A 72,089-nucleotide genomic window follows, 5' to 3' on the forward strand; every position below is an offset into this window, starting at 1 on the left:
AGGCTCACTAGGGACATGTTATGGTCTATGTATTCACACATGTATTATGATTTTTGGATAACACAATTATAGCATGAATAATAGACAAATATCATGAACAAGGAAATATAATAATAATCATTTTATTATTGCCTCTAGGGCATATTTCCAACAGTCTCCCACTGGCACTAGAGTCAATAATCTAGTTACATTGTGATGAATCGAACACCCATAGAGTTCTGGTGTTGATCATGTTTTGCTCGCGGAAGAGGTTTAGTCAACGGATCTGCGACATTCAGATCCGTATGTACTTTGCAAATATCTATGTCTCCATCTTGAACATTTTCACGAATGGAGTTGAAGCGACGCTTGATGTGCCTAGTATTCTTGTGAAACCTGGGCTCCTTGGCAAGGGCAATAGCTCCAGTGTTGTCACAGAAGAGAGTGATCGGTCTCGACGCATTGGGTATGACTCCTAGGTCGGTGATGAACTCCTTCATCCAGATTGCTTCATGCGTTGCCTCCGAGGCTGCCATGTACTCCGCTTCACGTGTAGATCCCGCCACGACGCTTTGCTTGCAACTGCACCAGCTTACTGCCCCACCATTCAAAATATACACGTATCCGGTTTGTGACTTAGAGTCATCCAGATCTGTGTCGAAGCAAGCATCGACGTAACCCTTTACGACGAGCTCCTCGTCACCTCCATATACGAGAAACATATCCTTAGTCCTTTTCAGGTACTTCAGGATGTTCTTGACCGCTGTCCAGTGTTCCATGCTGGGATTACTTTGGTACCTTCCTACCAAACTTACGGCAAGGTTTACATCAGGTCTGGTACACAGCATGGCATACATGATAGACCCTATGGTTGAGGCATAGGGGACGACACTCATCTTTTCTCTATCTTCTGCCGTGGTCGGACATTGAGCTGAGCTCAATTTCACACCTTGCAACACAGGCAAGAACCCCTTCTTGGACTGATCCATATTGAACTTCTTCAATATCTTATCAAGGTATGTGCTTTGTGAAAGACCTATGAGGCGTCTCGATCTATCTCTATTGATCTTGATGCCTAATATGTAAGCAGCTTCTCCAAGGTCCTTCATTGAAAAACACTTATTCAAGTAGGCCTTAATACTGTCCAAAAGTTCTATATCATTTCCCATCAAAAGTATGTCATCCACATACAATATGAGAAATGCTACAGAGCTCCCACTCACTTTCTTGTAAACGCAGGCTTCTCCATAAGTCTGCATAAACCCAAATGCTTTGATCATTTCATTAAAGCGAATGTTCCAACTCCGAGATGCTTGCACCAGCCCATAGATGGAGCGCTGGAGCTTGCATACCTTGTTAGCATTCTTAGGATCGACAAAACCTTCCGGCTGCATCATATACAATTCTTCCTTAAGAAAGCCGTTAAGGAATGACGTTTTGACGTCCATTTGCCATATCTCATAATCATAGTATGCGGCAATTGCTAACATGATTCGGAAGGACTTCAGCTTCGCTACGGGTGAGAAGGTCTCATCATAGTCAACCCCTTGAACTTGTCGATAACCCTTAGCGACAAGTCGAGCCTTATAGATGGTAACATTACCATCCGCGCCCGTCTTCTTCTTAAAGATCCATTTATTCTCTATTGCTCGCCGATCATCGGGCAAGTCTGTCAAAGTCCATACTTTGTTTTCATACATGGATCCTATCTCGGATTGCATGGCTTCAAGCCATTTGTTGGAATCTGGGCCCGCCATTGCTTCTTCATAGTTCAAAGGTTCATCGTTGTCTAACAACATGATTTCCAGGACAGGGTTGCCATACCATTCTGGTGTGGAACGTGTCCTTGTGGACCTTCGAAGTTCAGTAGAAACTTGATCCGAGGTACCTTGATCATCATCATTAACTTCCTCTCTAGTCGGTGCAGGCACCACAGGAACATCTTCCTGAGCTGCGCTACTTTCCGGTTCAAGAGGTAGTACTTCATCGAGTTCTACTTTCCTCCCACTTACTTCTCTCGAGAGAAACTCTTTCTCCAGAAAGGACCCATTCTTGGCAACAAAGATCTTGCCTTCGGATCTGAGGTAGAAGGTATACCCAATGGTTTCCTTAGGGTATCCTATGAAGACGCATTTTTCCGACTTGGGTTCGAGCTTTTCAGGTTGAAGTTTCTTGACATAAGCATCGCATCCCCAAACTTTTAGAAACGACAGCTTAGGTTTCTTCCCAAACCATAATTCATACGGTGTCGTCTCAACGGATTTAGACGGTGCCCTATTTAAAGTGAATGTAGCTGTCTCTAGAGCGTATCCCCAAAATGATAGCGATAAATCAGTGAGTGACATCATAGATCGCACCATATCCAATAGAGTGCGATTACGACATTCAGACACACCGTTACGCTGAGGTGTTCCAGGCGGCGTGAGTTGTGAAACGATTCCACATTTCCTTAAGTGCGTACCAAATTCGTGACTTAAATATTCTCCCCCACGATCTGATCGTAAGAATTTTATCTTTCGGTCACGTTGATTCTCTACCTCATTCTGAAATTCCTTGAACTTTTCAAAGGTCTCAGACTTGTGTTTCATCAAATAGACATACCCATATCTACTTAAGTCATCAGTGAGAGTGAGAACATAACGATAGCCACCGCGAGCCTCAACGCTCATTGGACCGCACACATCAGTATGTATAATTTCCAATAAGTTGGTTGCTCGCTCCATTGTTCCGGAGAACGGAGTCTTGGTCATTTTACCCATGAGGCATGGTTCGCACGTATCAAATGATTCGAAATCAAGAGACTCCAAAAGTCCATCTGTATGGAGCTTCTTCATGCGTTTGACACTGATGTGACCAAGGCGGTAGTGCCACAGATATGTGGGACTATCATTATCAATCTTACATCTTTTGGTATTCACACTATGAATATGTGTAACATCACGTTCGAGATTCATTAAGAATAAACCATTGACCAGCGGGGCATGACCATAAAACATATCTCTCATATAAATAGAACAACCATTATTCTCGGATTTAAATGAGTAGCCATCTCGTATTAAATGAGATCCAGATACAATGTTCATGCTCAAAGCTGGCACTAAATAACAATTATTGAGGTTTAAAACTAATCCCGTAGGTAAATGTAGAGGTAGCGTGCCGACGGCGATCACATCGACCTTGGAACCATTCCCGACGCGCATCGTCACCTCGTCCTTTGCCGGTCTCCGCTTATTCCGCAGCTCCTGTTTTGAGTTACAAATATGAGCAACCGCACCGGTATCAAATACCCGGGAGCTACTACGAGTACTGGTAAGGTACACATCAATTACATGTATATCAAATATACCTTTAGTGTTGCCGGCCTTCTTGTCCGCTAAGTATTTGGGGCAGTTCCGCTTCTAGTGTCCCTTTTCCTTGCAATAAAAGCACTCAGTCTCAGGTTTGGGTCCATACTTTGGCTTCTTCCCGGAAACTAATTTACGAGCACGGCAACTCCTTTGCCGTCCTTCTTGAAGTTCTTCTTACCCTTACCTTTCTTCAAACTAGTGGTTTTATTGACCATCAATACTTGATGTTCCTTTTTGATTTCCACGTCCGCTGATTTCAGCATTGAAAATACTTCAGGAATAGTTTTCACCATCCCCTGCATATTGTAGTTCATCACAAAGCTCTTGTAGCTAGGTGGGAGCGACTGAAGGATTCTGTCAATGACCACCTCGTCCGGGAGGTTAATGTCCAGCTGGGACAAGCGGTTGTGCAACCCAGACATTTTGAGTATGTGCTCACTAACAGAACTATTTTCCTCCATCTTACAACTGTTGAACTTGTCGGAGACTTCATATCTCTCGACCCGGGCATGAGCTTGGAAAACCATTTTCAGCTCTTCGAACATCTCATATGCTCTGTGTTGCTCAAAATGCTTTTGGAGCCCCGGTTCTAAGCTGTAAAGCATGCCGCACTGAACGAGGGAGTAATCATCAGCATGTGACTGCCAAGCATTCATAACGTCTTGGTTCTCTGGGATGGGTGCTTGACCTAGCGGTGCTTCTGTTGGGGAACGTTGCAGAAAACAAAAATTTTCCTACTCGTTTCACCAAGATCATCTAGGAGTTCATCTAGCAACGAGTCATCGGATGCATCTACATACCTTTGTAGATGGCGCACGGAAGCGTTCAAAAGAACGGTGATGATGTCGTCGTACTCGACGTGATCCAAATCACCGATGACCAGCGCCGAACGGACGGCACCTCCGCGTTCAACACATGTACGGGACGGGAGACGTCTCCTCCTTCTTGATCCAGCAAGGGGAAAGGAGAGGTTGATGAAGATCCAGCAGCACGACGGCGTGGTGGTGGATGCAGGGCGTCACAGAAGCAGGGTTTCGCCTATACTACGAAAAGGAGACGTAACGGGGAGAGAGGGAGGCGCCAGGGGCTGGTGTGAAATCCCTCCTCTCCCCCCCACTATATATAGGGGTGCCATGGGGGGCGCCGGCCCTAGTAGATGAGATCTACTAAGGGGGGCGGCGGCCAAGGGGAGGATTCCCTCCCCCCAAGGCACCTAGGGGTGCCTTCCACCACATGGACTCTTCCATGGTGGAACCCTAGGCGCATGGGCCTATAGGGGCTGGCGCCCCAGCCCACTATGGGCTGGGTTCCATCCTATTTCAGCCCATGGAGCCCTCCGGGATAGGTGGCCCCACCCGGTGGACCCCCGGGACCCTTTCGGTGGTCCCGGTACAATACCGACAACCCCGAAACTTGTCCCGATGCCCGAAACAGTACTTCCTATATATAATTCTTTACCTCCGGACCATTCCGGAACTCCTCGTGACGTCCGGGATCTCATCCGGGACTCCGAACAACATTCGGGTTTCTGCATATACATATCTTCACAACCCTAGCGTCACCGAACCTTAAGTGTGTAGACCCTACGGGTTCGGGAGACAAGCAGACATGATCGAGACGACTCTCCGGTCAATAACCAACAGCGGGATCTGGATACCCATGTTGGCTCCCACATGCTCCACGATGATTTCATCGGATGAACCACGATGTCGAGGATTCAATCAACCCCGTATGCAATTCCCTTTGTCAATCGATATGTTACTTGCCCGAGATTCGATCGTCGGTATCCCAATACCTCGTTCAATCTCGTTACCGGCAAGTCACTTTACTCGTACCGTAATGCATGATCCCGTGACCAGACACTTGGTCACTTTGAGCTCATTATGATGATGCATTACCGAGTGGGCCCAGTGATACCTCTCCGTCATACGGAGTGACAAATCCCAGTCTTGATCCATGTCAACCCAACAGACACTTTCGGAGATACCCGTAGTCTACCTTTATAGTCACCCAGTTACGTTGTGACATTTGGCATACCCAAAGCACTCCTACGGTATCCGGGAGTTATACGATCTCATGGTCTAAGGAAAAGATACTTTGACATTGGAAAACTCTAGCAAACGAACTATACGATCTTGTGCTATGTTTAAGATTGGGTCTTGTCCATCACATCATTCTCCTAATGATGTGATCTCGTTATCAATGACATCCAATGTCCATAGTCAGGAAACCATGACTATCTATTGATCAACGAGCTAGTCAACTAGAGGCTTACTAGGGACATGTTGGTGTCTGTTATTCACACATGTATTACGATTTCCGGATAACACAATTATAGCATGAATAAAGACAATTATCATGAACAAGGAAATATAATAATAATACTTTTATTATTGCCTCTAGGGCATATTTCCAACAGTCTCCCACTTGCACGAGTCAATAATCTAGTTACATTGTGATGAATCGAACTCCCATGGAATTCTGGTGTTGATCATGTTTTGCTCTAGGGAGAGGTTTAGTCAACGGATATGCTATATTCAAGTTCGTATGTACTTTACAAATCTCTATGTCTCCATCTTGAACATTTTCACGAATGGAGTTGAAGCGACGCTTGATGTGCCTTGTCTTCTTGTGAAACCTGGGCTCCTTGGCAGGAGCAATGGCTCCAGTGTTGTCACAGAAGAGCTTGATCGGTCCCGACGCATTGGGTATGACTCCTAGGTAGGTGATGAACTCCTTCACCCATATTGCTTCATGTGCTGCCTCCGAGGCTGCCATGTACTCCGCTTCACATGTAGATCCCGCCACGACGCTTTGCTTGCAACTGCACCAGCTTACTGCCCCACCATTCAAAATATACACGTATCCGGTCTGTGACTTAGAGTCATCCAGATCTGTGTCGAAGCTAGCGTCGACGTAACCCTTTACGACGAGCTCTTCGTCACCTCCATGAATGAGAAACATTTCCTTAGTCCTTTTCAGGTACTTCAGGATATTCTTGACCGCTGTCCAGTGTTCCTTGCCGGGATTACTTTGGTACCTTCCTACCAAACTTACGGCAAGGTTTACATCAGGTCTGGTACACAGCATGGCATACATAATAGAACCTATGGCTGAGGCATAGGGGATGATGCTCATCTCTTCTATTTCTTCTGCCGTGGTCGGACATTGAGCTGAGCTCAATTTCATACCTTGCAACACAGGCAAGAACCCCTTCTTAGACTGATCCATATTGAACTTCTTCAATGTCTTATCAAGGTATGTGCTTTGTGAAAGACCTATGAGGCGTCTCGATCTATCTCTATAGATTTTGATGCCTAATATATAAGCAGCTTCTCCAAGGTCCTTCATTGAAAAACTCTTATTCAAGTAGGCCTTGATGCTGTCCAAGAGTTCTATATCATTTCCCATCAAAAGTATGTCATCTACATATAATATGAGAAATGCTACAGAGCTCCCACTCACTTTCTTGTAAACGCAGGCTTCTCCATAAGTCTGTGTAAACCCAAACGCTTTGATCATCTCATCAAAGCGAATGTTCCAACTCCGAGATGCTTGCACCAGCCCATAAATCGAGCGTTGGAGCTTGCATACCTTGTCAGCATTCTTAGGATCAACAAAACCTTCCGGCTGCATCATATACAATTCTTCCTTAAGGAAACCATTAAGGAATGCCGTTTTGACGTCCATTTGGCATATTTCATAATCATAGAATGCGGCAATCGCTAACATGATTCGGACGGACTTCAGCTTTGCTACCGGTGAGAAAGTCTCATCGTAGTCAACCCCTTGAACTTGTCGATAACCCTTAGCGAGAAGCCGAGCTTTATAGATGGTCACATTACCATCCGCGTGTGTCTTCTTCTTAAAGATCCATTTATTTTCTATGGCTCGCCGTTCAACGGGCAAGTCAGTCAAAGTCCATACTTCGTTTTCATACATGGATCCTATCTCGGATTTCATGGCTTCTAGCCATTTGTCGGAATCCGGGCCCGCCATCGCTTCTTCATAGTTCGAAGGTTCACCGTTGTCTAACAACATGATTTCCAAGACAGGGTTGCCGTACCACTCTGGTGCGGAACGTGTCCTTGTGGACCTTCGAATTTCAGTAGGAGCTTGATCAGAAGTATCTTGATCATTATCATTAACTTCCTCTCTAGTTGGTGCAGGCACCTCAGGAACATTTTCTTGAGTTGCGCCATTTTCCGGTTCAAGAGGTAATACTTCATCAAGCTCTACTTTCCTCCCACTTACTTCTTTCGAGAGAAACTCTTTCTCTAGAAAGGACCCATTCTTGGCAACAAAGATCTTGCCTTCGGATCTGAGGTAGAAGGTGTACCCAACAGTTTCTTTTGGGTATCCTATGAAGACGCATTTTTCCGATTTGGGTTCGAGCTTTTCAGGTTGAAGTTTCTTGACATAAGCATCGCATCCCCAAACTTTCAGAAACGACAACTTAGGTTTCTTACCAAACCATAATTCAAACGGTGTCGTCTCAACGGATTTCGACGGAGCCCTATTTAAAGTGAATGCGGCAGTCTCTAAAGCATAGCCCCAAAAAGATAGCGGTAAATCAGTAAGAGACATCATAGACCGCACCATATCCAATAGAGTGCGATTACGACGTTCGGACACACCATTACGATGAGGTGTTCCAGGCGGCGTGAGTTGTGAAACTATTCCACATTTTCTTAAGTGTGTGCCAAACTCGTGACTCAAGTATTCTCCTCCACGATCTGATTGTAGAAACTTGATTTTCCTGTCACGTTGATTTTCAACCTCACTCTGAAATTCCTTGAACTTTTCAAAGGTTTCAGACTTGTGTTTCATTAAGTAGATATACCCATATCTACTTAAATCATCAGTGAGCGTGAGAACATAACGATAGCCACCGCGAGCCTCAACACTCATTGGACCGCACACATCAGTATGTATGATTTCCAATAAGTCGGTTGCTCGCTCCATTGTTCCTGAGAACGGAGTCTTGGTCATCTTACCCATGAGGCATGGTTCGCATGTGTCAAATGATTCATAATCAAGAGACTCTAAAAGTCCATCTGCATGGAGCTTCTTCATGCGTTTGACACCTATGTGACCAAGGCGGCAGTGCCACAAGTATGTGGTACTATCATTATCAACTTTACTCCTTTTGGTACTCACACTATGAATATGTGTAGCAATACGCTCGAGATTCATTAAGAATAAACCATTCACCATAGGAGCATGACCATAAAACATATCTCTCATATAAATGGAACAACCATTATTCTCAGATTTAAATGAGTAGCCATCTCGAATTAAACGAGATCCCGATACAATGTTCATGCTCAAAGCTGGCACTAAATAACAGTTATTGAGGTTTAAAATTAATCCCGTAGGTAAATGTAGAGGCAGCGTGCCGACGGCGATCACATCAACCTTGGAACCATTCCCGACGCGCATCGTCACCTCGTCCTTCGCCAGTCTCCATTTATTCCGCAGCTCCTGCTGTGAGTTACAAATATGAGCAACGGCACCGGTATCAAATACCCAGGAGTCACTACGAGTACTGGTAAGGTACACATCAATTACATGTATATCAAATATACCTTTGGTGTTTCCGGCCTTCTTGTCCGCTAAGTATTTAGGGCAGTTCCGCTTCCAGTGACCCTTCCCTTTGCAATAAAAGCACTCAGTCTCGGGCTTGGGTCCATTCTTTGGCTTCTTCCCGGCAGCTTTCTTGCCGGGCGCGGCAACCTCCTTGCCGTCCTTCTTGAAGTTCTTTTTACCCTTGCCTTTCTTGAACTTAGTGGTTTTATTGACCATCAACACTTGATGTTCCTTCTTGACTTCTACCTCCGCTGATTTCAGCATAGAGAACAACTCAGGAATGGTCTTTTGCATCCCCTGCATGTTGAAGTTCATCACAAAGCTCTTGTAGCTTGGTGGAAGCGACTGGAGGATTCTGTCAATGACCGCATCATCCGGGAGATTAACTCCCAGCTGAGACAAGCGGTTATGTAACCCAGACATAGTGAGTATGTGCTCACTGACAGAACTATTTTCCTCCATCTTACAGCTGAAGAACTTATCGGAGACTTCATATCTCTCGATCCGGGCATGAGCTTGAAAAACCATTTTCAGCTCTTCGAACATCTCATATGCTCCATGTCTCTCAAAACGCTTTTGGAGCCCCGGCTCTAAGCTGTAAAGCATGCCGCACTGAACAAGGGAGTAGTCGTCAACACGTGTCTGCCAAGCGTTCATAACATCTTGGTTCTGTGGGACGGGAGCTTCACCTAGCGGTGCTTGTAGGACATAATCTTTCTTGGCAGCTATGAGGATGATCCTCAGGTTCCGGACCCAGTCCGTATAGTTGCTGCCATCGTCTTTCAGCTTGGTTTTCTCTAGGAACGCGTTGAAGTTGAGGACTACGTTGGCCATTTGATCTACAAGACATATTGCAAAGATTTTAGACTAAGTTCATGATAATTAAGTTCATCTAATCAAATTATTAATGAACTCCCACTTAGATTAGACATCCCTCTAGTCATCTAAGTATTACATGATCCGAGTCAACTAGGCCGTGTCCGATCATCACGTGAGACGGACTAGCCAACGTCGGTGAACATCATCATGTTGATCGTATCTTCTATACGACTCATGCTCGACCTTTCGGTCTACTGTGTTCCGAGGCCATGTCTATACACATGCTAGGCTCGTCAAGTTAACCCTAAGTGTTTTGCATGTGTAAAACTGTCTTACACCCGTTGTATGTGAACGTAAGGATCCATCACACCCGATCATCACGGCGTGCTTAGAAACGACGAACTTTAGCAACGGTGCACAGTTAGGGGAGAACACTTCTTGATATTGTTATGAGGGATCACCTTATTTACTACCGTCATTCTAAGTAAACAAGATGCAAAAACATGATAAACATCACATGCAATCAAATAATAAACGTGACATGATATGGCCAATATCACATAGCTCCTTTGATCTCCATCTTGGGGCTCCATGATCATCTTGTCACCGGCTTGACACCATGATCTCCATCATCATGATCTCCATCATCGTGTCTCCATGAAGTTGCTCTCCAACTATTACTTCTACTACTATGGCTAACGCGTTTAGCAATAAAGTAAAGTAATTTACATGGCGTCTCTCGATGACACGCAGGTCATATAAAAGAATAAAGACAACTCCTATGGCTCCTGTCGGTTGTCATACTCATCGACATGCAAGTCGTGATTACTATTACAATAGCATGAACATCTCATACATCACATATAGATCATTCATCATTCATCACAACTTTGGCCATATCATATCACAAACCACTTGCTGCAAAAACAAGTTAGACGTCCTCTAATTGTTGTTGCAAGTTTTACGTGGCTGATTTAGGGTTCTAGCAAGAACGTCTTCTTACCTACGTTAAAGCCACAACGTGATTTGTCAACTTCTATTTACCCTTCATAAGGACCCTGTTCATCGAATCCGCTCCAACTAAAGTGGGAGAGACAGACACCCGCCAGCCACCTTATGCAACTAGTGCATGTTAGTCAGTGGAACCGGTCTCACGTAAGCGTACGTGTAAGGTTGGTCCGGGCCGCTTCATCCCACAATACCGCTGAAGCAAGAAAAGACTAGTAACGGCAAGAAAGTTGACAAATCTACGCCACAACTAATTGTGTTCTACTCGCGCAAGAAGAACTACGCATAGACCTAGCTCATGATGCCACTGTTGGGGAACGTTGCAGAAAACAAAAATTTTCCTACTCGTTTCACCAAGATCATCTAGGAGTTCATCTAGCAACGAGTCATCGGATGCATCTACATACCTTTTTAGATGGCGCACGGAAGCGTTCAAAAGAACGGTGATGATGTAGTCGTACTCGACGTGATCCAAATCACCGATGACCAGTGCCAAACGGACGGCACCTCCGCGTTCAACACACGTACGGGACGGGAGACGTCTCCTCCTTCTTTATCCAGCAAGGGGAAAGGAGAGGTTGATGAAGATCCAGCAGCACGACGGCGTGGTGGTGGATGCAGGGCGTCACAGAAGCAGGGCTTCGCCTATACTACGAAAAGGAGACGTAACGGGGAGAGAGGGAGGCGCCAGGGGCTGGTGTGAAATCCCTCCTCTCCCCCCCACTATATATAGGGGTGCCATGGGGGGGCGCCGGCCCTAGTAGATGAGATCTACTAAGGGGGCGGCGGCCAAGGGGAGGATTCCCTCCCCCCAAGGCACCTAGGGGTGCCTTCCACCACATGGACTCTTCCATGGTGGAACCCTAGGCGCATGGGCCTATAGGGGCTGGCACCCCAGCCCACTATGGGCTGGGTTCCATCCTATTTCAGCCCATGGGGCCCTCCGGGATAGGTGGCCCCACCCGGTGGACCCCCGGGACCCTTCCGGTGGTCCCGGTACAATACCGATAACCCCGAAACTTGTCCCGATGCCCGAAACAGTACTTCCTATATATAATTCTTTACCTCCGGACCATTCCGGAACTCCTTGTGACGTCCGGGATCTCATCCGGGACTCCGAACAACATTTGGGTTTCTGCATATACATATCTTCACAACCCTAGCGTCACTGAACCTTAAGTGTGTAGACCCTACGGGTTCGGGAGACAAGCAGACATGACCGAGACGACTCTCCGGTCAATAACCAACAGCGGGATCTGGATACCCATGTTGGCTCCCACATGCTCCACGATGATTTCATCGGATGAACCACGATGTCGAGGATTCAATCAACCCCGTATGCAATTCCCTTTGTCAATCGATATGTTACTTGCCCGAGATTCGATCGTCGGTATCCCAATACCTCGTTCAATCTCGTTACCGGCAAGTCACTTTACTCGTACCGTAATGCATGATCCCGTGACCAGACACTTGGTCACTTTGAGCTCATTATGATGATGCATTACCGAGTGGGCCCAGTGATACCTCTCCGTCATACGGAGTGACAAATCCCAGTCTTGATCCATGTCAACCCAACAGACACTTTCGGAGATACCCGTAGTCTACCTTTATAGTCACCCAGTTACGTTGTGACGTTTGGCATACCCAAAGCACTCCTACGGTATCCGGGAGTTACACGATCTCATGGTCTAAGGAAAAGATACTTTGACATTGGAAAACTCTAGCAAACGAACTATACGATCTTGTGCTATGTTTAGGATTGGGTCTTGTCCATCACATCATTCTCCTAATGATGTGATCTCGTTATCAATGACATCCAATGTCCATAGTCAGGAAACCATGACTATCTATTGATCAACGAGCTAGTCAACTAGAGGCTTACTAGGGACATGTTGGTGTCTGTTATTCACACATGTATTACGATTTCCGGATAACACAATTATAGCATGAATAAAGACAATTATCATGAACAAGGAAATATAATAATAATGTTTTTATTATTGCCTCTAGGGCATATTTCCAACAGCTTCTGGGACATAGGCTTTCTTGGCAGCTATGAGGATGATCCTCAGGTTCCGGACCCAGTCCGTATAGTTGCTACCATCATCTTTTAGCTTGGTTTTCTCTAGGAACGCGTTGAAGTTGAGGTTGACATGAGCGTTGGCCATTTGATCTACAAGACATTTTGCAAAGTTTTTTAGACTAAGTTCATGATAATTAAGTTCATCTAATCAAATTATTTAATGAACTCACACTCGGATTAGACATCCCTCTAGTCATCTAAGTGATACATGGTCCGACTCAACTAGACCATGTCCGATCATCACGTGAGACGGACTAGTCATCATCGGTGAACATCTCCATGTTGATCGTATCTTCCATACGACTCATGTTTGACCTTTCGGTCTCTTGTGTTCCGAGGCCATGTCTGTACATGCTAGGCTCGTCAAGTCAACCTAAGTGTTTTGCATGTGAAAATCTGGCTTACACCCGTTGTATGTGAACGTTAGAATCTATCACACCCGATCATCACGTGGTGCTTCGAGACAACGAACTTTCGCAACGGCGCACAGTTAGGGGAAACACTTTCTTGAAATTATTGTGAGGGGTCATCTTATTTACTACCGTCGTTCTAAGCAAATAAGAAGCAAAAACATGATAATCATCACATGCAATCAAATAGTGACATGATATGGCCAATATCATTTGCTCCTTTTGATCTCCATCTTCGGGGCGCCATGATCATCATCGTCACCGGCATGACACCATGATCTCCATCATCATGATCTCCATCATCGTTTCTTCACGAAGTTGTCTCGTCATCTATTACTTCTACTACTATGGCTAACGGTTTAGCAATAAAGTAATTATATGACGTTTATGTTGACACGCAGGTCATAAATAAATTAAGACAACTCCTATGGCTCCTTCCGGTTGTCATACTCATCGACATGCAAGTTGTGATTCCTATTACAAGAACATGATCAATCTCATACATCACATATATCATTCATCACATCCTTTTGGCCATATCACATCACACGGCATATGCTGCAAAAACAAGTTAGACGTCCTCTAATTGTTGTTGCAAGTTTTTTCGTGGCTGCTATAGGTTTCTAGCAAGAACGTTTCTTACCTACGCCAAAACCACAACGTGATATGCCAATTTCTATTTACCCTTCATAAGGACCCTTTTCATCGAATCCGATCCGACTAAAGTGGGAGAGACAGACACCTGCTAGCCACCTTATGCAACTAGTGCATGTCAGTCGGTGGAACCAGTCTCACGTAAGCGTACGTGTAAGGTCGGTCCGGGCCGCTTCATCCCACGATGCCGCCGAATCAAGATAAGACTATTAACGGCAAGTAAATTGACAAAATCAACGCCCACAACAACTTGTGTTCTACTCGTGCATAGAAACTACGCATAGACCTAGCTCTGATACCACTGTTGGGGAACGTAGCAGAATTTTAAAATTTTCTATGCATCACCAAGATTAATCTATGGAGTCATCTAGCAACGAGGGAGAGGGGAGTGCATCTACATACCCTTGTAGATCGCGAGCGGAAGCGTTCAAGTGAACGGGGTTGAAGGAGTCGTACTCGTCGTGATCCAAATCACCGATGACCAAGCGCCGAAAGGACGGCACCTCCGCGTTCAACACACGTACGGTTGGGAAGACGTCTCCTCCTTCTTGATCCAGCAAGGGGAGAGGAGAGGTTGATGGAGATCCAGCAGCACGACAGCGTGGTGGTGGAAGTAGCGGGATCTCGACAGAGCTTCGCCAAGTACCAACGAGATGGAGAGGTGTCACGGAGGGAGAGGAAGGCGCCAAGGGCTTGGGTGTGGCTGCCCTCCCTCCCCCCCCCCCACTATATATAGGACCCCTAGGGGGCGCCGGCCCTAGGAGATCCAATCTCCAAGGGGGGCGGCGGCCAAGGGGGGGACTTGCCCCCCAAGTCAGGTGGGGCGCCCCCCACCCCTAGGGTTTCCAACCCTAGGCGCAGGGGAAGGCCCATGGGGGGCGCACCAGCCCACCAGGGGCTGGTTCCCCTCCCACTTCAGCCCATGGGGCCCTCCGGATAGGTGGCCCCACCCGGTGGACCCCCGGGACCCTTCCGGTGGTCCCGGTACAATACCGATTACCCCCAAAACTTTCCCGATGGCCGAAACTGGACTTCCTATATATAAATCTTTACCTCCGGACCATTTCGGAACTCCTCGTGATGTCCGGGATCTCATCCGGGACTCCGAACAACTTTCGGGTTACCGCATACTAATATCTCTACAACCCTAGCGTCACCGAACCTTAAGTGTGTAGACCCTACGGGTTCGGGAGACATGCAGACATGACCGAGATGACTCTCCGGTCAATAACCAACAGCGGGATCTGGATACCCATGTTGGCTCCCACATGTTCCACGATGATCTCATCGGATGAACCACAATGTCGAGGATTCAATCAATCTTGTATTCAATTCCCTTTGTCAATAGGTACGTTACTTGCCCGAGATTCGATCGTCGGTATCCCAATACCTCGTTCAATCTCGTTATCGACAAGTCACTTTACTCGTACCATAATGCATGATCCCGTGACCAAACACTTGGTCACATTGAGCTCATTGTGATGATGCATTACCGAGTGGGCCCAGAGATACCTCTCCGTCATACGGAGTGACAAATCCCAGTCTCGATCCGTGTCAACCCAACAGATACTTTTGGGGATACCTGTAGTATACCTTTATAGTCACCCAGTTACGTTGTGATGTTTGGTACACCCAAAGTACTCCTACGGCATCCGGGAGTTACACGATCTCATGGTCTAAGGAAATGATACTTGACATTGGAAAAGCTCTAGCAAATGAACTACACGATCTTCTGCTATGCTTAGGATTGGGTCTTGTCCGTCACATCATTCTCCTAGTGATGTGATCCCGTTATCAATGACATCCAATGTCCATAGTCAGGAAACCATGACTATCTGTTGATCAACGAGCTAGTTAACTAGAGGCTCACTAGGGACATGTTATGGTCTATGTATTCACACATGTATTATGATTTGCGGATAACACAATTATAGCATGAATAATAGACAATTATCATGAACAAGGAAATATAATAATAATCATTTTATTATTGCCTCTAGGGCATATTTCCAACAGAAATCCCGGAAGATCAAGATGTGGCTCAGCTTATGAACTTTCTACAAATGCATCAGAATCTTCGAGATCAGCAGGTGCACATGCAATTACTCAATGATCTTGTGGAGCACACGTGGATCCACAATGGCAACCAAGGAGGCAATGCTTGAGTTTGGCACTTCAAATAAATTTTATGTAAACGCTATCTATGCTTGATACCAACAATTGCTATTTACGTGTGACATTGTGCTGCATGATCGACATGCATGTATTTGCATGGATTTGAGAGTCCGAATTTGAGATATGTGGATGCCCGAAAGAAAATATGAGGGTCCGTCCGGATGCGCCCACGGGCATGCCCGGTCGCGTCCGCGGGCGTTTGAGGGGCCTGATTTGTCAAGTCCGACTGTAGATGCTCTAACCACCGAAAAACGGTTCGGTTGGTGCCACCGCCACACCATTGGTGTTGTTGTTCGTTGTCGCCTCCGCACTACAACACTCCTCCGACATGTCTTGTTGCGAGCTGCGACGTTAGACAAACGAGAGTGAGCTGCGTCGTCATGGTCGAGATACGAGCAAGCGTAACAGAGAGACGGCTCTGACCAACATCGAAGCATTTTTTCGAAAAGGATCAGATCTATTATAAAGATTCACTTGAAGTACAAAATATCTTAAACATAACAAAAATTACATGGAGGTCCATGAACCATCAAACGACCAGAATGAGCCGCTGACGCGCCACTGTCGCCACCCCCATACCAGAGTCGGGCAGAGCTTGTCGATGGCAGCGGGGAAGTTTTTGTGCAAGTGCCCTATGGACTAGTGCCCCGGAGCGACAGTCGTCATCGTTGAATCCTTGAATCGATATGAAGAACCCGACACCTAATATCGTTGTTGTGTATGCACGACGAGAAACCTGGACCTCGCCGCCCAAGGAGCTGGCAGGAATCTACGCGAGAGTTTCGTCTAATCTGTCCCAACCGACTAATCCGAGGAGGATCGGAGCCCGGAAGAATGACTCAGAGAAGAAGCGATGCCATCTATCCAAACGCCGCCCTTGTGAGGACTAAAACCCTACCTATCTACTAGATGTATCCAAGGCACCAAAAATCCCCTCTCCGCCATCAGCCGTCGGAGCGGCAATCAGAGAGAAGGCGAATCCACGGGCTCATCGGTGGAGATCGAGGGGGTGAAGGCTTTCCCTATTCGACTTGCGAGAGAGGAAAGAAAAGATCTCAACATCGGAGCATTTTGACCCAACTGAGCCATGTAGGGTCATATATGGTTGGAAGGGCACTCGCAAAAAAAGTGGTTGGAAGAGACATGTAGGAGCTAGTTTATTTGTATGAATTGTTTTTCCTTCCCTTATTGCAATGGCGGCTAGGGCGAACGCCTCATTCCCTACAGGCTCCGTCAGCGAGGCCATGAATTCGCATCTCCTTTGCATGTCGCTCTAACGAATTGTAGTGGGGAGCGGAATCCCGGTGCCTCGACTTTGTCTAGTAATTTCGGTTAGGATTTGTTCCCTTGCAGATGTAATGCTTAGGGGAATGACGGTGCTTTATCTTTGTACTAGTCTTCTAGGCTTCAATTCTCTTTGAGTTCGTCCATCTGGAGACAGTCGGGAGAGCCTCGGCGTAGATTTCTATCGTCTCCTTGGCAGGACGAGGTTACGATTTCTTGTTGTGCATTTGTGGCGACGAGATCTGGTGTCGAGTGTTTCAGTTCGATATTTAAGGGGTCAGTGGTGACGACTGCCGCTACACGGCGCTCATTGCCTTTTTTCTGCAAAGAAAATGTTTAAAGAGTCAGGAAGTTTGGTCCTTTCAGGAAATCAACCAATGAGGGAAAATCGGCATAAAAAATCAAGGTGTCCATGAGCTGGGTGACATGTATCGTTCCGATGCAGAGGTCGAGGGTATTATCCTCCTTTTCAAAAAAAAAAAGGAATTGGGCGGCAATTCTGCGACGTCCATCCGGACATCGGAAATTTTCCAAAGTGAGATGCTCAAAGTGCCAAATATCCGGTTTTCCCCAATTGACACTGCGTTAACCTTTCTTTTCCTGCAAAGGAGAGATCCAGGACCATGGAGAACTTTCCCGGTGGAACTTTGAGAACTTGGCTCTAATATTTGTCAACGGAGAGGAGAAACTTGGGAGCGACCAGCGACGGAGACCTTTCCTTAAAACGGACTTCAAGCGATGAAGATGCAGCCTCGCCCACGAGAGCAAGCAGCATTAGTAAAATCGAAGCCCTGCGAGAAGGGCCAGATCCCCACGCCAGCGCCGACCTGTCCCATGTTACTTGAAGAAGCCGTAAATAAAGGAAGGAAATGAAGGAGAAAAGAAAGATCGGACGGATGGAACCGACGAGCGCACCAAACTGCTTTTGGCGCAAGCGCGGAATCGTGCGCCGTCCTCCTGTAGCCTCGCCACCAACCGGTTCATCACAGTCACACACACTCACACAGAGGCCAGAACAAGTACACAGTGCGCAGTACGCACGCTCTCCTCCTAATCTTCTTAAGTAGAAGACGAGGTAGCTGCCTGCGGCCTACCTCACTCACTCACCCAACCGCGCGCCGGCCCGCTCCCGCACTACACCCAGAGGCTTCCTCCCACCGGACGCAGGATCGCGACCGCCTAGCTACCCGGAGCTTGGATAATTCTTACGACTCAGACCCTGCCTGAGCTCTCCGGTGGTTCTTCCTTCCAGCATCGATCTGCTTCTTGGGCGATCTTGGTAGGGGCTAGCTAATGGAGGCGGCATTGGTTCTGGTGGTGGCGGTGCTCCTTGGGTCCCCAGCTCTTGTTGCCTCAGGTGGGCTATGGCTGTGATGCTCGTCGATTGCTCTGTTCTTTGACTACTCTGTTCTTTGAGCATGAGAGATGCTTCCTTTGTTTCACAAAAAAAAGCATTTCCTTGGCTCCTTCAATGAGGTTTGCTCGGCTGAGCAAAATCCATGTCTGTTCTTTGATTTTGTCCGCGTGGCAGATTTCTGCGTGTGCCGGTCGGAGCAGCCGACGGCGGTGCTGCAGAAGGCGATCGACTACGCCTGCGGGCAGGGCGCGGACTGCACGGCCATCGCGCAGAGCGGGGCGTGCTACAGCCCCGACGAGGTCGCCTCGCACTGCTCCTGGGCCGCCAACAGCTACTTCCAGAAGTTCAGGTCCTCCGGCGCCACCTGCGACTTCACCGGCGCCGCCACCCTCTCCTCCACCGACCCCAGTACGTCCTCTATACTCCGTCCTCATCGCATTGCCATTCCACATCCTCGGATGGATTCTTCCTCACGTACGTACGTCTTCTGTTCTTCTTCTTTCAGGTTTCTCCGGGTGCACGTTCCCTTCCAGTGCCAGGTACAATTTTCATGCTCGCTCATACCTTAAGTCGCACTATATCATCAGATGACATACTCGTCGCGTTTCTTCCGGCATTTTCCTGAATTTGATCGTAGTATTACAAAAGGCAAAAAGGCCAAAAGACATCTTTGTTTGGCTTCAGTGTCTTGCGGTTTTGTCATGGCTAAACTAGACAAAAGGGAGATGCGCTAATTAAACTTTCCATACGATTGATCGTCGCATCTGAGCTAAAAAGTTCAGACATGCCTTCTTCTAGCATGTGCATCATGTCTGTAGACGAAAAGGAAGCTTCACTGACAGAGCTATTAGCGATTATTGTACTAATATACTCTAGGGAAAGCTCCAGCTTTCCAAAGACTATTATGATAATACAGTTCAAGTGTCAGAGCGTGTGACTAACATATTAGGTTCGGTGTGCAAGCATGGAAACACGGAGGCATGACGCTATGATGCATTTTGACGTGGATATTCTCTTCTCTTTGACGCAGCGCCGCCGGCACCGCGACGGGCACCGGGACAGCCACCACGGGTACCGGGACAACCACGGGCACTGGGACGGCGACTACGGGCACCGGGACAACCACGGCGGGCACCTTCAGCCCCGGGATGGGCACCGGCTTCAACAGCACCGGGTTCAGCCCGACGACCGGGAGCATGGACGGCACCGCCGCGGCGGCCGGCTTGCTTCCGTCGATGAGACTGGCGGCCTCCATCGCCGTCCTCCTCCTCTCCTACTTGGCACTGCCCTGAACTCTCTCCGTCTGTCCGTCTCCTCTCATGGCAGAACACATTAGCAGTTAGCTTCAGTGGCCTTCTGGTCTGGCCTGCCAGAAGCAAGCTGAGAGTGTGGATTTGTCTAATGGAATCAGTCGATCTGGAGAGTTGATCGTCGTTATTGTTCCCTAGTGTCATGGGCTGGTTAGCTGGGGGTGTCATTTTGGCTCTAGTTTAATTTTAATTTATCTATGGCCTCCCACAGGCTGGAGGAGTGGTGTATGATTCGGTAGGATGGCTGTCTCTTTCCCGCTGCAAGGACCCTTGTCTTCCTTGTCTGTTTTTATACTGTTGGCCTCTCTTAATTTTAAGCATTTTTTGCTTGTGAATCTGGAGCTATAATAGTCTGGCTGGCGGTTTGATTTAATTCATTCAACAAGGAAGGATCGGTTGGTGTAATCTTAGGTCGCCATCAGCTTTCCTTGCGTGTTTTTCGGTGTTGATGGTGGCTTGTGCGTGCCATAGTATTCTCGGCATGGAATCTCGCACGTCCCCGCATGGCCACATCAACTTGTTTGCCAACCACCATGTGGTGTGGTGTGACCATCTGGAGGGCAAACAACAGTAAAATAATGCATACCCAAGTTTTTTTAGCACACCCTCAAACCGACTATCATCCGGTCGCATTTTGGCATCCAACACCGTACCCCATTGTGTGGCAGCTGTTTGGACGTTCGTAAAGCCCCCGATTTGTCTTCGGTTTGCGGAAAAAAGGGACATCTTGACCGAACTTCTCATTGCATGAAGAAGGTGTCGCGTATTCATGACGGCATGCGCCGTTCCAGAGCGACAACGTGCGTTCATGCCGGCGCATGAGCGGACGCAACTTCTCATTGGAGACGGCATTGTAGCGATGCGCTGCCTGAGGGAGTCGCCCTATCTCCGCAGTGGATGGTGTTTGTGAAGATTGTCCCCTACTATAAGGTAACAAAGGATGTCTCTTTTCTCAAATGCAAGAAGTTGCTAGGAAGCACGTGGAGATGGCATTTGGATTGCTCCAATCTCGATGGATAATTATTCGCGGAGCTACAAATATGTGGGATCCTGAGACATTGTGGAAGTGATGACATGTCGTGTAATCTTCCAGAACATGGTTGTGAAGGCTGAGTGTGATGGGGCTGCCCGTACACACGATTTTGAAATGCCTGGAGTGAATGTACGTCTGGAATAGGTTCCAGAGCATGTTGTCAACTTCTCAAAGATTCATCGACAACTCCAAGATCATCAGGAGCACGCTCAGTTACTAAATAATTATGTGGAGCATATGTGGATCCAGATCGAAAACCATTAAAATTAATGTTCAACTATGCACTAGATATGCATTGATAACTTCGATTATGCACACGCAAGTACTCAATAATCTTGTTGTTCATATGTGGATCCAGATCTTAATGTTCGACTATGCACTAGAGATGCATTGATAACTTCGATTATGCACATGCAAGTACTCAATAATCTTGTTCTGCATATGTGGATCCACACCAGAAACCATCACACTGAGTAATACATATGTTTCAACTATCTATTTCATTCTAATTATTTATAGTTGAATTGTTGTGTGTTTGCATTCATTGCTGTGCGCAATTTCTATGGTTGAATGATCTACTTGCATGGAATTGATGTTTTGAAGATGAAGGGTGTGGTTGCCCGGACGGAAAACTGGGGGCTCGCCGGCTAGTGTCCATTGCATACATCTGTAGACATATAGGGAGCACGTTGGCAAGTGCGGTTGGAAATGCTCTTACCTACCAATTGGGCCTAGGACTTTTGTTAGATTTCATACGGGTTTTTGAACATCAGCATATTATTAATCAAACTAGAAAGTTACACATAGTCTCTTGGATACATTCTGAAGAAGAACAAAAGGCACAAAGATTACTAAAGTTCACAGAAGCCCTGGCCAAACAATGAGCCACATCATTACCATGCCGACGCACAAACATAAAAAGCATCGAAGAGAAAACGTTGGACGCAAATTTGATGTCAGCCACCACCGATCTGACCGAAGATCTGTCGTGAGAAGAGAGTGGAGGCGTTGGATCAGCGACGGACAATCAGAGGCAAAGATGACCTTGTGGAATTTCTCCTCCCGAGCCAGGAAGACCGCCCGGCGAAGCGCCTTCGCTTCAGCAAGTTCAGGAGGGAGCTCCCCTTGGGAAGACTCACAACAGGCAATGACACAGCACCCAGCATGATCAAGAGCCATCACGCCTATTAGAGTATATTCGGCCGGTTCAGTTTTTGAGACCATATAGTGATTTGTTAAGGAGACAGACAAGAGTTGGTGAGGAGGGATTTTCGAAGCCAGAGGGTTGCTGGCAGTACACAGTTTCATTTAGTGTTCCATGGAGAAAAGCATTTTTGACATCTAGTTGGTGAATAGGCCATGAAGAGGAAACTGCAAGACTAAGAACAACACTAATGGTGCTAGGTTTTACCACAGGAGAAAAAGTCTCATCAAAATCAATGTCATGCTGCTGGGAAAAACCATGACAAACCCAGCGAGCTTTGTAGCGAGCAAGAGAATCATCGGCATGAAACTTGTGGCGAAAAACCCACTTGCCAGAGACAATATTAACACCAGGTGGTTTTGGAACTAAAGTCCAGGTGTTGTTCTGCTGTAGAGCATCGAATTCGTCTTAGCAGAAAACCAAAGAGGATCAAGAAGAGCTCGTTTATATGAAGTGGGAATAGGGGAGACAGTCGGTGTGGCCGTGAGATTAAGATGGCGAGTAGGGAGATGAAAACCGTGTTTGCCACGAGTACACATGACATGATCGTTGGTGGGAGCTTGAATGGGTACATCATGTGGAGGAATGGGTGGTGACGGACTAGGGGCTATAGGAGAAGGAGATGAAGCAGCAGGTGTAGAAGATGGGTCGAGGGATGAGAAGGGGAAAGGTTGTTTGTAACAAGAGTGGAAGGCGGACTGGCTTGTGTAGTATCGGCCGTGGACGGGGTGGTAGTGGTGCTGGTTGATGCGGTGGCAGGTGGGGAAGGTTCCGCGGCCGAGATGATGGCAAGAAGAGAAGATGGATGAGTAGTGGAAGATGGTGAGGGAGAGGAAGAGGCAGTGGTGGCAACGGCAAAGGGAAAAACATGCTCATCAAAGGTGACATGTCTCGAGATAAGCACACGACCGGAAGAGGGATCAAAACGGCGATGCCCTTTGTAATCATCGGAGAGGCCAAGATAAATGCAGGGTAGAGATCGTGGGGCTAGTTTGTGAGTTGTGATGGATGTGATGTTAGGAAAGCATAGGCAACCAAATACCCGAAGAGAAAGGTAGTTGGGATCAGATAGAAGAAGATATTGAAAGAGTGTATAGCAAGGACACGTTTTGGTGGGGCGGATGTTAAGAAGAAGGGTAGTAGTGCGTAGAGCTTCGACCCAAAAACAGGGAGGAAGAGATGCTTGGATAAGTAGAGTGCGTAGGATATCGTTGATGGAACAAAGAGAGCGCTCGGCCTTCCCGTTTTGAGAGGAGGTATAGAGACAAGAAAAGCATAGAAGAATGCCATGGGAGAGGAAAAATGTGTGGTTGGTGATGTTGTCGAACTCGCACTCGTTGTCACATTGGATAAAGCGAATAGGTAGGCCAAAGTGTGTTTGGACGTAGGTGCAAAAGGTGAGAAAAAGTTGATGTACATCAGATTTAGCACGTAGAGGGAACGTCCATATGTAGTGAGAATAATCATCTAAAATCACAAGATAATATTTATATCCAGAAACACTAGGAATAGGAGAGGTCCATAGATCACAATGTAAAAGCTCAAAAGGAAAAGTGCTAAGAGTAGATGATGTTCCAAAAGGAAGTCGAACATGTTTGCCGCATTGGCATGCCTTACAAAAAGAAGAATCATGTGAAACACTAGTGCTAGGAATAGAAAATTCTTGTAGTAGAGATGACAACGTTGAATTATTGGGGTGACCGAGCCGATGATGCCACAGATCAACTAAAGCCAGCATGGCGCGAGGAGAGGGTGCATGCGCTCCATGAAGTGGATAGAGATCGTTCGTGCTATTGTAGCGAGCAAGAAGTGTCTCCGTTCTTAGATCCTTCACAGATAGACCAGAAGGATCAAATGCTAGAATGACAAGATTATCGATGATAAATTGGCGAACAGAAATAAGGTTTTTGATTAAAGAAGGAACAACAAGAATATTGCGGAGTTGAAAATTGGCATGATCGGATTGTATAGAAGAGTGGCCGGTGCAAGAGACGGGAACAAGGGAGCCGTCTCCTATGGTGATGGAAGAAAGGAAAATAATCTGACAGAATATCCATATTTGAAGACATATGTGAGGATGCACCAGAATCGAAAATCCAATCCGTACCTTGGTTATTGAGTGTAAAGTTGTTCATGGCGGCTGTTGGAAATATGCCCTAGAGGCAATAATAAAAGCATTATTATTATATTTCCTTGTTCATGATAATTGTCTTTATTCATTCTATAATTGTGTTATCCGGAAATCGTAATACATGTGTGAATAACAGACACCAACATGTCCCTAGTAAGCCTCTAGTTGACTAGCTCGTTGATCAACAGATAGTCATGGTTTCCTGACTATGGACATTGGATGTCATTGATAACGAGATCACATCATTAGGAGAATGATGTGATGGACAAGACCCAATCCTAAACATAGCACAAGATTGTATAGTTCGTTTGCTAGAGTTTTCCAATGTCAAAGTATCTTTTCCTTAGACCATGAGATCGTGTACTCCCGGATACCGTAGGAATGCTTTGGGTATACCAAACGTCACAATGTAACTGGGTGACTATAAAGGTAGACTACGGGTATCTCCGAAAGTGTCTGTTGGGTTGACATGGATCAAGACTGGGATTTGTCACTCCGTATGACGGAGAGGTATCGCTGGGCCCACTCGGTAATGCATCATCATAATGAGCTCAAAGTGACCAAGTGTCTGGTCACGGGATCATGCATTACGGTACGAGTAAAGTGACTTGCCGGTAACGAGATTGAACGAGGTATTGGGATACCGACGATCGAATCTCGGGCAAGTAACATATCGATTGACAAAGGGAATTGCATACGGGGTTGATTGAATCCTCGACATCGTGGTTCATCCGATGAGATCATCGTGGAGCATGTGGGAGCCAACATGGGTATCCAGATCCCGCTGTTGGTTATTGACCGGAGAGTCGTCTCGGTCATGTCTGCTTGTCTCCCGAACCCGTAGGGTCTACACACTTAAGGTTCGGTGACGCTAGGGTTGTGAAGATATGTATATGCAGTAACCTGAATGTTGTTCGGAGTCCCGGATGAGATCCCGAACATCACGAGGAGTTCCGGAGGTAAAGAATTATATATAGGAAGTGCTGTTTCGGCCATCGGGACAAGTTTCGGGGTCGCCGGTATTGTACCGGGACCACCGGAAGGGTCCCGGGGGTCCACCGGGTGGGGCCACCTATCCCGGGGGGGCCCATGGGCTGAAGTGGGAGGGAACCCAGCCCATAGTGGGCTGGGGCGCCACCCCCCCTAGGGCCCATGCGGCTAGGGTTGAGGGGAAACCCTAAAGGGGGGCGCCCCCTTGCTTGGGGGGCAAGCCCCCCACCCTAGGCCGCCGCCCCCCTAGTAGATGCCATCTACTAGGGCCGGCGCCCCCCTAGCACCCCTATATATAGTGGGGGAGAGGAGGGACTTCATACACCAGCCCCTGGCGCCTCCCTCTCTCCCCGTTACGTCTCTCTCTCGTAGTATAGGCGAAGCCCTGCTACTGTGACGCCCTGCATCCACCACCACGTCGTCGTGCTGCTGGATCTTCATCAACCTCTCCTCCCCCCTTGCTGGATCAAGAAGGAGGAGACGTCTCCCGTCCCGTACGTGTGTTGAACGCGGAGGTGCCGTCCGTTCGGCGCTTGGTCATCGGTGATTTGAATCACGTCGTGTTCGACTACATCATCACCGTTCTTTGAACGCTTCCGCGCGCGATCTACAAAGGTATGTAGATGCATCTGATGACTCGTTGCTAGATGAACTCCTAGATGGATCTTGGTGAAACGAGTAGGAAAATTTTTGTTTTCTGCAACGTTCCCCAAGAGTGGCATCATGAGCTAGGTCTATGCGTAGTTCTTCTTGCGCGAGTAGAACACAATTTGTTGTGGGCGTAGATTTGTCAACTTTCTTGCCGCTACTAGTCTTTTCTTGCTTCAGCGGTATTGTGGGATGAAGCGGACCGGACCAACCTTACACGTACGCTTACGTGAGACCGGTTCCACCGACTAACATGCACTAGTTGCATAAGGTGGCTGGCGGGTGTCTGTCTCTCCCACTTTAGTTGGAGCGGATTCGATGAACAGGGTCCTTATGAAGGGTAAATAGAAGTTGACAAATCACGTTGTGGCTTTAACGTAGGTAAGAAGACGTTCTTGCTAGAACCCTAATTCAGCCACGTAAAACTTGCAACAACAATTAGAGGACGTCTAACTTGTTTTTGCAGCAAGTGGTTTGTGATATGATATGGCCAAAGTTGTGATGAATGATGAATGATCTATATGTGATGTATGAGATGTTCATGCTATTGTAATAGGAATCACGACTTGCATGTCGATGAGTATGACAACCGGCAGGAGCCATAGGAGTTGTCTTTATTCTTTTATATGACCTGCGTGTCATTGAGAAACGCCATGTAAATTACTTTACTTTATTGCTAAACGCGTTAGCCATAGTAGTAGAAGTAATAGTTGGCGAGCAACTTCATGGAGACACGATGATGGAGATCATTATGATGGAGATCATGGTGTCAAGCCGGTGACAAGATGATCATGGAGCCCCAAGATGGAGATCAAAGGAGCTATGTGATAATGGCCATATCATGTCACGTTTATTATTTGATTGCATGTGATGTTTATCATGTTTTGCATCTTGTTTACTTAGAACGACGGTAGTAAATAAGATGATCCCTCATAATAATTTCAAGAAGTGTTCCCCCTAACTGTGCACCGTTGCGACAGTTCGCTGTTTCAAAACACCACGTGATGATCAGGTGTTTTATTCAGACGTTCACATACAACGGGTGTAAGACAGATTTACACATGCAAACACTTAGGTTGACTTGACGAGCCTAGCATGTACAGACATGGCCTCGGAACACAGAAGACCGAAAGGTCGAGCATGAGTCGTATAGAAGATACGATCAACATGAAGATGTTCACCGATGTTGACTAGTCCGTCTCACGTGATGATCGGACACGGCCTAGTTAACTCGGATCATGTAATACTTAGATGACTAGAGGGATGTCTAATCTAAGTGGGAGTTCATTAATAATTTGATTAGATGAACTTAATTATCATGAACTTAGTCTAAAATATTTTACAATATGTCTTGTAGATCAAATGGCCCACGTAGCCCTCAACTTCAACGCGTTCCTAGAGAAAACCAAGCTGAAAGACGATGGCAGCAACTATACGGACTGGGTCCGGAACCTGAGGATCATCCTCATAGCTGCCAAGAAAGATTATGTCCTACAAGCACCGCTAGGTGAAGCTCCCGTCCCACAGAACCAAGACGTTATGAACGCTTGGCAGACACGTGTTGACGACTACTCCCTCGTTCGGTGCGGCATGCTTTACAGCTTAGAGCCGGGGCTCCAAAAACGTTTTGAGAGACATGGAGCATATGAGATGTTCGAAGAGCTGAAAATGGTTTTTCAAGCTCATGCCCGGATCGAGAGATATGAAGTCTCCGATAAGTTCTTCAGCTGTAAGATGGAGGAAAATAGTTCTATCAGTGAGCACATACTCACTATGTCTGGGTTGCATAACCGCTTGTCTCAGCTGGGAGTTAATCTCCCGGATGATGCAGTCATTGACAGAATCCTCCAGTCGCTTCCACCAAGCTACAAGAGCTTTGTGATGAACTTCAACATGCAGGGGATGCAAAAGACCATTCCTGAGTTGTTCTCAATGCTGAAATCAGCGGAGGTAGAAGTCAAGAAGGAACATCAAGTGTTGATGGTCAATAAAACCACTAAGTTCAAGAAAGGCAAGGGTAAAAAGAACTTCAAGAAGGACGGCAAGGAGGTTGCCGCGCCCGGCAAGCAAGCTGCCGGGAAGAAGCCAAAGAATGGACCCAAGCCCGAGACTGAGTGCTTTTATTGCAAGGGAAGCGGTCACTGGAAGCAGAACTGCCCTAAATACTTAGCAGACAAGAAGGCCGGCAAAGCAAAAGGTATATGTGATATACATGTAATTGATGTGTACCTTACTAGTGTCCGTAGTAGCTCCTGGGTATTTGATACCGGTGCAGTTGCTCACATTTGTAACTCAAAGCAGGGGCTGCGGAATAAACGGAAACTGGCAAAGGACGAGGTGACGATGCGCGTCGGGAATGGTTCCAAGGTCAATGTGATCGCCATCGGCACGCTACCTCTATATCTACCTTCGGGATTAGTTTTAAACCTTAATAATTGTTATTTAGTGCCAGCTTTGAGCATGAACATTGTATCGGGATCTCGTCTAATTCGAGATGGCTACTCATTTAAATCCGAGAATAATGGTTGTTCTATTTATATGAGAGATATGTTTTATGGTCATGCTCCTATGGTGAATGGTTTATTCTTTATGAATCTCGAACGTGATACTACACATGTTCATAATGTGAGTACCAAAAGATGTAAGATTGATAATGATAGTCCCACATACTTGTGGCACTGCCGCCTTGGTCACATAGGTGTTAAACGCATGAAGAAGCTCCATGCAGATGGACTTTTAGAGTCTCTTGATTATGAATCATTTGACACGTGCGAACCATGCCTCATGGGTAAGATGACCAAGACTCCGTTCTCAGGAACAATGGAGCGAGCAACCAACTTATTGGAAATCATACATACTGATGTGTGCGGTCCAATGAGTGTTGAGGCTCGCGGTGGCTATCGTTATGTTCTCACACTCACTGATGATTTAAGTAGATATGGGTATATCTACTTAATGAAACGCAAGTCTGAAACCTTTGAAAAGTTCAAGGAATTTCAGAGTGAGGTTGAGAATCAACGTGACAGGAAAATCAAGTTTCTACGATCAGATCGTGGAGGAGAATACTTGAGTCACGAATTTGGCACACACTTAAGAAAATGTGGAATAGTTTCACAACTCACGCCGCCTGGAACACCTCAGCGTAACGGTGTGTCCGAACATCGTAATCGCACTCTATTAGATATGGTGCGATCTATGATGTCTCTTACCGATTTACCGCTATCTTTTTGGTGCTATGCTTTAGAGACTGCCGCATTCACTTTAAATAGGGCTCCGTCGAAATCCGTTGAGACGACACCGTATGAATTATGGTTTGGGAAGAAACCTAAGCTGTCGTTTCTAAAAGTTTGGGGATGCGATGCTTATGTCAAGAAACTTCAACCTGAAAAGCTCGAACCCAAGTCGGAAAAATGCGTCTTCATAGGGTACCCAAAAGAAACTATTGGGTACACCTTCTACCTCAGATCCGAAGGCAAGATCTTTGTTGCCAAGAATGGGTCCTTTCTAGAGAAAGAGTTTCTCTCGAAAGAAGTAAGTGGGAGGAAAGTAGAGCTTGATGAAGTATTACCTCTCGAATCGGTAAATGACGCAACTCAAGAAAATGTTCCTGAGGTGCCTGCACCGACTAGAGAGGAGGTTAATGATAATGATCAAGATACTTCTAATCAAGCTTCTACTGAAATTCGAAGGTCCACAAGGACACGTTCCGCACCAGAGTGGTACGGCAACCCTGTCTTGGAAATCATGTTGTTAGACAACGGTGAACCTTCGAACTATGAGGAAGCGATGGCGGGCCCGGATTCCGACAAATGGCTGGAGGCCATGAAATCCGAGATAGGATCCATGTATGAAAACGAAGTATGGACTTTGACTGACTTGCCCGTTGAACGGCGAGCCATAGAAAATAAATGGATCTTTAAGAGGAAGACTGACGCGGATGGTAATGTGACCATCTATAAAGCTAGGCTTGTCGCTAAGGGTTATCGACAAGTTCAAGGGGTTGACTACGATGAGACTTTCTCACCGGTAGCGAAGCTGAAGTCCGTCCGAATCATGTTAGCAATTGCCGCATTTTATGATTATGAAATTTGGCAAATGGACGTCAAAATGGCATTCCTTAATGGTTTCCTTAAGGAAGAATTGTATATGATGCAGCCGGAAGGTTTTGTCGATCCTAAGAATGCTGACAAGGTGTGCAAGCTCCAACGCTCGATTTATGGGCTGGTGCAAGCATCTCGGAGTTGGAACATTCACTTTGATGAGATGATCAAAGCGTTTGGGTTTACGCAGACTTATGGAGAAGCCTGCGTTTACAAGAAAGTGAGTGGGAGCTCTGTAGCATTTCTCATATTATATGTAGATGACATACTATTGATGGGAAATGATATAGAACTCTTGGACAGCATCAAGGCCTACTTGAATAAGAGTTTTTCAATGAAGGACCTTGGAGAAGCTGCTTACATATTAGGCATCAAAATCTATAGAGATAGATCGAGACGCCTCATAGGTCTTTCACAAAGCACATACCTTGATAAGATATTGAAGAAGTTCAATATGGATCAATCTAATAAGGGGTTCTTGCCTGTGTTACAAGGTGTGAAATTGAGCTCAGCTCAATGTCCGACCACGGCAGAAGATATAGAAGAGATGAGCGTCATCCCCTATGCATCAGCCATAGGTTCTATTATGTATGCCATGCTGTGTACCAGACCTGATGTAAACCTTGCCGTAAGTTTGGTAGGAAGGTACCAAAGTAATCCCGGCAAGGAACACTGGACAGCGGTCAAGAATATCCTGAAGTACCTGAAAAGGACTAAGGAAATGTTTCTCGTTTATGGAGGTGACGAAGAGCTCGTCGTAAAGGGTTACATCGACGCTAGCTTCGACACAGATCTGGATGACTCTAAGTCACAAACCGGATACGTGTATATTCTGAATGGTGGGGCAGTAAGCTGGTGCAGTTGCAAGCAAAGTGTCGTGGCGGGATCTACATGTGAAGCGGAGTACATGGCAGCCTCGGAGGCAGCACATGAAGCAATATGGGTGAAGGAGTTCATCACCGACCTAGGAGTCATACCCAATGCATCGGGGCCAATCAAACTTTTCTGTGACAACACTGGAGCTATTGCACTTGCCAAGGAGCCCAGGTTTCACAAGAAGACAAGGCACATCAAGCGTCGCTTCAACTCCATTCGTGAAAATGTTCAAGATGGAGACATAGAGATTTGTAAAATACATACGGACCTGAATGTAGCAGATCCGTTGACTAAACCTCTCCCTAGAGCAAAACATGATCAACACCAGAATTCCATGGGTGTTCGATTCATCACAATGTAACTAGATTATTGACTCTAGTGCAAGTGGGAGACTGTTGGAAATATGCCCTAGAGGCAATAATAAAAGCATTATTATTATATTTCCTTGTTCATGATAATTGTCTTTATTCATTCTATAATTGTGTTATCCGGAAATCGTAATACATGTGTGAATAACAGACACCAACATGTCCCTAGTAAGCCTCTAGTTGACTAGCTCGTTGATCAACAGATAGTCATGGTTTCCTGACTATGGACATTGGATGTCATTGATAACGAGATCACATCATTAGGAGAATGATGTGATGGACAAGACCCAATCCTAAACATAGCACAAGATCGTATAGTTCGTTTGCTAGAGTTTTCCAATGTCAAAGTATCTTTTCCTTAGACCATGAGATCGTGTACTCCCGGATACCGTAGGAATGCTTTGGGTATACCAAACGTCACAACGTAACTGGGTGACTATAAAGGTAGACTACGGGTATCTCCGAAAGTGTCTGTTGGGTTGACATGGATCAAGACTGGGATTTGTCACTCCGTATGACGGAGAGATATCGCTGGGCCCACTCGGTAATGCATCATCATAATGAGCTCAAAGTGACCAAGTGTCTGGTCACGGGATCATGCATTACGGTACGAGTAAAGTGACTTGCCGGTAACGAGATTGAACGAGGTATTGGGATACCGACGATCGAATCTCGGGCAAGTAACATATCGATTGACAAAGGGAATTGCATACGGGGTTGATTGAATCCTCGACATCGTGGTTCATCCGATGAGATCATCGTGGAGCATGTGGGAGCCAACATGGGTATCCAGATCCCGCTGTTGGTTATTGACCGGAGAGTCGTCTCGGTCATGTCTGCTTGTCTCCCGAACCCGTAGGGTCTACACACTTAAGGTTCGGTGACGCTAGGGTTGTGAAGATATGTATATGCAGTAACCCGAATGTTGTTCGGAGTCCCGGATGAGATCCCGAACATCACGAGGAGTTCCGGAATGGTCCGGAGGTAAAGAATTATATATAGGAAGTGCTGTTTCGGCCATCGGGACAAGTTTCGGGGTCGCCGGTATTGTACCGGGACCACCGGAAGGGTCCCGGGGGTCCACCGGGTGGGGCCACCTATCCCGGGGGGCCCATGGGCTGAAGTGGGAGGGAACCCAGCCCATAGTGGGCTGGGGCGCCACCCCCCCTAGGGCCCATGCGGCTAGGGTTGAGGGGAAACCCTAAAGGGGGGCGCCCCCTTGCTTGGGGGGCAAGCCCCCCACCCTAGGCCGCCGCCCCCCCTAGTAGATGCCATCTACTAGGGCCGGCGCCCCCCTAGCACCCCTATATATAGTGGGGGAGAGGAGGGACTTCATACACCAGCCCCTGGCGCCTCCCTCTCTCCCCGTTACGTCTCTCTCTCGTAGTATAGGCGAAGCCCTGCTACTGTGACGCCCTGCATCCACCACCACGTCGTCGTGCTGCTGGATCTTCATCAACCTCTCCTCCCCCCTTGCTGGATCAAGAAGGAGGAGACGTCTCCCGTCCCGTACGTGTGTTGAACGCGGAGGTGCCGTCCGTTCGGCGCTTGGTCATCGGTGATTTGAATCACGTCGTGTTCGACTACATCATCACCGTTCTTTGAACGCTTCCGCGCGCGATCTACAAAGGTATGTAGATGCATCTGATGACTCGTTGCTAGATGAACTCCTAGATGGATCTTGGTGAAACGAGTAGGAAAATTTTTGTTTTCTGCAACGTTCCCCAAGAGTGGTAATGAAGGCGGCTTAATCCCAGGCTCCCTGTGGTGGAGGAGTTGGCGGTCCGGGGGCAGGCGCGTGCGCGTATGGCATGGGTGAAGCAGGGCCGTAGGCGTAGGGCACATAGGGGACCGCTAGGTAGCCATGAGGTGATCCTTGGATGGCTCGCGTTGGAGAGGTCGTGGCAGTGTAGACATGAGGCGGTGGCCGCGGACCAAGGAGGCCGGGAGCACCGGTAGCAGGGCGAAGGCCCGGGCTCCAATTGCCGGTGTACGCGGGAGGAGCGCCGTATGGAGACGGCGCCGACCAGGGCATGGGCCACGCCTGAACTAGACCAGTCCAGGGGTCTTGCTGAGGGTGCCAAGACACGGGAGCAGTGGCCGATGGAGGAGGCGCCGGTGGTGAAGCCAATGGTGGTGGAGCAGCAGGTCGAGGCTGCGGCGGCCGGTAGACGGGGTTTTTGCCCCCATAGTTAGGACTCGGGCGCCATCCTGGAGGAGCCGAGGATGTAGGCGTCGGTGGAGCAGGCGATGGAGGCGGCGCAGATGGTGCAGAGAGCCGGGCGACGTGAAACACCTGGGAAGGACGCGTCGCCTTGCGCGCCTGGTTCTGTGCCTCGAGCTGCAAGATGGAGCGGACCTCCGAGAAGGAGGGGTAAGGTCGCAACATAGGGATGAAGGTGGCCTGCTTCTCGAACTGTTCCCCGAGGCCGACGAGGAGAGCTTTGATGAGGGTCCGATCGTCAACGTGATCACCGAACTCACGGAGTTCATCGCCGATCGCCTTGATCCGTTGGCAATAGACGGTGACCGGAGAGTCGCCTTGGATGCTGGTGCGGAGCTCGATGTGTAGCGCGTTAACACGCGCATCGAAGTTGTCCTAGAAGAGCTGCTGAAGAGAGGCCCAAAGTTTAGCAGCGGTGTCGTCGTCGTTGGAGACGAGGTTGAAGAGCTCGGTGGAGATGCGGGTATATATCCATTGGATGACGGTGGGTCATCCTTGATCCAGCGAGGATCAGTCGGCCGCGGGGGAGCGGCTGGATTGATGTGATGGCGGAGACCGCAGCGGCCGAGGTGGACGTGGAAGAGGTGGTGCCTATGGTAGAAGTTGTGGGCGGCGAGGTCTAGGGTTATCGGGATGAAAGGTGAGACATCGGCGATAGTATCGGCGAGGGAGAGCTGAGGTAGTTGGGATGGGGTAGGGTTTTAGGTAGAGGTTGAAAAAGATAGAGGAGCAGTGCCGGTAGCGCGGAACTCGGTGATAGTGAAGAGAGTAAGTTTATATAAGTACAAAGTCTTGGGGTCCAAGTATAAAAGAGATAGATTACAATTCAAAACTAACAAAAACTGAACCGACTGAATATACTCTAATAACACCGGCTCTAGACTTGCCCTGATCATAAAAAACAGCACTGTGTGACATAACTAAAGGCGGAAACATTAGAGCAAAAGAATCCCTTGCTTCACAACTAGACCCAGGTGCTGGTTTGAATAAATGCAAGAAATTGAGCTCCACATATGCTTTAATCTTCATAGCAATACAGCGAGGATGAGGAGCAGCAATGCCATTTCGAGAAGCATTACGGGCGTCCGAGATGTGCCATAAACTGACAATCAGCACTATGGCTACATAATTAGAGGAACGCTGCAAGAAATCAAACAATCACTGTTGGGGAGAGAGTAAGTTGGACTGCCTCAGCGTCAAGTCATAAGAAAAGCTTCATGTCCTTCACGGGCATAAGGACATAACAACGTACAATGTCCAATGCTCTCCGTCCGCTCACGGAAACAGCAGGCATCAGTAGTCGGAGAAGCTTGACACCCGGTGGCAAGCAGTCACGTGCCAAACGCCAAAGGATGACCTTCGTCTTGTTAGGAGCAATGAAGGACCAGATGGCCTTCCAATCCTTCATCAGAAATGCTATTTGAGAATTGGCCACGGCCATTACAGCCTCGAGAGACCATGAAGCTAGTTGACCGAGCAAGATTTTACACGGTTACATGCACTGTGGTAAGGTTAAATGTAGTGGGAGCGTGCACGGGAGGGAAAGTTGCATGCATAGTTGCTCCCCTGTCTCCCTCTTCAAAACCTACATTCAAACTAGTCTAATTTTACTATTTCCGTATTTGCAATCGAATTCACAGAAATTACATTGTCTCGAAGGAAATTAAACCATATCAAATATTTCACTAAATTACAAAAATAATGGAAAAGCATTTCGATTATTTTACTCAATTTCAGAAGAAAAAAATGAAGACATATTTTAATTATTTCACTCAGCTTAGAAAATATTGCACTTCCATTTTAGACTTATTTCATTTATTTCACATACATTAGGCACATATTTCAATGATGTGACAACAAATTGAACATGTACTTCAAATATTTTAATCAATTTCAGAAAGAAAAATAAACACATATTTTAAGTATTTTAAGTATACACTCAATTTCAGAAAACTTTAAACACATAGTCAATTATTTCACTCAGTTTTAGACCTTATTAAACAGACATTTTATATGTATCTAAGTATATCACATACATTAGACACATATTTCCATTATTTTCTCTCAATTTTAAAAAATGAAAATATATTTCAATTATTCCTCTCATGTTCCAAAGAAGAAATTGAGCACATATTTCAATCCATTTGAATATGATGATATTTTCATAAAAAACAAACACAAAGTTCAATATATCTTAATATGATCATATGTTTAACAAAAATGAACACATTTTTAGTTATGTCACTCAATTTCATAAGCCAAAAAACATAACGTCTATTTCCATTATTTCACTCAATTTCAGAAGGAAAAATGGACAATTAACTCATTTTTAGGAAGGAAAAGGTGGATACATAATTCAATTAATTAATTGATTGATTTGTTTAGAGACACAGTGAAATATAAAGTAGTTAAAATAAATTTAATATCAACCTTGTTTTACAGGCTTCTCGACAGGAATTCAAATATAAAATAAAAATAAAAATGGAGTTTTGATTTAAAAGATATGAATGTTTATATATGAAAACTAAATTAAAAGGCTTGTAATTGTTGGATGAAGTAAGAGAGAGAATGGAAGTGCTTTCTCTATCTCATGAATAGTTGCACCCCAACTCTCAAAAGGAAGATTGGGATACATCAATATACATGTGGGTGGAGATAAATTAACACGCGCAGCGGATGGTGGATTTTTGACCGGTACATACATTTGCCTTTAGAAAATAACTTTTTTAGCAAGACCTTTAGAAAATAACTTTGCCATAGTAATGATGAGACCTCCTATCAGTTGGTTCACGGACGCTCGCAGCGTTAGCGTGCAGGCCGCGGCCCAATAACTCGCAACGAGTCCGCTTGCATTTTCAATTCGCTTCGCTGCCAGCTCGCATGGTCGCTCGATCCCCCGTTGATCGCTAGTTGACCTTTTGACCCTGAAAATTAACCATTAGCCAAAACAGGTGACCAATGACTTTTTAAAATCGTTTATTTGGAAAAAATGTTCACATATTTGAAATATATTGACCAATTAGAGAAAGTTTATGGATTTCAAAAAAGGTTATCGAATTTTTAAAATTGTGCATGCATTTGGAAAAATATCACAAATTTCAGGAGAAATCATGAATTTGAAATAAAAACCCTAAATTCTAAAATAATCCATGAATTTGAAGTGTTCAAAAAATAAATAAATAAACACGAATTTGTCCACAAATTTTGAAAATTTCATGGATTTTTAAAACTTCCGCCGATTCAGAAAATGTTCAATAATCTGAGAAACTTTTGCTAATTTGAATTATTTCTGTGATTTTGAAAATAGTTCACGAATTTAAGAAAGGAAAAATAAAATAATAAAAATAAATAAATGAACGAAAATCATTTTTAAAAAACCGCCATGAGAAAACCTTCCATGTGGTTCCCAAAACTGGTGCAAAAAGGCCATATGGGCCAGCCCACTATGCCGGCGTTAAAGCTTAACAGGAATCGGCGAAATCGCTAATTGAGGAGTACTCCTTGCAAAGATCACTCCTACCTCATCGGGTTGTGACGAGTGGCGCGAAGTGGCGCGTTGCATGTGCGCCACTTGTCGTAACCTGAAAGTTTTCCCTTTTTTCGTAAATTCGTTTATTCAAAACGTCTTATCTCTTAAACCGTGCATCCAAATCTCGAACCATTTTCATCGTTGGATTTCTCGGGTTGGGATCTTCAAAAGTAGATCCCATATTGATAGGTTTTGACGAGAAAAACCTAATTGGAAGCGTGTTTTTTTCCCTTTCTGAAAGAGGCACGGTTGTGTCTCTCGCGAAAGCACAACCGTGCCTCTCGCGGAAGGAAAAAAACAGAAAACACGTTTTTTTCCATGCCTCTCGTGAAAGAAAAAAAACAGAAAATGCGTTTTTTTCTGATATCGAGAGGCAGGGCCGTGCCTTTCGCGGAAGGAAAACCGTGTCTCTCATGGAGGAAAAGAAGAAACGTTTTTTTTGTTTTCAAGAGGCATGGTTGTACCTCTCGCGGAGGCAAAAAAACACTTTTATCGAGCAAAAAAATCGATTTTGTGCCTCTCGCGGAAGCAAAATCGTGTCTCTCGTGGAGGGAAAAAAAAGAAACACGTTTTTTTTGTTTTCGAGAGGCATGATTGTGCCTCTCGTGGAAGCAAAAAAAAACGTGTTTATTCGCGCGAAAAAATCATTTTTTTGTCCAAAACCTAAGAAAGACCGGTGAAAAACCAAAAAACCCCAAAAGAACCGTTTAAAAAGTCAAAAACGCGTGCGGAAAAAAAATCCGACTGGAGCTCCCAGAGCACGACACGTGACGACGCTTTCAACCCACCCGCAAGTGGTCGTTGCGAAGCTTCTAAAAAAGCGCTCGTCAACTAGTTGCTCCCAGGAATCCGTGATAGTGATGGACTATTGAGGGCTCATGTTAGATCCAAATTATGTAAGCTGACGGGCTTACGTGAACATCGTATTTTACATGTTGGACTAGGAGCAGTGCATCAGCTTCAATGGCGCGGCTAACTAAGGGGCTTCGATTTGTATCCTTGGGCGCGACTATGTATCGCCTACAGCGAGACGTAGCACGGCCTCTTGTCAAATAGCCACCATTTGGGCCGGCCCAGCATGGACCATAGGCCTTGAGCATTCTATTTTTTCCTTTCTTTTTCTTGAACTTTTACTTTATTTTTTCTTTTCCTTACATTTTGAAATATTCTGAATATATTGATTATAAAAACGACTTAACATACAGAATCAAAAAATGTTAATCGCACATTTCAAAAGTAATGACATGCATAGGAAAATATTTCCAATGTATACACAAATTGTATAATGTGTATAAGAAAAATAGACATGAAAAAAATTTCAAAATAATAATTATGTATTTAAATACTAATAAATTTAATAATAGAATGTTCTAGATGTATACAAAAATGGTACAATGTGTACGAAAAAAGTAGACATCAAGGCATACAAATGCATAAATGTTAATGATGTAGTAATAAATGTTAAACATGTATAAATAATGTACAATGTGTATGCAAAAAAGAAGGCATCAAAACACATATATGAAAAATTGTTTTAAATGTACTTAAAAAAGTTAAACATGTATTAAGAATATATTGTGTAAGAAAAAAGTAGATATAAAATAATATATATTTAAAAATACTAATCATGTATAGATTTTTTAAATATGTATATAAAAAATATTCTTGATGTATATGAAATTTACAATGTGTATGCCAAAGATAAACACGAAATAATATATGTTTGAAGAAATGTTAATCATGTATTTTAAAATGTTAAATGTGTGTATAAAATTGTTCTATATGTATACAGAAAATGTTATTGATGTATTCAATATTTACAATGCGTATGAAAAAAATAGACACAAAATAAAATATTTTTTAAAATGGTAATCATGTATTTTCAAATGTCGAACGTGCGTATAGAAATGTTCATGGTTTACAAAAAAGTTTTAGAATGTGTAAGAAAGTTGACATACAAATATATGTTCGAAAATAATGTTAATCACATATTTGAGATAATGTCCAACGTGTATACAATTATTTCATGCATTTTAATATTTTTTAGAAGTTTATAAAAAATGATCCTATTATATACAGAAAGAGAAAGAAACCTGACAAAAACCTAAAATGAGAAACAAAGAAAAGACAAAAACACAAATAAAAACCAAAAAAGAAACAAAGAAAACTGACGTAAAAGAATGGACAACAGTGAAAGGGAGAAAGAAAGAAAGAAAGAAAAACAAAGAAACGGAATGAAAACCAAGAAAGAAACAAAGTAAAACCGAGAAAAACAAGTCTAAAATGGGAAAGAAAATAAAGACCAGTGAAACCCAAGAAAAAAAGGAAGAAAAAGAAGAACACAATACTAGTGAAAATGATGAAGAAACAAAGAAATCAATGAAAAACAAAGAAAACCCCATAAAATAGAGACAAAACAAAAAAAAATGATAAAAAGGGAGCGAACACACAACCAGCGCACGAACGAACAATCGCTAAAAATGGCCGGCTCAGGACTATACAGGCACACGAAAACCTTCGGGCGAAACAGTAGGTACTCTTGCTTACAGCATCGACAACTGGACTTTGTAAATCCGATCTTTTAAATACCTGTGGATTGTTTGTATTTCCTGGCCGGTTGATGACTTTGTTAATTCAAAGTCGGGCTTTTCGTGAGCCTTCGTTCAAAAAAAATTACCCGTGGATGCATCCGGACGCGTCGGCGGACACTGATCGATTAAGTTTCAAATTTACCTTTTCACAATCGGACATCTCAATTAGCGCACCTTAAATCCATATAAACTCACGCAACTACGTAAACGATGTATTACACACATCATCTGGCTACTACTCCCTCTGTTCGGAAAAGTTTGTGCCCCAAATGAATGTATCTAGCATTAAGTTGGTATTAGATACATTCATTTGAGGAACAAGGCCGGGACAAGTTTTTTCGGACGGAAGGAGTACATCACTAACATGCATCGGACTATCAAACATTGGCATGTTTGGTTATGGTGGAGAGGATCATCCACGGGTGCCCTTGCCCTCCCTGGCTTTCTTGCTGTCCTTCTCGCGGAAGTACCAGTCGATGACGTGGTAGGGATCAAGCCGGATCTGCTCGTCGCCGGAGCTGTCTGACCCATGGTTGTCCTCCTTCTCCTTCTTAGGTGGCAGTCCGGCCATGGCATGGACCTATCGATTCTGCTCTCGGGCGAGGGCGCGAGTGTTCCTCTGTTGCCACTTTTTGTACAATGCAGACGCAGATGGCTTCCTGCTATTCGACCGCCCGCGTTGCTACATTAGCCGCCTCCACCTCCGTCATGTCGACAGCGAGGCGTGCCTCCGCCTCCCTTATCCTCTCCTTCCCACGATGGGCGCACCGATCCCGGTGGGACTCAAACTCCATCGGAGCGGTGATTGGAATGGGAGGCTTGAAGGCTCTTGGGACCGCGATGATCCAGCCCCACAGGATCCGAGCGCCCGATGCACCGACGCTATGGAGTCGCATCGGACAGATCGTGCCGTCGGCCCACTCGGGCGGGCGCTGTCCTCCTGGGAACGGCGGAGTGCGATGCGGACGACCATTGCCTCCTCTGACCCACATGAGATAACACCCCATTCGACGGATCCAGACTGGTCGGAATCCGATACGCTACCCGCCACGCTGGAGAGGCCGGAGATCATCGGATGGGAGCTTGAGTGGCGGAGGAAAAGTGGAGTGAAGTGACTAGGATTTAGTCCGGAGAGCAAATGAGGAGGAATATACGTGGGGTCGGGTAGACCAGTGTGGCCGGATCCGATGTGACAGACGCATCAATATCCACCCCATATTTAAGTTGGATATGAGGGAAGACGGCCAGCTCGGATGTTTGAGACCCGTTTAAGACGTCCGTCTAAATTGAATTTTTGTGATCAACCAATGACTGGACCGTTCACCGGAACGTTTGAGATGGTTTTGGGTCGCCTGATGCTCTGAAGTGCTCTGAAGGGAGATACAGATCTTGTCAAGATCCACCCCCCGCAGCTTGACGGCTTATAGATAGTAAAGTGGGTTATTTTCAAAAAAAAAAGAATAGTAAAGTGGGTCAACACGTAGAAACTCTTTTTTCCTCCGCAAGTGTTCCCACATGCATGACATGCATGAGATAGGAAGCCATATTACATGCACTAGTGGTTTCGGCTGGCGGGATCAAAGGAGCTGCACACGGTTGGTACTGTTAGTTGGACCGACACACGCCGCCTCCATTGCCGTGTTCTCCTCTCCACAGCTGGACGCATGTGCAGGTAATTGTGCTTAAGGAGCGAGCTACCTCTTTTAGCCACAAATTATTGTCAGGCCAATGCAAAAGTGCAATCTCAGTTCAAATTCAAACTCGTTAGTTGGGATCGAAAATGAAAGAATGAATCGAAAAATTGTCATTTCAGTTTCTACCTTTACAAAATAATTCATGGATCGCTATGCAGATTTGACGAGTTCATCTGTCAGCTATGCTAGTGTGAGTGAGTGAGTGATTGAGTGGGTTGACTAGAAGAGTTTGCCGGCAAACTCCTCGATGTCCTCATCTCTGATGGACGGCGACGCCATCTTCCTGAACTGCTTGAGGTCCGACAGGCTCCGGCCGAGCTTCAGGGCCACCTTGGTCGCGAACACCTCGCCGCCCTCCCTCCGCTCGAGGTTGGGCTCGCCGAGGTTGGCCTCGATGTCCTCCTGGATCTTGCGGTAGAACCCGGCACAGTTGCGGAGCAGCTCGAAGAGCATGCCCATCTGCCCACCGTGCTCCATCGTGTTCACCGCCGCTGCCAACGCCCCGCCAAGGACGGCCGCGCCGGACGCCCACGCTCCAGCCTCGCCGGACCCGATGAACACCGACGCGAGCGCCGCCGTGCCGGCCAGCGCCGGGCCGGCCACGGCGAGGCCCCTGTTTAGGTTCAGCACCAGCTTGCCCACTCTCAGGAACTCCTGCTCGTCCTTGGCCTTGATGACCCTGAGGATGCCCCGCATCTCTTCCTCGAGATCTTGGGTCCAACCGTTGTTGCCGGAAGCGGAGCCACGACGGCCGAGGCTCCTTGACCTCTTGGGCTGCGCGGCGCGGCGGCGCGGCCACCAGCGCGCGGGCTCGACGGCCTTGGGGAACTTCTCGAGCATGCCGGGGAGCAGCGGCAGCGGGTAGGCGGCGTCGAGCGCGAGCACCCGGTCCATGGCCTCCTGCACGTCGTCCTTGGTCGTGGTCGCGGGCGCGCCGAGCGCGAGCGCGGCGCGGAGGTCGCGCTCCAGCTCCCTCCACAGCCGCGTGGCGTTGCGCTGCTCCTCGGCGAGCTGCGAGGGCTGGATCTTGTTGACGGCCGCCATGGTGACCGCCGCGGAGGCCAGGAGGACCCCCGCGGAGGCCTTGAGCGCGACCACGCCGGGCGCGGCGGGCGCGAGCGCGGCCATGACGGAGGCGGCGAGCGTGAGGGAGTTGGTGGAGTGGAGCAGCAGGTGGTTCCAGTTGTCACGCTGCCTGCCGATGATGTCGTGCATCTCGGCCCGGTCCGCCGCCGCGTCCGCGATGGCGCGGAGCTTCTCGATGGACACGGAACCGCCGTCGGCGTCCGGTGACGGAGAGGCCGGGATCCAGTCAAGCTTGAGGCTGAGGTTGTCCTGCGCCATGTGAATGCCGGAAGGCACGCGCAGGGCGGCGCGGCAGGTCGCGGCGCCGGTCCGGCATGGCCGTGGCCGCGGCCGCGCGGCGGAGGTGGATGGGAGAAAGGAAGACTGGGCCAAGAAGAGGCGCTGGGGCTGGAGTGCCGCCATGCTTTGGACTGCAGCTGGTTCGGTGATGTAGCTTCGTTTGATTTGCTGGGTTTGGAAGGCGATCGAAGTGGCTTTCAAGCTTTTGCTGCTTCCGTGTAGACGAATTGACGAAGAGGGATATGGGATTGGGATGGAAGCGGGGTGGTATTTATAGGGGAATGATGGGAAAAGTTTGACCCGGGGTGGGTTGGGTTGGGCTGGGTCCGGGTCATGGAACCTGTGGTTTGAATTTTGAAGGGTCCAAGACGACGTAGAGACCATTTCTATTGCCTCAAAAAATGAAATAGAGACCGTTTCTGGCAACTGTCCAACAGATGGATGGGTTAGTTTAAGGCTTTAAGCCAAGTAGTAGGTTGATTTCTTCACACTCCATGATCAGAGGCCACCCTGCTCCGTCACACAAACACACTGTTATGACCGGGCAGACTTGTGCCCGTAGGAGGTCCACTGTGCAGGTTTAGTTAGGGGCTTAGCCCTTAAGTTATATATTTTATTTTCCATCGTGGTTATATATATTAGTTGTAAGACTTTATGACAATCAAGCAATAAGAATAAATCTATTGCCCGGCTCCCAGAAGAGCCGGGCCCTAACCCTAGCCGCCTCCAGCCCTTGCGCCGCCGCCTCCTCTCCCTCGCACGACGGCACCCTGCCGCCGGCGATCGCGAGCAGCACCACGCCCAGCCCCCTCCTTCCCCTACAGCCTACGCCCTAGACCCGGTAGGGTCCTAGCTCCTACCACACACACTTGCACATCACTCGTTCATTTCTTTTTCGTTCCTACGTAGGAGTAGCTCATATAGACGGAGTGGATCTCGGCCCTTGCCGGTGGGAGGGCTCCGTTTTTAGATCTTTTATCGAGATTTTTTATGGTTTGTGTCATGTTCAGGAAGGCGAGATGGCGCCAACTCCCTGAAGATGGAATAAAGGTCTTCCCGCCAAGCCCTCGTTCCGGTGATGCGTCTAGCATCATCGGTGGGCGTGTGGAGATGTGTCTCCAACGAATCTATTTATGGTGGATTTTCTCGTATATGTTCGTCGTTCGTCTTTGTTTGTGTGTCTTCAAGATGGATTCTTTTGATCTATACTCTTCATCTGCGGCGGTTGTTGTTCTGGTGCGTTGGTTCTATAAGACCTTAACACCAGTGGCGGAGCTATGTAGGGGCAAAACAGTGCCATGGCCCACCCAGCTTCGAACGAAAACAATGCAAAGTGTGAGCCTAATTGGGCTATTTCTGAATCTTTTGGGTGGTGTTATTCAGATTGGCCCGCCCTGCTCTTAATTTGTAGCTCCGCCACTGCTTAGCACGACGACTTACCGACTGTCTACTACAACAACGGTTGCCCGGCTCCGGCGAGGGAGGGGCGATAACAGCGGTGCGCCTTCGGCTCGCTTCAGTGCTTGTAGTCGACGCTAGGCGGTCTGCAGATCTTGGCGTTCGTTGTACTACCATGATTGAAGATGGATATATTGATAGTTTTTTCTGCAAAAAAAGAAAGAAATTGGATTGTACATCTTTCAATCTTTTGATTTTATATCGATTTTTATACATATAAGGTGTCCTAGCAGATATCTTTTGCTAGAATTAATGAGCTTCGCCCATATGTATTTTTAGCAATTGCTAAATAAATCTTAAAGGCTCGTGTATGGAAAGAGGTGAAGGTGTAATCGTTAGTGCCCCTACGAAAGTGGGATGATGTTAGACCAACTTATATAGTCCAGATTTAGCACATATAGTAGAAGACCTATAATTTTTTTCCCGTCATATAGATGACAAAATTTGCTACTATCAGTTAAAAAAACAAAAACATATGTATAACAAGAAAATGCCACATGGCTACATAAAAAACTTCATCATGGCAAAAAAAATAAGTAAATCATGTTTTTTTCTTTAACGTGAATGCAAATCTTCGAAAAACGGCCATAATATCTGTACACCATGGCAATGCATTTTTTTGTGTATGATTTTTCTTGCAAAACTACATCGCGGGCCAATGCAACTCCATATTTTTTTGCAAATGTATAATTGCTTTTCATTGAACAATTTTATGGCATGGTAGATTAATTTTCTGAAGGATTTTTGTTCTTTGAAAAAAATTGCAAATCAAAAAAATTGTTCTTTGAACAAAAAAGGTGGGAAATTTAAAATTTTCCATGGTACAAGAAAAATTTGGGAAAGTTGTTCTCTCAAAAAAACATATCACCATTAACAAATATTTAGAATTTGCCATGGGAAGATGAAAATTCTATAAACTACAATGGTCTGACTAAAAAAATTGCATGTTCTAAATAATAAAAGTACGATGGTCTAATTAATAAAAATTTAGTGGTCTTAAGAATAAAAATTTCCATTCCACTAATAATAGACCTAACACCATATAATTAGTAATTTTGCTATGGTCTAATTAAAAAAATTCATGAGTTTAAAAATAAAATTGGCATGCTACATAAATTGAAAATGCCATGGTCTAATTACTAAATGTACAAAGTATATGAAATGACTTTTGTTAGAGACTGTGCAAACAATATATAAAATTTCCATGTGAGAAAGTACAAAAGTTTTCACGCGATGGCAAAAAATTAAGAATTTTCTTCTTTGAAAAACGACAGAACATTACGAAGTTTCCATAGGTGCATGGTAAAAATATAAGAAGTTTGTTCTTCAAAACACAAGGCCAATTTACGGATTTTACAAGGGTGCAAAGATAAATCTTCCCCATGTTCACTAATTGACATGTTATCTACAGATACAAAATGCCATGGTAAAGAGATTTTTTTGTGGTGTCTATAATAAAAAGGCCATGGTAACATTTTTTTTTCAATTGCTGAAATCAAATATAGAAAATGGTTGCATTTGCCATGCGAACATGGAAAACATACTACTGCCGCACATCTATTTAATCTCGTTTTTGGCTTTCCTATGGTTTTGGACATCACATCTATTATTACCATGTGGTGGCAACTTCAAAATTGTTGCCATGACTACCATAAAAAACATGTTAACATGGTCACTTACGGATCGTTTTGTTGCCATGGAAACTTAAAGCATGTTGTCATGCAAATTAAAAATGTGTGACGCCCGGATAATCAAGCTACAGTAAACCTCTGCTAAAGATGCCACATCACCTCGGTTACATTCGATAATCCCGCGTTCATTCTGAAAACGATTCAAATTCAAATTGAATTAAAGGCAAACAACAAAAGTTTCAAACATGCAAAATTAAAATGTTCAAAGGGTTGCAAATATTCCATAACTAATTATGATGGTGGACCAACATTTTTTTCAAAGTTGCTTAATGCCCTAAACTATTTAAAATAGTGGCTAACACAATTATTAAATGCCTTTAGTTAATAAAGAAATGCAAAACTATTTTGTTAGGGTGCCAAAATAATTGTGGCAGTGGTCTAACTATTAATACTAATTTAGGGACTAAGTTTGTGTTTTATAAAACCTAAAATAAAAAAAAGAAACTAGTGGAAAGCAGAAACTGAAAAAAAGTAAAATAAACAAAACATAACAAAAGGCCCCTCCCCTCCCCCTGGACCACTTGGCCCAGTTGGCCTGGTGGCCCAGCAGCCCACCTCCACCGATTCGTCTTGTTCCTCTCGCTACAGGAGACAACAGGGGATCGTGGCGCCCATTCGCGCCGGCCATGCCATGCGTGGAGGCCATCCACCGCCTCCCCGATGGCTACAAGGGCAACCCCCAAGCCCCTCTCTCTTCCTTGGTCGAACCCTAGCCGCCACTCCTCACCTCCCTCTCTCGCTCCTTTCGATTTCTTCGACGCCTGAGCCACCGTCACCATGGCCGTCGATGAATTCACGCGCCCACCGTCAACCTCGGGCCCTAGGACCTTGTCCAGAAGAACCGGCATCGTCTGCTACATCGTCTACTCCCACCAGGTCGAGTTGGGATCCCCAACAACGAGCGCATCGTCGTCGTCCTCTTCCTTTGCCCGTCGGGGATCTTCTTCGATCCCGTCTGCCCTGCTGCTACTAAGCTTTCGTCGGGCCCCCTTGAGCCTTCTAGGTGAGCTCTTCGTTGAAACCCCTCTCTTGCCCACGCATCTCCGTCCCCGCATCTCGCCGCGCCACCGTTGCTGTTGCTTTTGCTTTTGCCCGCGTCGTGCTCACCCCGGCCGTGGCCGCACCCCCGTGAACCCCCGCGCGCTCGTGGCCTCGCTTCTGCCATTTTGCTGCTGCTTGCGCCGCGCCCCACGACGGGTCGCACCTCGACCGGACACGTTGCCCCGCTCCCGGCCGCCCTGCTAGCCCCCGGACCCTGAGCCGCTCGCACCGTCCGTCCGTCTCATCCCGCAGCCCCGCCGTCGCCCTGCTCGCCGTTTTTCGTTGCCGGTGTTGCTCCCGCCGATAGGCACTGCTACTGCTGCTACCTAGCCGTCCGCCTGCTGCTCTACTTGCTGTGGCCACTAAGTGTAGCTCTACTGCCCGTCGCTGCTTGCTGCCATCGCCGCCGTGGGCTGCCGATGCCGCTGCTGCCCTGTTGTCGCTGCCACTGATGCCGCCTCTCCCCGTGATGCACGCTTGCTATGCTGTTGTTGTCACTGCTGCATGCGTGCGCGTGCTCGAACAGCAGCAGCGCCTGCCGCCGCTCGCGCCGCCCGACGGCGCTCCCTTGCGTCGGCGGCCCCGCGCCTTCCCTTGCGCCCGCCCGCGTTCGTGCCTTGGCCACCCCTGGCGTCGCGCGCTTGCTACGTACGTGGGCCGCTCGCTCGCGTCGCGGTGTTGGTGCACTGCCTCGCGCACACCACGCCACTGCAAATGCTCTGCTTAGTACTATAGCTACGCTGGCTAGCTTTTGTGTTTCCACAATGAGTAACCCCCTAGACAGTCCCTAAATTGCGGTTAAATAGTTATTAACATGACTGAAAATAATATGAGTAGAAAGTATACTTGACAAACTCCATTTTATCTCACTGGACCAAATCCTTTCGATGCATGGATTAAATCCTACAAAAATCACAAAATGCCATCTTCTCTTACACCTAGCATTGTGTGTGTGTGTGTGTATAGAGCCACCACTGGCCATGGCCGATTGCTTGTTGTGTGTGCGTGCTTTGTGTTTCTGGCCGGATGGGCCACTACTAAAAGGCCGGCTATAGATTAGGATTAGTCTTATTTAATAACTTACCCAAAATAGGTATTGGTACTAAGTCTAGATGCTATGTAGAATATGACTTAGGGGTCCCTCCACTATTTAGACTAATTAAATAATCTGCTATACAAATGACCCTATGACACTTGAGCCCCGCTATGACCCTGTTGACTAGTCAACCTTGACTGGTCAACTGCTGACTAACCCCCCTGGCCCCACCTATAATACGCTCTGGCTAGAGTAGCTTTAGGTGACAAAACTATATACTTTTTTTTTCTTAATTCGAATAATTATATTCCAAAAAATTGTTTAGATTTTTAAAAAATTATAGAAAATAATCTATAACTCGGATGAAAAAGTTTTATACATGAAAGTTGCTCAGAACGACGAGGCGAATTCGGATACGCAACCCGTTCGTCCGCCACACATCCCTAGCATAGTGAATACACAACTTTCCCCCTCCGATTCATCTGTCTGAAAACGCGAAACACCGGGGATAATTTCCCGGAAGTTTTCCCTCTTCACCGGTACCACCTCGTACCACGTTAGGGCACACCTAGCATCACGCTTTCTCATGTCATGCATCGCCATGCATTTGTTTGCATTATATTTATTGTTTCTTCCCCCTTTACTCTCGCTAGACACCGAGACCGACGCCGCTACTACCCAGTACGACTACGGTGTTGACGACCCCTCTCTCTTGCCAGAGCAACCAGGCAAGCCCCCCCTTTGATCACCAGATATCGCCTATTCTTCTCTCTACTGCTTGCATTAGAGTAGTGTAGCATGTTATTGCTTTCCGTTATCTTATCCTGATGCATAGCCTGTCCTTGCTACTACTGTTGTTACCTTTACCTGCAATCCTAAATGCTTAGTATAGGATGCTAGTGTTTCATCAGTGGCCCAACACTTTTGTCCGTCTGCCATGCTATACTATTGGGCCGTGATCACTTCGGGAGGTGATCACGGGCATATGATATATACTTATACTGTTACATTACTTATGATACTGTTCGAGGATGGGGGCTGAAGGGGCAGGTGGCTCCATCCAGGTAGTGGTGGGCCTGAGTTCCTGACGGCCCCCGACTGTTACTTTGAGGCGGAGCGACATAGCAGATTGAGACCACCTAGGAGAGAGGTGGGCCTGGCCCTGGTCGGCGTTCGCGGTTATTTCAAAATAACACGCTTAACGAGATCTTGGTATTTGATCTGAGTCTGGCTACTAGCATATACTCACTAACCATCTACGTGGGGACAGTTATGGGCACTCGACGTGGTGGTATCAGCCGAAGCCTTCGTGACGTCAGCGACTGAGCAGCGCGCACCGGGTTGGACTGGAACGCCTGCTCTAGGGAGGCTAGGTCTGCTCACCGGCCGCGTACGCAACGTGCAGGTGTGCAATGGGCGATGGGCCCAGACCCCTGCGCCATAGGATTTAGACCGGCGTGCTGACCTCTCTGTTGTGCCTAGGTAGGGCTGCGGCGTGTTGATCTTCCGAGGCCGGTCATGACCCAGGAAAGTGTGTCCGGCCAAATGGGATCGAGCGTGTTGGGTTATGTGGTGCACCCCTGCAGGGAAGTTAATCTATTCGAATAGCCTGATCTTAGGTAACAGGACGACTTGGAGTTGTACCTTGACCTTATGACAACTAGAACCGGATACTTAATAAAACACACCCTTCCAAGTGCCAGATACAACCGGTGATCGCTCTCTCACAGGGCGATGAGGGGAGGATCATTGGTTGGGATTATGCTATGCGATGCTACTTGGTGAACTTACCATCTACTCTCTTCTTCTGCTGCAAGATGGAGGTTACCAGAAGCGTAGTCTTCGAAAGGACTAGCTATCCCCCCTTATTCTGACATTCTGCAGTTCAGTCCACCTATGATACCCTTTTTCCATTTGATACCATTGCATACATATGTAGTGTAGCTCCTTGCTTGCGAGTACTTTGGATGAGTACTCACGGTTGCTTTGCTTCCCCCTTTTTCCCTTTCTCTACTCGATTGCTGCGACCAGATGTTGGAGTCCACGAGCCAGACGCCACTGTCGATGATGACTACTACTACCCAGGAGGTGCCTACTACTACGTGTAACCCGCTGATGACGACCAGGAGTAGTTTAGGAGGATCCCAGGTAGGAGGCCTGCGCCTCTTTCGATCTGTATCCCAGTTTGTGCTAGCCTTCTGAAGGCAAACTTGTTTAATTATGTCTGTACTCAGATTTTGTTGCTTCCGCTGACTCGTCTATGATCGAGCTCTTGTATTCGAGCCCTCGAGGCCCCTGGCTTGTAATATGATGCTTGCATGACTTATTTTATTTTTAGAGTTGTGTTGTGATATCTTCCCGTGAGTCCCTAATCTTGATCGTACATGTTTGCGTGTATGATTAGTGTATGATTGAATCGAGGGTGTCACAAGTTGGTATCAGAGCCGACTGCCTGTAGGAATCCCCCTTTCTAACTCCTTGGCCGAATTCGAGTCTAGTCATTGAAAAAGTTTTTACTAACATGGCTGTGCGGCTTAGGGGCCCACTTCGCCATTGGGTGGTATTAGGATCTTTTACTCCTCAATCTATGCTCTGGGAATCTGATCTCTCTACTATTCGGGTTAAATGATTTTGCTAAAAATCTAACTTTAGGATCTCGCGATCACATCCACCCGAAGATTCCCTTCGTTCCAGATGATCGACTGCTTCCCCAGAGGATATTGAAGATACTCTTCGATCATTCCCTAGACCCTTGTGCCCTCTGATTTTTCAATTCCCTAATACCGATATATTCATATGGATAACGACATGCACTTGTTGTTTATACTATTACTCCGAATTGATCTTGTTATTACAAGATACCCCGATATTCTCTCTATTGCTCCGAGAAAACTTTGTGCCTACTGCCTTGCAGTTCTAAGCCACCTAAATACCCCTACGGATAATTCTTGCACTTAATGAGTATCCATTCATCCCCAATTGTTCATGTGAAAGTGCAACTATCCCTAGGTGGTTTTGGTAATTCATAACAACATATAGCTCATTGAGCTAATGCTATTCCAAGATGATTATTTCAGGAAAGCTCAATGATTGGCATGGCATGGATGTGAAAGTGGAACCCTCAAAATGCGAAGGACAAAGGATTGGCTCAAGCTCAAAAGCTCAAGACTCTTCATTTTATATTTTAGTGATCCAAGATCACAATGAGTCTTTAGGAAAAGCCAATACTATCAAGGAGGGATGAGGTGTTGCTTAATGAGCCTCTTGCTTCATGTGCTTAGTGATATGCTCCAAAACCCTCAACTACTTTCCCATATCCACATATGACCTAAACCCTAAGCCAAACTTGGTCCTACCGATTCTTCCCATCCGGCGCCACCGAGTTTCACTTGTCATAAGCCACTGCCAAACCCTAGCAATTCAGTTCTACCGATAGGGATCTCGGTCTCACCGAGATGGGATTGCAAACTCTCTGTTTCCCTTTTGTAACTTTTCGGTCTCACCGAAAGAGCGAATCGGTCCCACCGAGATTGCAATGTAAATTCAGTGTTTCCCCTTTGTAACTTTTCGGTCTCACCGAAAGAGCAAATCGGTCCCACCGAGTTTTCCTGACCAACTCTCTGGTTAGCTAATTACCAAATTCGGTCTCACCGAGTTTGTGTAATCGGTCTCACCGAGATTACGTTATGCCCAAACCCTAACCATATTGGTCCTACCGAGTTGCATGTCAGTCCCACCGAAAATCTCTAACGGTCACTAGGTTTACATTTTCGGTCCGACCGAGTTTGTTGATTCGGTCCCACCGAGATTGGAAAACTGTGTGTAACGGTTGGATTTTGAGTGGAGGCTATATATACCCCTCCACCTCCTCTTCATTCGAAGAGAGAGCCATCAGAACACATACACCATTCCAACTCATATGTTCTGAGAGAGAACCACCTACTCATGTGTTGAGACCAAGATATTCCATTCCTACCATATGAATCTCGATCTCTAGCCTCTCCAAGTTGCTTTCCACTCAAATCTTTTTTCCACAAAATCCAAATCCTATGAGAGAGAGTTGAGTGTTGGGGAGACTATCATTTGAAGCACAAGAGCAAGGAGTTCATTACCTACACACCATTTGTTACTTCTTGGAGAGTGGTGTCTCCTAGATTGGCTAGGTGTCACTTGGGAGCCTCCGACAAGAATGTGGAGTTGAACCAAGGAGTTTGTAAGGGCAAGGAGATCGCCTACTTCATGAAGATCTACCGCTAGTGAGGCAAGTCCTGTGTGGGCGATGGCCATGGTGGGATAGACAAGGTTGCTTCTTCGTGGACCCTTCGTGGGTGGATCCCTGTGTGGACTCGCGCAACCGTTACCCTTTGTGGGTGGAGCCCTCCGTGGACTCTCGCAACCGTTACCCTTTGTGGGTTGAAGTCTCCATCAACGTGGATGTAGGATAGCACCACCTATCCGAACCACGGGAAAAACATCCGTGTCTCCAATTGCGTTTGAATTCTCCAAACCCTTCCCTTTACATTCTTGCAAGTTGCATGCTTTACTTTCCGCTGCCAATATACTCTTTGCATGCTTGCTTGAATTGTGTGATGATTGCTTGACTTGTCCTAAAATAGCTAAAATCTGCCAAGAACTAAAATTGGGAAAAGGTTAAGTTTTTATTTGGTCAAGTAGTCTAATCACCCCCCTCTAGACATACTTTCGATCCTACAAGTGGTATCAGAGCTTTGGTCTCCATTTGCTTTGATCTCCATAGCTTTTGGTGGTCATAGCCCTGGTTTCACAACCTAGGAGAGTATGGCGTCTAGCGAGGGAAATTATCACCGTAGAGGTCCCTACTTTGATGGTACTAATTTTGCTAGTTGGAAGCATAAAATGAAAAGGCATATTCTTGGACATAACCCCGCCGTTTGGGCTATTGTGTGTGTTGGTTTGCAAGGTGACTTCTTTGATGGGAGAGAACCAAACCGTGAAGCTACCGCGGATGAGTTGAAGATGTTGCAATACAATGCTCAAGCTTGTGATATTCTCTTCAACGGATTGTGCCCCGAAGAATTCAACAAAATCAGCCGTCTTGAGAATGCGAAGGAAATTTGGGACACTTTGATTGATATGCACGAAGGTACCGACTCCGTCAAGGAATCCAAGTTGGATGTGCTTCAAAGTCAACTTGACAAGTTCAAGATGAAGGATGGTGAAGGTGTCGCTGAAATGTACTCTAGGCTTGCTCTCATCACAAATGAGATTGCTGGCTTAGGAAGTGAAGAGATGACCGATAGATTCATCATCAAGAAGATTCTAAGAGCCTTGGATGGAAAATATGATACCGTGTGCACATTGATCCAAATGATGCCCAATTACAAAGATCTCAAGCCAACGGAGGTGATTGGAAGAATTGTTGCTCATGAGATGTCACTTAAGGATAAAGAGGAACTTCATAGCAAATCAAGTGGTGCCTATAAAGCCTCATGTGAAGCCCCTACATCATCAAGTGAGAAACAAGACTTCAATGAAGAATTGAGCTTAATGGTGAAGAACTTCAACAAGTTCTACAAGAGTAGAAGCAAAGATAGAAGCTTCAAGTCAAGGTCCTACAATGACAAAAGATCTTCTAGTCGAGAGCGAAACTGCTACAGTTGTGGAAGACCCGGACACTATTCCAATGAGTGTACGGCTCCCTACAAGAGAAGAGAAGATTCTCCAAAAAGAAGAAGCAAAGAATCACCACCAAGAGAGAGAAGGAGTAGAGATGATCGTTATGAACGAAGATACTCACGGAGAAGCAAGGATTCGGAAAGGAAGGAAAAATCATCAAGGAGCTAAACTCAGATACTAAATGGTTCACTCGGAGCATTGGACCATGTTCTTTGACGGTTCCAAGATGCTAAATGGTTCCAGCGCCGGAGTGGTGTTGGTCTCCCCCAGAGGAGATAAACTCAGATATGTTCTTCAAATCCATTTTGATTCCTCTAACAACGAGGCAGAATACGAACCACTTTTATATGGGTTGCGCATGGCCATTTCACTCGGCGTCCGTCGCCTCATGGTCTATGGCAACTCAGATTTGGTGGTTAATCAAGTGATGAAGGAAAGGGACGTCAGAAGTCCAGCCATGACTGGTTATTGCAATGCAGTGAGAAAGCTGGAGAAGAAATTCGAGGGGTTAGAGCTTCATCACATACCCTGACTGAAAAATCAAGCAGTTGATGATCTGGCAAAAATAGGTTCCAAAAAAGAAGCCATTCCCAGCAATGTGTTTTTGGAACACATCCACACACCGTCGGTCCAGGAGGATCCCTTCACTGAGTGCTTCGTCCTCGGAGTGCTTCGGACTCCACCACCACCTGAAGATCAAGCCTGAGTGTCGACTTAGCACTATGCATTTTCTAGGAACTTTTTGGTAACTTGTTGCCAAAGGGGGAGAAAATGTATAGATCATAGGCTTCGAGAGAGAGTGTTGCTTTTAGTGTTGCTTTTATTCTCTCTTGTTTTCTTTGGTGGTTTTTCGAACTTTGTTTGCTTTTGTGTGAGATACTATGTCATTGCTCGTGAGACATTGATGATCATGTGTTTGATCATAAGCTACACTTAATGTTTGCTTAATATTATCATCTTATCTATCTTATGTGATCATTCACTATTCTTGGTGATGAGTGCATGTATTTCATTCTTATCATTTTAAGCGCTCCACCAAGATGTATGTGACATGGAAGAGTAACCCATGACTCTAACTCTTTGTGCGTTTGCAGTCCAAAGCAAATTTTAAATATGCACAAATTTAGGGGGAGCTCTTACTTGTCACATACTTCTCAAAGCGACGATATATTTCATGCTTATTATCATTTGTCGAAGCTTTGATCTATATGTTGTCATCAATTACCAAAAAGGGGGAGATTGAAAGTGCAACTATCCCTAGATGGTTTTGGTAATTCATAACAACATATAGCTCATTGAGCTAATGCTATTCCAAGATGACTATTTCAGGAAAGCTCAATGATTGGCATGGCATGGATGTGAAAGTGGAACCCTCAAAATTCTAAGGACAAAGGATTGGCTCAAGCTCAAAAGCTCAAGACTCTTCATTTTATATTTTAGTGATCCAAGATCACATTGAGTCTTTAGGAAAAGCCAATACTATCAAGGAGGGATGAGGTGTTGCTTAATGAGCCTCTTGCTTCATGTGCTTAATGATATGCTCCAAAACCCTCAACTACTTTCCCATATCCACATATGACCTAAACCTTAAGCCAAACTCGGTCCTACCGATTCTTTCTATCCGGCGCCACCGAGTTTCACTTGTCATAAGCCACTGCCAAACCCTAGCAATTCGGTTCTACCGATAGGGATCTCGGTCTCACCGAGATGGGATTGCAAACTCTCTATTTCCCTTTCGTAACTTTTCGGTCTCACCGAAAGAGCGAATCGGTCCCACCGAGATTGCAATGTAAATTCAGTGTTTCCTTTTTGTAACTTTTCGGTCTCACCGAAAGAGCAAATCGGTCCCACCGAGTTTGCCTGACCAACTCTCTGGTTAGCTAATTACCAAAATTGGTCTCACCGAGTTTGTGTAATCGGTCTCACCGAGATTACGTTATGCCCAAACCCTAACCATATCGGTCCTACCGAGTTGCATGTCAGTCCCACCGAAAATCTCTAACGGTCACTAGGTTTACCTTTTCGGTCCGACCGAGTTTGTTGATTCGGTCCCACCGAGATTGGAAAACTGTGTGTAACGGTTGGATTTTGTGTGGAGGCTATATATACCCCTCCACCTCCTCTTCATTCATGGAGAGAGCCATCAGAACTCATACACAATTCCAACTCATATGTTCTGAGAGAGAACCACCTACTCATGTGTTGAGACCAAGATATTCCATTCCTACCATATGAATCTTGATCTCTAGCCTTCCCCAAGTTGCTTTCCACTCAAATCTTCTTTCCACCAGATCCAAATCCGATGAGAGAGAGTTGAGTGTTGGGGAGACTATCATTTGAAGCACAAGAGAAAGGAGTTCATTACCTACACACCATTTGTTACTTCTTGGAGAGTGGTGTCTCCTAGATTGGCTAGGTGTCACTTGGGAGCCTCCGACAAGATTGTGGAGTTGAACCAAGGAGTTTGTAAGGGCAAGGAGATCGCCTACTTCGTGAAGATCTACCGCTAGTGAGGCAAGTCCTTCGTGGGCGATGGCCATGGTGGGATAGACAAGGTTGCTACTTCGTGGACCCTTTGTGGGTGGTTGCTTCTTCGTGGACCCTTCGTGGGTGGAGCCCTCCGTGGACTCGCGCAACCATTACCCTTCGTGGGTGGAGCCCTCCGTGGACTCGCGCAACCATTACCCTTCGTGGGTGGAGCCCTCCGTGGACTCGCGCAACCATTACCCTTTGTGGGTTGAAGTCTCCATCAACGTGGATGTAGGATAGCACCACCTATCCGAACCACGGGAAAACATCCGTGTCTCCAATTGCGTTTGAATTCTCCAAACCCTTCCCTTTACATTCTTGCAAGTTGCATGCTTTACTTTTTGCTGCCAATATACTCTTTGCATGCTTGCTTGAATTGTGTGATGATTGCTTGACTTGTCCTACAATAGCTAAAATCTGCCAAGAACTAAAATTGGGAAAAGGTTAAGTTTTTATTTGGTCAAGTAGTCTAATTACCCCCCCTCTAGACATACTTTCGATCCTACAAGTGGTATCAGAGCCTTGGTCTCCATTTGCTTTGATCTCCATAGCTTTTGGTGGTCATAGCCTTGGTTTCACAACCTAGGAGAGTATGGCGTCTAGCGAGGGAAATTATCACCGTAGAGGTCCTTACTTTGATGGTACTAATTTTGCTAGTTGGAAGCATAAAATGAAAATGCATATTCTTGGACATAACCCCGCCGTTTGGGCTATTGTGTGTGTTGGTTTGCAAGGTGACTTCTTTGATGGGAAAGAACCAAACCGTGAAGCTACCGCGGATGAGTTGAAGATGTTGCAATACAATGCTCAAGCTTGTGATATTCTCTTCAACGGATTGTGCCCCGAAGAATTCAACAAAATCAGCCATCTTGAGAATGCAAAGGAAATTTGGGACACTTTGATTGATATGCACGAAGGTACCGACTCCGTCAAGGAATCCAAGTTGGATGTGCTTCAAAGTCAACTTGACAAGTTCAAAATGAAGGATGGTGAAGGTGTCGCTGAAATGTACTCTAGGCTTGCTCTCATCACAAATGAGATTGCTGGCTTAGGAAGTGAAGAGATGACTGATAGATTCATCATCAAGAAGATTCTAAGAGCCTTGGATGGAAAATATGATACCGTGTGCACATTGATCCAAACGATGCCCAATTACAAATATCTCAAGCCAACGGAGGTGATTGGAAGAATTGTTGCTCATGAGATGTCACTTAAGGATAAAGAGGAACTTCCCAACAAATCAAGTGGTGCCTACAAAGCCTCATGTGAAGCCCCTACATCATCAAGTGAGAAACAAAACTTCAATGAAGAATTGAGCTTAATGGTGAAGAACTTCAACAAGTTCTACAAGAGTAGAAGCAAAGATAGAAGCTTCAAGTCAAGGTCCTACAATGACAAAAGATCTTCTAGTCGAGAGCGAAACTGCTACAGTTGTGGAAGACCCGGACACTATTCCAATGAGTGTACGGCTCCCTACAAGAGAAGAGAAGATTCTCCAAAAAGAAGAAGCAAAGAATCACCACCAAGAGAGAGAAGGAGTAGATATGATCGTTATGAACAAAGATACTCACGGAGAAGCAAGGATTCGGAAAGGAAGGAAAAATCATCAAGGAGCTACACAAAACGAAGACATCAAGCTCATGTTGGTGAATGGGTATCCGGCTCTGACTCCGACAGCCACTCCGAGAGAAGTTATCACTCCGACTCCGAAGATACTCAAGATGAAGGTGTTGCCGGTCTAGCACTTGTGTCAACCAACTCCTACGACATATTTGACTCACCAAATGAAGGAATTGGAAGATGCTTCATGACCAAAGGTCCTAAGGTAACACACCCTGAGTATGTTGATTTCAATAGTGATGAAGATGACTTGTTAGGTGATGATTTGCTTGTTGACAACTCTAATGATGAATACTATGATGAAACGTCAATTAATCATGCTAATCAAGATAAAACGAATGACAATGATAAGGAGAATATTGAGGCTCTAACTAAAGAACTAAACACTCTTAAGTTAGCTCATGAAACTATCTTCGAAGATCATCGAGAACTTTTAAGAGCTCATGAGAAATTACGCTTTGAAAAGCTCAATCTTGAGCAAGAGCATGAGTTCTTAAAAGCAATCAATGATGATCTCTGCAAGAAAAGTTCTTCTTACATTGCCAAGCGTTTACTCTTATCCACTTACATGCCTCAAGTCAAGTCTAGTAACAAGAACAAGAAAGATTCTTCCTCTAGCAGTAACAATGATCATGCTAAATCCAATATTGTTGCTTCTAGTAGTTCTCTTGATTCCACTAATGACTCTCTTAGCCAAGTTACACTTGAGCAAGAAAATAGCTTATTGAAGGGAATTATAGAGAAAGGAGTGTACAAAAGACTTGCCGGGAGCAAGCAATTCGAGGAAATTGTGCGCAAGCAAGGAATGCACCGGAAGAATCAAGGCGTTGGTTTTGAACGAAAGTTCAATGCCAATGGAGTTGAGTGGGAAGAAGATCAATACCCCAAGACAAAGTTTGTTCCTCAACAAGAGAAGTATGATACTTCTTTCAAGGGGACACAAGCTCAAGATGATCTTCCACCACAAGACTACAAGCAAAAAGGCAAGGACAAGCTTCAAGAGGAAATTGACGCATTTGAAGAAGCTCCTAAGACCTTAGTCAAGTGGATTCCCAAGACTACTTCAAGTTCCACTTCATCAAGTATGATTACAACTCCAAGGATTCCCATCAAGATGATGTGGATCCAAAAGAAGAAGAACTAGAGAGTCCTTGAGGGTGACTCCGCCAACATACTTCACTCTTATCATTTTGGCAAGAACAAGTGCAATCAACTTCCACATCCTGCACTAGTTCAAGGAGTCACAAACCCTCTTGTTGGTAAGACAAGGGACAAGGTAACCTAAAAGTTTTCATGGACATCATCTTGTGTGTGCATCACTCTATGTCTCTGGATATCCTTGTTTGTTCCTTGTGGGACTAACCCATGTAGGTATTGAAAGTGAAATTCACTCAAATGGATAGCTCCAAGTGATCTACATCAACATTGAGCATCCACATCTTCAACATCTACATGAAGTCATCATCGACGAAACCCAAGGTTAGTTCATCCCTCCAAGGGGGGATATCACATCTAGGGGGAGCTTTACTCTAAGACTTGAGCTAAAGCAACTCTAAAGATGTGAACACAACAATGCTTTTTGTAAAAGTGGTAACCCCACTTGAGCTTAAACGATGAGTATGACCTATGATCAAGTGTTCTCACTTGACTCCTAAGTCAATATACTCATATATAGATGACCTTGTCATCGCAAATTGCTCGATAGATGCTAGAATTGGTTGTGCATGCCTTGCCACATATTTCATTTGCCATCTTATTGTGTGAGCATGCTGGTTGCATATTTTACTCATTCGAGGACATCCACTTGTTGTTTTGATCGTTTGGGTTTATTTCCTTTGCCAAGTGGATGGACAAGAATGCCTAAGAACCTCCTCTAGCTATCTATGCTTTTCTCGTCTCAAACTCTATTCATGCTGCATCACAAAATTTGATCAAGTCAGATTCGAACCACTCTGTGTGAGGAGCGCTCGGAGTCCCCGATTCATCATAGACTTAAACTTCCAAAACCTCTTTATGGTTCTCAGTCTGACCGATACCCCACTTTCGGTCCTATCGAGATCATTAAGTTGATCTAGGTTTTCGATCTCGGTGCAACCGATTTGAACATTTCGGTCACACCGAGTTTCAGTAACTGCATGCAGTTATGAATCTCAGTGCCACCGAGTTGTTCCACTCGGTCACACCGACAGGGTCGGGCTATATATAGTCACGGGAAAAATTTGGAAATTTCTCCGAACCCCTTCGCCCGCGCGATAGCCTGCTCTGCCAACGTGGTCTCCGGATCGTCTTCTCGCCGCCAGCTGCCTCCAGTCGCTGGTCTCCGTCGCCGTCAACGGGAATTCTGCCCCGCCGTTGCCGCCGTAGCGAGTCTCCGCCGAGCTAGGGTATGGACTCGATCTTTGTGCTATTCTCCAATCCAATTCTCAGCACATTGTGATCATCATGATTCTTGCCATGATTGAAACACTCCTATCCAGTCAATACGCCCGTAGATTAGCTTTGATTCGAAAATTTTAGGGTTAGGTTTCCGCCGAAACCATCTCGGACCCACCGAGTTGAAAAACTCGGTCCCACCGATTTGGCTTATGCCATTGCACAAGTGAGACTCGGTCTGACCGAGAATTACTTATCGGTGTGACCGATTTTGAAACTCTGTGAAACCCTAGCAGTCTCGGTGCCACTGAACTGTGACTCGGTCCAACCGAGTTCACTAGTTTAGGTTCCAAAACTGCTTCGGTATCACCGAGTTTAAAAATCAGTAGATCCGAGATGATTTCAGTGGGAAACTAAAACTAAATTTTTGGATAATTCTTTTGCAAAAATCTCTGCATTTTGTGATGCTAATCTATTCTACCTCATCTATAAACTATTCACAGGGTCAGCAGTCAGAGCTTGTAGCATGTCTGATCAGAGTGACAGCCAAAACTTGTCAGAGCAGCAAGTGCAGATGAGTGAGGGCACTAGTCCCTCCAGCTCTTCAGATGATGGCAGCAGAAGTACCCCAGGCAATCTGCCAAAAGCTGCCACCAGACAGAGGAAGAAGAGAACTTCAGACTCCGAAGATGAAGATTATGTGGCAGAGGAAGAGGCCACATCAAAGAGAGTTGAGCCAGCTCAAGGCACAAAGCCAGGTCTAAAGATCAAAAGGCCAGCAGGCAGGCAGCCTATGTCAAAGGCTAGAGCCTCAACTGAGAAGCCCACTCCCAAAGAGCCATTTGCTGCAGAAGGCAAGAAGAGGAAGGAAAGGGTCAAGAAGACCGTAGCCAGAGTGCTAGGAAAGGCTTCCATCATGGAAGAGGAAGAGGAAGAAGAGGTAGCTGCACCAGCACCTAAGGCACACAAACTGATGGGTGATGCCATAAGATCAGGGGCTACTGCATCTAAGCCCAAAGCTGCCTCCAAGCCAAAACCAAAGAGGAATACAAGGAGCATTCCTGCAGTTGAGAAGAACAAGGCCCCAGTGCCTGAGACTGTTGCTGAAGAAGAGGATGAAGAGCAAGTTCTTAGAAAGCTCAAGCCCAAGATCCCAGACCACAACGATGCTCATCCTGTGGCTGAGGACATGAAGCTCAGGAGAGATTCAGGGTTGAGGAAGTGGAGAGAAGCAGACCCGTATGCTTCAAGGAGAAGGACTGCTGTGGATTACAGAGTTCACACCAAGGAACAGCAGGACTTCTATGAGACAGTGCTGCTAGATAAGAAGCCCATTGTTTGTGACATGAGATGGGTCGACTGGACCTACATGAAGGAAAATGAGGAACACTACCCTGGAGTGTATGACAGCTTTAGTGCTTGTGGAGTTGCTGACTTTGTTGGGCAGAAGCTCACAAAGTGGAACAAGGAGCTTATCATGCAATTCTACTCCACGGCACACTTTTATCCAGATGGGAGGATAACTTGGATGTCTGAGGGTACGAGGTACCAATCTACAGTTGCTGAATGGGCTCAACTGATCAATGCCCCAGAGGAGCAAGCAGATGACTTGGACATTTATGCCAAGAAAAAGATGGATCATAACTCAATGTCCAACATGTACAAGGAAATTCCAGATGAAGCTCTTGACACTTTCAAATTTGGCTCAGTGCACTATCTTCTGTCAGGGCTGCCAACAATCAATTGGATATTGAGTCACACTCTCTTGCCCAAGTCTGGAGATCACAAGATGATCAGAGGCCATGCAATCAACTTGCTTCACGTATTTGATGTGCCACAGAAATTCAAGGTCATGAGCCTCATAGTAGAGACTATCAAGAGGACTGCAGCAGATCAGAAGAGGAGCTGTGGTTATGCCCCTCAAATTCAGGAGCTCATTAACTCCAAGATGGGCACGGGCATATATTTATTGGACAAGGAACACCTGCCCATCCGTCCAGATTTTGAGGACAATCAAGTTGTCATGACTGAGAATGAGCCATCGTCTGCCCAAGCACAAGCAAAGAAGGAGAAGGCAAGGAAGGAGAAAGCTGCCAAGATGCCAACTCAAGAGCAGGCATCTGAGTATTTCTTGAAGACTAAACAAGAGCAGCTTGGTTACCTGATTGCATCCACCCTGCGGATTGAGAAAGGACTAGCCACCCTAACTCAGAACCAGGCAAGCTTAGAGAGGATCATGGAACAAAAGTTCTATGACTTGGATGTCAAGGTGACAAAGATTCAGACTGCAGTGGAGCAGCTCCAGGATGACATGCAGGAGAGGAGAGGCAGGACTACCACTGATGCCTTTGCCAGAGTGCCACGAGGTCCGAGGTCGTCTGCCGTGCCAGTTGCTGCCACCAGAGCCACCACCTCAGCACCAGCTACAGCCTCAGTTCCACCAGCTCCAGCATCTACTTCAGCTCCAACTCCAGCGTCTACTTCAGCATCTACAGAAGCCTTCGTCCTTGGAGTGATCCGGACTCCACCACCACCAGAAGATCAAGCCTGAGCGTCGATCAGCACTATGCATTTTCTAGGAACTTTTTGGCAACTTGTTGCCAAAGGGGGAGAAGATGTATAGATCATAGGCTTCGAGAGAGAGAGAGAGTGTTGTTTTTTTTTTCTCTCTTGCTTTATTTGGTGGTTTTTCGAACTTGTTTGCTTTTGAGTGCTTGAGATACTATGTCATTGCTTGTGAGACATTGATGATCATGTGTTTTATCATAAGCTACACTTAATGCTTGCTTAATGCTATTATCTTATCTATCTTATGTGATCATTCACTATTCTTGGTGATGAGTGCATGTATTTCATTCTTATCATTTTAAGCGCTCCACCAAGATGTATGTGACATGGAAGAGTAACCCATGACTCTAATTCCTTGTGCATTTGTAGTCCAAAGCAAATTTTAAATATGCACAAACTTTGGGGGAGATCTTACTTATCACATACTTCTCAAAGCGACGATATATTTCATGCTTATTATCATTTGTCGAAGCTTTGATCTATATGTTGTCATCAATTACCAAAAAGGGGGAGATTGAAAGTGCAACTATCCCTAGGTGGTTTTGGTAATTCATAACAACATATAGCTCATTGAGCTAATGCTATTCCAAGATGATTATTTCAGGAAAGCTCAATGATTGGCATGGCATGGATGTGAAAGTGGAACCCTCAAAATGCTAAGGACAAAGGATTGGCTCAAGCTCAAAAGCTCAAGACTCTTCATTTTATATTTTAGTGATCCAAGATCACAATGAGTCTTTAGGAAAAGCCAATACTATCAAGGAGGGATGAGGTGTTGCTTAATGAGCCTCTTGCTTCATGTGCTTAGTGATATGCTCCAAAACCCTCAACTACTTTCCCATATCTGCATATGACCTAAACCCTAAGCCAAACTCGGTCCTACCGATTCTTCCTATCTGACCTAAACCCTAAGCCAAACCCTAGCAATTCGGTTCTACCGATAGGGATCTCGGTCTCACCGAGATGGGATTGCAAACTCTCTGTTTCCCTTTCGTAACTTTTCGGTCTCACCGAAAGAGCGAATCGGTCCCACCGAGATTGCAATGTAAATTCAGTGTTTCCCCTTTGTAACTTTTCGGTCTCACCGAAAGAGCAAATCGGTCCCACCGAGTTTGCCTGACCAACTCTCTGGTTAGCTAATTACCAAATTTGGTCTCACCGAGTTTGTGTAATCGGTCTCACCGAGATTACGTTATGCCCAAACCCTAACCATACCGGTCCTACCGAGTTGCATGTTAGTCCCACCGAAAATCTCTAACGGTCACTAGGTTTACATTTTCGGTCCGACCGAGTTTGTTGATTCGGTCCCACCGAGATTGGAAAACTGTGTGTAACGGTTGGATTTTGAGTGGAGGCTATATATACCCCTCCACCTCCTCTTCATTCGAAGAGAGAGCCATCAGAACACATACACCATTCCAACTCATATGTTCTGAGAGAGAACCACCTACTCATGTGTTGAGACCAAGATATTCCATTCCTACCATATGAATCTCGATCTCTAGCCTCTCCAAGTTGCTTTCCACTCAAATCTTTTTTCCACAAAATCCAAATCCTATGAGAGAGAGTTGAGTGTTGGGGAGACTATCATTTGAAGCACAAGAGCAAGGAGTTCATTACCTACACACCATTTGTTACTTCTTAGAGAGTGGTGTCTCCTAGATTGGCTAGGTGTCACTTGGGAGCCTCCGACAAGATTGTGGAGTTGAACCAAGGAGTTTGTAAGGGCAAGGAGATCGCCTACTTCGTGAAGATCTACCGCTAGTGAGGCAAGTCCTGTGTGGGCGATGGCCATGGTGGGATAGACAAGGTTGCTTCTTCGTGGACCCTTTGTGGGTGGTTGCTTCTTCGTGGACCCTTTGTGGGTGGAGCCCTGTGTGGACTCGCGCAACCGTTACCCTTTGTGGGTGGAGCCCTCCGTGGACTCTCGCAACCGTTACCCTTTGTGGGTTGAAGTATCCATCAACGTGGATGTAGGATAGCACCACCTATCCGAACCATGGGAAAAACATCCGTGTCTCCAATTGCGTTTGAATTCTCCAAACCCTTCCCTTTACATTCTTGCAAGTTGCATGCTTTACTTTCCGCTTCCAATATACTCTTTGCATGCTTGCTTGAATTGTGTGATGATTGCTTGACTTGTCCTAAAATAGCTAAAATCTGCCAAGAACTAAAATTGGGAAAAGGTTAAGTTTTTATTTGGTCAAGTAGTCTAATCACCCCCCTCTAGACATACTTTCGATCCTACATCATGTGTTTCACCAAAGTCTTCGAAATACTATTTGATCTTCCAAAAATTCCTCAGTAGCTTATTACTCTGCAATACTTGTCTGCTTGCATTATGGATGCTTTCCATATGTCTGGCAATATTCGTTAGTATCCTTAGACACCGTGATTTTGATCCCATTGATTCAACATGAGTGCGAATGCACGCAATCATCAGTTGATACTTTTAAATTATCTTTCCGGCTCAGGCTGAGCTGGTTCTCAACCAATCAAATTGCCGTCAATTGTACCCCTAAGGATATTCAACTTATCCATCCCTAATCAGAACATTGCTTCTGATCCCTTGATTTGAAAATCACAATTCCTTTGCATTTGAGCTCTGGATTAGTTAGTTGTTTCTATAATCCAATGCCTTTGCATTGTTACTTCCTCTGTTTGTGTGCCGATGCTCGCATTAGCTCTATTATGGACCGGCAGATCCTTTAATTGATATTATCCAACAGTGTCCTTCATATCCAATAACCTTGTGAGCCTTCCCTCGGATACATAATGCCTTTGGTAAATCATATCCTCTACTTTCTCAACCTTGCTCTGCTTTCGAGCTGGTGATATTTACTCTTGAAGCTTGTGGTATATGTTTCTAAGATACCCTGATGGGTTGAATCTATGCCTTTTTCTAAACTGTGTGAACTTGAAAGTTTTCACGAGTCGTACTCTCCTGGTGCTTCGCTAGATAAAATTTCAACACTACAACTTCTTCGAAAATGTGAAGTGAATGAAAGGTTATGCATTGGAGAAGTGGGGGTCGACCTTGAACTTTGTGTTCATGCCCATAGACACGATGTAGATCCTATCATGGAAGCTTCTTGTAATAATAACTACTTCCTTGGTATAGTATCATCTGATATCGGTGAAATTATCCTTTGCAATCGTGTTTCCGACCATATGTTCTTCTCTGATCCCATTTCACGGGCAAGTTTAAGCACTTGTCTTCTGTGGATCAATACACCCGTCCAACCTTTACTTTGATCTACCTTCGAGTATTACACCGTGGTATCTTGATAATATCGCAGAACCACATTACTTCTTATGAGTTCTTCTTCAAGTATTATTTCTCACCGATCAAATTTTCCACGGGTTCTGGGTTGTTAGACACTCAAGGACACCGATAAGTGATCAATTCCGCACTCTGATTCAATAACTCTAAGTAATCTTCGTTGCTTATGAGTCTATTAACCCTTCAAGTTATTTCTAGCCTCATCGGCTATATCATTATCATGCAATTTTTAACTGGGCTACCCAGTCCATCTTCCCGGAGCACAATTTTCGACGATGAGCTAAGCATACATTGACTTTCCTCGTCATATCATTTCGCATTGAACAACAAGCTTGATTCTGAGTTTTTGACGTACCCGTGGTTCCAATAACCTTTCGCTTCATCATTCCTTTGATTTGATGTCATCGCCGATCGATTACACCTTCATGAAATCTCTAGACAATTGTGTGATGATCATCATCAACATTCTGAGCTCTTCTAGGATATTAATCGAATTCATGATGGGAAATACCATCCTTGCCCCCACGATGATTGTATTAACATCGACAACATTCTTGCATTTCCGCAACACAAGACTAGTTCACGGTTTGTGTTGTACCTTGAGTTCCTTGATATCCAGCCTTTGTTCTTCTTTACATTGGAGTATTTCCATCTTTGATGTCAGGAATGTCATGAGAATTTCACCACCTCTTGCCATCTCCGTTCGTTCCTTGGTCCCTGTGTTGTATCTAACTGGAAAACCCACAATTGAACTATGACGTGCGAATTCAAAACTTCTAGCAACCCTATTGCTTTGAAGTTAATGGTCGATAGTTCATTCTTAGACTATTGGTTATTGAATCACCATTCTAGCGTTGATCATGCAACCTAACCCCATAGTTCGGGTGCACTTTTCAACCAATGTTTAATTGTGTATGTTTTCCTCGAGAATACCTCATTATGTCATCTGATCTGACAAATGTTATCTCCTTGTTCACATAGTTGTGGAAATCCATCTTTTGGAAATCTCGAGGAATTGTCGCTGAGTCTATCAGCCACCCCCTCATCTCCTTGGTTTAATGATGAATTCTTGTTTCAGAACTCACTTCCATAGTTCATTTCCCGAGAATCTTACAATGTCATCTCGTCAATTTGTGTCGCACCTTCTCTTCTCAGGCATCCTAAGTCTGAGGTATCCTGATTCCTAACATCAATCAAATCTGAATCTTGGTCGGATATGATGGTTGGGACATATTTCCAAGAGTTATAACATTGATCCTTATATATCGGTAAGGTGATGTAATGCCTATCACCCCTGGCTGGAGGACTTGTTGTTATAGATTCTTGTTTAGCAAGTTTAACCATTCTTCCATGAGGAAATCGTAAGACTTATTCTATAAGTTGTTCCTGATGGATCCTTTGTGCATCCAAATTCTGACCCTTACTTGATAACCATGTCAATGCTATCTCGAAGCATGTCTGTGGTACTCCGATTTTCAATAAGAACATTTGAAGCACAATGCTAAATTTTCTTATCAATTATTCAAACACTGTTGTTTGGATAATGTCATGAAATTCCTCTCCCCTTACCTAAAAGGGTCTTCTACGTTATACCCCATCATGGATATCATGCTCTGCTTGCCCTCGGGAAGGATATACCCCAGAAATATGTGTTTAAACACATTTTCCTTTCAATTATTCTGTTTAATCTGATAATCATATTTTCCTTCCCATTGGTTGGTTTGACGTTTCTTGTGACCTATATGATCTAAGAAGTAATTTTCTCCTGCTTATGTAATCACCTCGGTGTACAATTATGTCATTAAGACCCTGTTACTATTGTTGTTGACATTTCGGTAACCACCGATGGACGAGAACTTTACCTATTGGTCCGCCTCGTTCAACGAGCAGGAAAATGGTTCTCTTCGTCCCTCGCCCTTGGTACCGACATTCTTGCCGACATAACTGATAGGCTACCCTCTGACATGTCTTGCTATCATGACCGTGCAAGATGTCAACGCTCTTCCTACTTTAACCACATGGTGGGCCCATAACCCACAGTTCCACAGGATCGAAACCTGACTCTCCTATACACCCCCGGTTTCCAAAGTTAATTCCTCGCACTTGGCCTCGTACACAATTCACGAGCCACCTTTCTAGAGATGATCTATTCTGGCATCAGACACAATACTTATTCCCATCGCTTTGAACCCTTTCACACACTATTACAGGCAATGAACGATTGCCTATCCGCTTGAAATTTCTTATTGCACCTTCTTACCTTGGTCTCGATGGCTTTCTCGAATTTCAACTCGAAAGATGCCTCTATACCTCGTTCACTGTGATAGCCCCAGGTACCTAACATGTGTTGAACTCCGTCCTTCCCGAGTCTCCCCCCTTATCTTTTCCATAAGTACGATGGAGATCCCGAAGAAAGGATGTCGGCTTCATCATGATGAACAAAAGCGGAGAAATGAAGACACCAATGAAAGGGATCAACTTCGTCGAGAAGACTCATTAGAATTTCGTAACCAGAACTTTCATCCTTACCACACCTCTTAAATCTCGGGACGAGATTTCTTATAGTGGAGGAGAATTGTGATGCCCGGATAATCAAGCTACAATAAACCTCTGCTAAAGATGCCACGTCACCTCGGTTACAGTCGATAATCCCGCGTTCATTCTAAAAACGATTCAAATTCGAATTGAATTAAAGGCAAAAAAACAAAAGTTTCAAACATGCAAAATTAAAATGTTCAAAGGGTTGAAAATATTCCATAACTAATTATGGTGGTGGACCAACATTTTTTCCAAAGTTGCTTAATGCCCTAAACTATTTAAAATAGTGGCTAACACAATTATTAAATGCCTTTAGTTAATAAACAAATGCAAAACTATTTTGTTAGGGTGCCAAAATAATTGTAGCAGTGGTCTAACTATTAATACTAATTTAGGGACTAAGTTTGTGTTTTATAAAACCTAAAATAAAAAAAGAAACTAGTAGAAAGCAGAAACTGAAAAAAAGTAAAATAAACAAAACATAACGAAAGACCCCTCCCCTCCCCTTGGACCACTTGGCCCAGTTGGCCTGGTGGCCCAGCAGCCCACCTCCACCGATTCATCCTGTTCCTCTCGTTACAGGAGACAACAGGGGATCGTGGCGCCCATCCGCGCCGGCCATGCCATGCGTGGAGGCCATCCACCGCCTCCCCGATGGCTACAAGGGCAACCCCCAAGCCCCCCTCTCTTCCTTGGTCGAACCCTAGCCGCCACTCCTCACCTCCCTCTCTCGCTCCTTTCGATTTCTTCGACGCCCGAGCCACCGTCACCATGGCCGTCGACGAATTCACGCGCCCACCGTCAACCTCGGGCCCTAGGACCTTGTCCAGAAGAACTGGCATCGTCTGCTACGTCGTCTACTCCCACCAGGTCGAGTTGGGATCCCCAACAACGAGCGCATCGTCGTCGTCCTCTTCCTCCGCCCGTCGGGGATCTTCTTCGATCCCGTCTGCCCTGCTGCTACTAAGCTTTCGTCGGGCCCCCTTGAGCCTTCTAGGTGAGCTCTTCGTTGAAACCCCTCTCTTCCCCACGCATCTCCGTCCCCGCATCTCGCTGCGCCACCGTTGTTGTTGCTTTTGCTTTTGCCCGCGTCGTGCTCACCCCGGCCGTGGCCGCACCCCCGTGAACCCCCGCGCGCTCATGGCCTCGCTTCTGCCATTTTGCTGCTGCTTGCGCCGCGCCCCACGACGGGTCGCGCCTCGACCGGACGCGTTGCCCCGCTCCCGGCCGCCCTGCTAGCCCCCGGACCCTGAGCCGCTCGCACCGTCCGTCCGTCTCATCCCGCAGCCCCGCCGTCGCCCTGCTCGCCATTTCCCGTTGCCGGTGTTGCTCCCGCCGATAGCCACTGCTACTGCTGCTACCTAGCCGTCCGCCTGCTGCTCTACTTGCTATGGCCGCTAAGTGTAGCTCTACTGCCCGTCGCTGCTTGCTGCCGTCGCCGCCATGGGCTGCCGATGCCGATGCTGCCATGTTGTTGCTGCCACTGATGCCGCCCCTCCCCGTGCTGCTCGCTTGCTATGCTGTTATTGTCACTGCTGCACGCATGCGCGTGCTCGAACAGCAGTAGCGCCTGCCGCCGCTCGCGCCGCCCGACGGCGCTCCCTTGCGTCGGCGGCCCCGCGCCTTCCCTTGCGCCCGCCCGCGTTCGCGCCTTGGCCACCCCTGGCATCGCGCGCTTGCTACGTACGTGGGCTGCTCGCTCGCGTCGCGGTGTTGGTGCACTGCCTCGCGCACGCCACGCCACTGCAAATGCTTTGCTTAGTACTATAGCTACGCTGGCTAGCTTTTGTGTTTCCACAATGAGTAACCCCCTAGACAGTCCCTAAATTGCGGTTAAACAGTTATTAACATGACTGAAAATAATATGAGTAGAAAGTATACTTGACACTCCATTTTATCCCACTGGACCAAATCCTTTCGATGGATGGATTAAATCCTACAAAAATCACAAAATGCCATCTTCTCTTACACCTAGCATTGTGTGTGTGTGTGTGTGCGTGTGTGTATAGAGCCACCACTGGCCATGGCCGATTGCTTGTTGTGTGTGCGTGCTTTGTGTTTCTGGCCGGATGGGCCACTACTAAATGGCCGTAGATTAGGATTAGTCTTATTTAATAACTTACCCAAAATAGGTATTGGTACTAAGTCTAGATGCTATGTAGAATATGACTTAGGGGTCCCTCCACTATTTAGACTAATTAAATAATCTGCTATACAAATGACCCTATGACACTTGAGCCCCGCTATGACCCTGTTGACTAGTCAACCTTGACTGGTCAACTGCTGACTAACCCCCCTGGCCCCACCTGTAATACGCTCTGGCTAGAGTAGCTTTAGGTGACAAAACTATTTACTTTTTTTTCTTAATTTGAATAATTATATTCCAAAAAATTGTTTAGATCTTTAAAAAAATATAGAAAATAATCTATAACTCGGATGAAAAAGGTTTATACATGAAAGTTGCTCAGAACGACGAGGCGAATTCGGATACGCAACCCGTTTGTCCGCCACACATCCCTAGCATAGCGAACACATAACTTTCCCCCTCCGATTCATCTATCTAAAAACGCGAAACACCGGGGATAATTTCCCGGAAGTTTTCCCCCTTCACCGGTACCACCTCGTACCGCGTTAGGGCACACCTAGCATCACGCTTTGTCATGTCATGCATCGTCATGAATTTGTTTGCATTATATTTATTGTTTCTTCCCCCTTTACTCTCTCTAGACACCTAGACCGACGCCGCTGCTACCCAGTACGACTACGGTGTTGACGACCCCTCTTTCTTGCCAGAGCAACCAGGCAAGCCCCCCTTTGATCACCAGATATCGCCTATTCTTCTCTCTACTGCTTGCATTAGAGTAGTGTAGCATGTTACTACTTTCCGTTATCCTATCCTGATGCATAGCCTGTCCTTGCTACTACTGTTGTTACCTTTACCTGCAATCCTAAATGCTTAGTATAGGATGCTAGTGTTTCATCAGTGGCCCTACACTTTTGTCCGTCTGCCATGCTATACTATTGGGCCATGATCACTTCGGGAGGTGATCACGGGCATATGATATATACTTATACTGTTACATTACTTATGATACTGTTCGGAGATGGGGGCTGAAGGGGCAGGTGGCTCCATCCAGGTAGTGGTGGGCCTGAGTTCCCGATGGCCCCCGACTGTTACTTTGAGGCGGAGCGACATGGCAGGTTGAGACCACCTAGGAGAGAGGTGGGCCTGGCCCTGGTCGGCGTTCGCGGTTATTTCAAAATAACACGCTTAACGAGATCTTGGTATTTGATCTGAGTCTGGCTACTAGCATATACGCACTAACCATCTATGTGGGGACAGTTATGGGCACTCAACGTCGTGGTATCAGCCGAAGCCTTCGTGACGTCAGTGACTGAGTGGCGCGCGCCGGGTTGGACTGGAACGCCTGCTCTAGGGAGGCTAGGTCTGCTCACCGGCCGCGTACGCAACATGCAGGTGTGCAATGGGCGCTGGGCCCAGACCCCTGCGCCATAGGATTTAGACCGG

The 72,089-nt window shown here is 46.0% G+C and overlaps 1 protein-coding gene and 2 pseudogenes across 1 annotated transcript; 1 reads left to right on the forward strand and 2 right to left on the reverse strand.

Annotated features, from left to right (window-relative positions):
• The first annotated feature begins 18,380 nt into the window (after window positions 1-18,380).
• LOC125516673 (glucan endo-1,3-beta-glucosidase 3-like) lies at window positions 18,381-20,350 on the forward strand. Its single transcript, XM_048682023.1, has 4 exons — window positions 18,381-18,705; window positions 18,880-19,113; window positions 19,211-19,244; window positions 19,736-20,350. The coding sequence occupies exons 1-4, from the start codon at window positions 18,642-18,644 to the stop codon at window positions 19,995-19,997; spliced, it is 594 nt and encodes a 197-aa protein (XP_048537980.1). The 5' UTR covers window positions 18,381-18,641; the 3' UTR covers window positions 19,998-20,350.
• A 12,762-nt stretch (window positions 20,351-33,112) lies between these two features.
• Window positions 33,113-35,030, reverse strand: LOC147964125 (uncharacterized; annotated as a pseudogene).
• A 6,460-nt stretch (window positions 35,031-41,490) lies between these two features.
• On the reverse strand, window positions 41,491-43,004 carry LOC125514419 (putative F-box protein At4g22030 pseudogene; annotated as a pseudogene).
• Window positions 43,005-72,089: the final 29,085 nt, after the last annotated feature.

Source organism: Triticum urartu, chromosome 6A (assembly GCF_056163025.1).
Source record: "Triticum urartu cultivar PI428250 chromosome 6A, HENAU_Tu73, whole genome shotgun sequence".
In the NCBI taxonomy this organism is placed as follows: Eukaryota; Viridiplantae; Streptophyta; class Magnoliopsida; order Poales; family Poaceae; genus Triticum; species Triticum urartu.

What these genes read in the sequence shown, in the direction of transcription:
- LOC125516673 (XM_048682023.1), top strand. Translation starts at nt 18,642, where the DNA reads ATGGAGGCGGCATTGGTTCTGGTGGTGGCGGTGCTCCTTGGGTCCCCA. An exon ending in CCTCTCCTCCACCGACCCCA is followed by an intron (nt 19,114 to 19,210) that starts GTACGTCCTCTA and finishes TTCTTCTTTCAG; the next exon opens with GTTTCTCCGGGTGCACGTTC. An exon ending in ACGTTCCCTTCCAGTGCCAG is followed by an intron (nt 19,245 to 19,735) that starts GTACAATTTTCA and finishes TCTTTGACGCAG; the next exon opens with CGCCGCCGGCACCGCGACGG.